The 72,089-nt window shown below is 35.9% G+C and overlaps 4 protein-coding genes across 5 annotated transcripts; 3 read left to right on the plus strand and 1 right to left on the minus strand.

Moving 5' to 3' along the window:
• Window positions 1–3,286: 3,286 nt before the first annotated feature.
• Window positions 3,287–4,485, plus strand: LOC147504198 (RNA polymerase II elongation factor). 2 transcript variants are annotated; one of them, XM_086557241.1, is made up of 2 exons: window positions 3,287–4,091; window positions 4,261–4,485. In XM_086557241.1, exon 1 carries the CDS (start codon window positions 3,411–3,413, stop codon window positions 4,056–4,058), a length of 648 nt encoding a protein of 215 aa, XP_086413367.1. In that variant the 5' UTR covers window positions 3,287–3,410; the 3' UTR covers window positions 4,059–4,091; window positions 4,261–4,485. The 2 variants fall into 2 exon arrangements, with proteins under 2 accessions (XP_086413367.1, XP_086413368.1); XM_086557242.1 differs by having other exon boundaries at window positions 4,180–4,418.
• Window positions 4,486–5,152: 667 nt separating this feature from the next.
• Window positions 5,153–14,335, plus strand: LOC147504199 (Major facilitator superfamily protein). The gene is made up of 7 exons (XM_086557240.1): window positions 5,153–5,412; window positions 6,176–6,303; window positions 8,035–8,256; window positions 8,651–9,100; window positions 9,908–10,105; window positions 10,236–10,373; window positions 13,595–14,335. Exons 1-7 carry the CDS (start codon window positions 5,332–5,334, stop codon window positions 13,854–13,856), a joined length of 1,479 nt encoding a protein of 492 aa, XP_086413366.1. The 5' UTR covers window positions 5,153–5,331; the 3' UTR covers window positions 13,857–14,335.
• Window positions 14,336–20,674: 6,339 nt separating this feature from the next.
• On the minus strand, window positions 20,675–22,623 carry LOC147504200 (uncharacterized). The gene is made up of 3 exons (XM_086605090.1): window positions 22,297–22,623; window positions 21,813–22,038; window positions 20,675–20,862 (listed from the first exon to the last, which is right to left on the minus strand). Exons 1-3 carry the CDS (start codon window positions 22,621–22,623, stop codon window positions 20,675–20,677), a joined length of 741 nt encoding a protein of 246 aa, XP_086461216.1.
• A 4,085-nt stretch (window positions 22,624–26,708) lies between these two features.
• LOC147504201 (uncharacterized) lies at window positions 26,709–28,588 on the plus strand. Its single transcript, XM_086605091.1, has 3 exons — window positions 26,709–27,270; window positions 27,492–28,141; window positions 28,301–28,588. Exons 1-3 carry the CDS (start codon window positions 26,709–26,711, stop codon window positions 28,586–28,588), a joined length of 1,500 nt encoding a protein of 499 aa, XP_086461217.1.
• Window positions 28,589–72,089: the final 43,501 nt, after the last annotated feature.

A 72,089-nucleotide genomic window follows, 5' to 3' on the forward strand; every position in this document is an offset into this window, starting at 1 on the left:
TAAAAACAGCATTTAACAAACCTGAAGTTGTGTAAAGTCCTCACTCCTAAGAAACTCCACAAAACGCAGAACCACCCCGATTGAATCACTTCCTCAATTAGCTACTTCGCTCTATACATAAACAATTCACAACACAACACAGTCACAAATTGCACCAAAATAAATAAAAAATAATAACATAACACTTACCAATGGAAAGCAACTTCCGAAACTGCGTAGTCGATTCAAGCTGCAAAGCATTATCATCCATCTACACTCCCGCAACAATCGATGGTAAACTCTCCAACTGCACAATCAATAAAAAAAAAAAAAGAGGGGTCAAATAATTATACAACAATTCTCCGAAACAGTATGTCTTCCTAACGTATTAAGAAACTTAAACAATAATAAGAAATTAATGGACACATATTAAGACTCACCAAAAAAACAAACCCACCCTCACCTTCACTGCTCCTCAACAACCTCTTCGTCTAGCTTTGTTGAGCAATCAGTTGGTTCATTTTTTCTTGTTCGGGTACTCTTACAATATCCGCCTTTTAGTCGCCCATCCTTTTCTCTATTTCTATGCTCGATTAGCCGTCTTGTTGGCCCCTGTATTTTTTTTTTGAGATGGGAGAGGTCTTCTAAGAGATTTTATGTGAGACAAACAAAGGGTAAGCATAGTTCCAGATGTGAGGGAGAATGGAAAAGAAACGGTTCTTATTATCTAATTAGACTTTTTCATTTCTTAATCTCTTATTAAATAACGCAATTATTACTAATTAAATGAGATTAATAGTAATGCGTACAAATGAGAACGGTGTGGATTTGGTTTTCTAATATATTCCCACATGAAAAGACTGATTGGCCCTATTTAAACGTGTTAAGCAATTGTTTTATTTAAGGACAATATCGGTACTGAAAATTTATAAACACATAAAAAAACAAAGTAGTCCTTATTAATAAATAGCTAGGCATCTTATTTTATTATTTATCAAGGGTATTATGCGTCAGAAAAAGTCCCGGATGAATTTAAGAGGCCACGATCATTATAGATATACTAGTAGTAGAGATATGATGAAACCATAAGTTCCATAGGTAATAGAATTAGAACAATCAAGCATATAAAGAGTCATGTGCGGGAGATTTGATTGTATCTATTTACCTAGAATGCTCACAATTAGGGGTGAAGTCGGACGCTTCATTTATAAGACTGTAATATACATAATTGCTATATGATAGGATGATGATATCTCAATCATTTGAGTATGACTCTAAGTTTGTAAGTTTGTATATTGGTATAGTCACATGACTGACACACTGAGGGGATCAAAGTGAGAACACACTATAATTCGCTGTTAAGGTTAGTGTGCAAATCTCACTCTACCAATTAATCCCTAGACTTGAGGAATTGTGAAAATTCATTGTGTCTCAAATTTATTACTTTGAGATGTTAAAAAGTAATGTCTATTCATAGACTAGACTTGACATTTTGGGTAATGAATGTAGGACGTCTTGAATCACGAATTCTAATAAAGGATCCACCACTCTACGAAGTTATGTATTAGGAAATTGTGACATAACTAATTGAGCTCAAACCCGGCCGGTAAAAGAAATAGTTTCTTAATACTCAATTGATGTTAAATGTCAAATTGGGTCAATTAGACATGGGTGTGACAGTGAAGAACAAATTCCCAATGGTCTAATTGTGAATACAAGTAAGGTGGAGGGACTTAGATATAATTAATGGTAAGAAATGACTTTTTTGAAAGTTCCAAAGGCCTTATTGTAAATATGGATTTGTTAATGGACACTTTCCATATTAAAGAGATATATATTAAAAGGGTTTTAATATATCAAGTACAAGTACTTGTATGACAAAGACTTGTCTTCTTAAGATAAGACTTGGAATCCTAAGTGGATCCCACTACACACACTTACGTATTCTCAAAGTTTCTCTATATAACAGAATAACTTTTTGGAGAAGAGACCATTAGTATTTCCAGAAAAAGTATAACTAAAAGTAGGAGAAAAACAAAAGTATTTATTGGTGTGTTGTGTGGTGAATACTACTAAAAGGCTGAAGACTACATGATTTGGATTCAGCTTTGGAAAGTTTCTATTTACTGTCAATCTCCAATTTCGGCGGCTTTGAAGGTATTTTTCTTTTAATTATTTTTTTATCAATACTAGATTAGCATGTTAAAAATATAGGATTAATGTAATCCAACAGGAGGCTGATTGTGCAAAACAATTACTCCTCAAGTGCAAGTTTATAAACTGAAATCAGTTGAGATCCAGAACATTGAAGGTTGTGAAAATGAACTCAAGTTTATTGAAAATTACTGAAGAATGCAACCGTGTTGGAGAAAATGACTATCACCACAACAAATGTGCACTCAGGGAACAGAGAGGAGCTGTCAAAATTCAGCATGAAACTGAATTCTCTACCTAGAGCCTCCTCAACTGCATCAGTTGCATTTCTCCAAAAGAGTTTAACTTGAATGACCTTTCTATTAAATTAGTAGAATTAGAGTTCTGTCCAATTACTTTTTCGTAGTTACGTGTATGTTCATATAATTTAGCTGACACAGAGGAAGGTAGTTGCTTTTGTGGATTTATCTTATGTCGGTGCAAACGTTTGATCTTCACCTGAACAGTCTCTCTTTTGTTTTTTTGTAATCTACTTGTGTTCCTTCTTCAGTTATACTCCTACCTATGAATCTTTTTGCATCTCTAGCTTATGTGGCTTCATCTATAACTTTCTCGTATATTGTCTTCATATTCAGTAACTTTATGCATACTAACATGATCATAATATGTTGTCTTTGTCGTTAGCACTTTGTTTCCGATCAAGTCTTTCATTATGAGATCTATGCAGTGCAACCAAAACTTGAACGACTCCTTAATATTATGAGAAATTGAGATTTCACCAATTGAACGACTATTTCGCACCTAAGGTCGGTAGAATTAGCCATGTGCCCATGTGTGTTTTGTGGCTTCACATGTGACATATTTTTTCTTCCACAAGGTCGATTTCAAGTGGCATATTTGGATGTCAATTGACCTGATGTGGTATCTTTTAGCTTGCAAGAAACCTAGATGATATTCCCATTTAAATATTTGAACTAGAAAACCGTTGTGCGGAGCCCTTAAACTAATTTTCTGATTTATCGTACTGCCCACAAGCATTGAAAAGAGAAATTATGACCGTTTTAAAACGTGAATAGGAAAAATATGACCGTTGGAAACCCCCTCCTCAATTCTTCAGGCGTTTTGTTTCATAACACCTGCTTTCTTCAAATAAATAAGGCATCTCAATCTTCCCACTCAACAAATCTTACTTACAAGCTCTCTTCTCTTTCTCTTGCTCACTTCATTCCTTTTACAACGTCTATTCTTTACTTATTTGAATCTCCTTGTTTCTCACAATGGAACAATTGAAAGAATCGCACGTTATCGAAATTCCAGTCGTAGATTGCGACAATGAACATCAACTGAAAACACTTTCTGCAATTCAAAATCACCCATTAATGGAAATCTCTCAAAGCCCAGGCCATCTCTTACTTTTAAAACTATGGCAAAGAGACGAAAATCTTTATAGTCGTCGTATTTCGTTCCAAGAAACTCGAATGGATAACATTCGATCCGAGATTTTTCAACTGTCTTGTTTTTATTTTTCTTTTTATGGATTTTTATTAACTCTACTCTACACCTCTTCTATACGGGGAAATAGTTGTCGTAATTGGTGGATTCCTTGTTTTGTATCTTTATTTACTTCAATTGTTATGATTTGTTTAGTTCAAATTAAGCTTTGCAGGTATTGGAAGGTGTCGAGACAGTTGACGAGGGAAAGAAGTGATAACCGGTCACTTCTTAGATGTATTCAAGAATTGAGGATGAAAGGGGCTAGTTTTGATCTTTCAAAAGAACCCCAGAATGCCAAAAGGATGAAAAGCTCTAGTGTGGAAATTAAATGGAGGCCTCATACATGGTGTTCTCACTATCTTGTTACAGTTTTTCTTGTTTGTTTTGCAGGAATGGTTGTTCCACTTTGCAAATTTATTCTCTGCGGTTGATTGCTTTCTGGTTTCTCGATCCAGTGCTCTGAGGTAGTAATCCTAAATTCCTAATATTGGTACAATAGAACGGCATTATTCCATCTCATCATCTCACATTTTTATTCGGATGTTTGTACAGTTACTACTACATAGCTCTTACATGGGATGAAACTGTGAGTTGAAAGCTGTTAACTTACTTGTTCTTGTAATCATTGTGTAGTCTTGGACCTGCTTGCGTGGGAGACAAAGCCATCAAGTGAAGGAACTCATTCATTTAAGAATACATTGATGTATCAGAAGATAGAAATAAATTGTACTAGTTTCTTGTACAGCCTAAAATGTTATTACTATCTAGAGACAAGTGAACCACTTTCAATTTTGTTTGTTTTGCCCTCTTAGTAATGGTCAATTGAATTTTGAGGTGTAATACAAAGTATTTGATGAATCTCTGGTTCCATGTAATTAAGTAATTATTATGATCTTTTACCCTCTAACCCCCCCACTGGCCACTCAATGACTCAAGCATAGGATGGATGATACATGGATGAATTTTTCGAGAATCGGTTGTTAACATAACAGGGTACGGAGAGCCATTGATGAGTTTTGTCAAACGGATGAGATCTCTCAAATTGTGAAGTTCAATTTACTGCAAACAAAAAAGTTGACTAAGGAGTAAGGACTCTCGTAGTCTCGTACTGTCCAGTTATGTTAGTGAATCACAGTGACTATTTGCTACCTAAAAGTCGATCACTGAAGTGCAGTACTTAACATAGTCACCATACACGATTGATTTTCCAGCATATGTGGGTGAGTTGGTTGCAGTATTGAATTGCAAATTCTCTTTATGAGCAAAAACATAAGCCCTTATCTGTAGTGCCGGAGCGAGGTCACAGTAATTTGAGCCCATAGCTCGTGTGGTTAATTATCAAATTGAATTGAGGCTCGAGTTGGTTGGTCTTGGCATATTAAATCTCTTTAAAATTGAGGGCATTCCTTCCGCACACCACCATCAGGTGAACAATGCGTGTGGACGTGGTTCACTGTGAACCACGGGGCCCACTTCCAATCCCAGTTTTGAATTTGTCAGAATATCAATACCCAGTTTTGAATTTGTCTGAAAATGATCCAACGGTTGAGACAGAGAGGAGTGAGTCACTTGGCAGAAGAAAACCGTTAAAAAAAAGATCCGGAAGTTATAAATGTCAGAAAAGCAAACACAGAAACAAAACAAGCCCCAGAGAGCTCTTCTTGTCTCAGCTCAAAAAGGAAAGAAAAGAAAAGAAAAATAAAAATGATAAAATGGCTAAAAAAGTTGCGCGCTGGATTCGGGGCCTCGTTTCTTTGGCTTGTTTGCTTGGTTTATTTCACCCAGGTTTGAATTCTCAAAATATATATTTTCCCTTGTTTATTATCAGTTTTGAGTTTTTTTTAATCCCTGAGGATCCCTAACTCAGCTTCAGATTTTGGGAAAAGGAACAACTATAACCTATGCCCGTTCCTCTCCTATGGATTCTGGGTAAATAAACCCTTTCTCACATGTGTCCAATTGATTGAGAGGTATAATGCCTAATTGACAACGTGCTGCTCGCTTTGACCGAAAACAACAGATATATCCTTTATTCACTTGTTTATACAAGGAGTTCGACCCACCCTTTTGTATATTTTAATCTTTCATATGTCTACTCATTGTGGAAGCCTATCTGGATTTCAATCTTGACTGGCACTTCACGTGCAGTGACTTTAGGCAGACATTATTGTTCCTGTTATAAACCAGTTCTCTTATACTATATAAAATTTTCATTCACTTCAAAACTTTGGCTTGAAGAGAAACTGGTCTTGAACGTGCTTACATGCTGTCAGAGCCCTGAGACCATGTCGATACAAGCTTCTTTAAGTGCTCGGTATTTTGGAGTCATTAGCACTTTGTAATTCTATTTTGTGAAGTCTATCTGCTGTTTTTGGATTTTACTCTGGGCTTACGTTTGTTGTACATTCTCTATTATTTTTCTGGTCGCTCATTAATGAATTCTACCTTGTCTTCGTCTTTTGGATGCATTTGTTTACTTTCCCCCTCTGTGAATTTTAACTTAATCCATTGCATGTTCTCCACCTTAATGGTTACGTTTTGGATGTAGGGTTTCAGATCTTTTGTATGGACAGCAGTTTCATACCAGCTCAAGGACAGGCTTAAATTGTCACCATCTGCCTCCCAGCTTCTATTTTCAGTAGTGTTTTTCCCATGGAGTATCAAACCACTTTATGGGTAATGACTTTATCCATTTATAAATCTCTTTCAAAATTGTATTTACTCCAATGAGATTTCCCACATTTATGCTTATCAATTTTATTTGAAGAAGTAGGCATTTCATTGGATGATATAGTCAAAACAGTCACATCACACCCTTCACGATTTGAGCACCGAATAATCACTAAAGTATTTAAAACCATGTTATCACCAAGCTTCCCGACTTTCATATTTTCTGAAAAGGCACTTCTTCCTACACTTTTTAGTTCTTGTTCTACTCACGTGTCACAGCATACTAAAACAGTAAACGTTACTGAACTACTAACCTACTTCTTACTTAGGCAGCTAAGTATCCCTTGAGTTGTACAAACATATAGTTTTATTTTTGGGACCATGTTTCTGATATCATACCTGGCCCTGTTTGAATATTTGGCTAGATGACGACATGACTACAACAGCATTTCCAATAAATTGGTAGTATAAACAGCTGCGTCAAGTACGGAAAGCGTAACAGTAAAACACTATTACTTATGTTTCAAAACCACTGTAATATTATTATTTTTCCTGTTCCACTCATTGTTAATGCCGTGTTGTACTTGTTTCTTATTCATTTTTGAAATTAAAGTAATTCTATATTCCAACAGCTTATTTTGTAAGAAATACAACACATCTTAACAATCTAAGTGTATGTGCATTGCTATCAACCCTTACAAACATGACACATGTAGTTTTACTTTTTGTATTTTTTCAATTTTTTCTTTTAATCTTTATGTGTGTCAGACATTTAATGTGGCTCCTTTTGTATGTAGGCATGTGGGTCCAATAGGGAAGCACCACATGCCCACAATTTTTAAGTCTTAACCATAGTTAAAAGGAATTTCAGCTTTAATAGGAAAGTAAATTATGTTCTTATGTTTATACTTTATAGAGAAGAACAAAGAAGGATAGAGAAGATATGAAACCTTCGTCCCTTTCCCTTCCATATTCTTAAAAAAAGTAACTCTCACTTCCTAAGAAATTTGGACATGATTGATTGATCCTCAACACATTTTGGACATAATCATCACCACAATTAGTGTTAATATCATGAATGACAATCACTAAAGAGAGGTACACAGGATCAGACGTGTTCTTTCCCACCTTTTGGAGAAGTCCTCTAATTTTGATGTAGCTCACATTTACTCCCTCTCTAAGCCTTTTCTTATTCTCACAATTGTGGACTTTTTATTTTTATATTTTTACATTTATTTCTTTTTAAAAGGAGGGCATCAAGCATGGGAAAAGAAGGCAAGTGAGCAAATAATGCAGGAAATGTGAACAAATTTTTGATTTCCTTTATTTTCTTCTCTTAAATGCCTAAAATCTGGCAATGACAATCTTACTTTCCTATTAAAGCTGAAACTCTCTTTAACCATGGTTAAATAAGTGTGGACATGTGGCGGTACCCTATTTGGTTCCACATACCAAGATATAAAAAGAGCCACATACTAAACTTTCTGGTGTGTGTGTGTGTGTGTGTGTTGGGGGTGGGGGAGAGGGGGTTGTTGTGTTGCGTTGTGCACTTGTTTCTGAAAAGAATCAATAAACGTATTTCAACTGAAAAGAAGAATGAAATTGTGAGTTAGTGTTATTGCGACTCAACAACTAATAGTACATAAATTTACAAGAAGTTTAATGTTTATAGTTATTGGTATATGTTTATGTTTATTAGTATTGATTCCTGTTTGACCTGAATGCTTCTGTATATAGAATTTTGTCAGATTGCATTCCTATCAAAGGGAAGAAAAGGATTCCCTACTTGGTTATTTCAACTGTGCTTTCTCTTTTTCCGTGGCTCATTCTTGGATTAAAGGCATCTCTACGAAGTTCACATGGACCCCTCATGATCTTCTTAACAGCTCAAAATTTAGGCTCAGCCATGGCAGATGTTGTCATTGATGCTATGATTGCCGAGGCAGCTCGGTCAGAGCGGTAAGATCCTTTGTGCTATCTTTTCATACTTTACATCTGTTTTAGTTACTAAGGGAGTTCACTATGGGGATAGTCTGGAAGAACATGCAATGGATGGGTCTCATTTTGGAGGCTTGTGGACATCCTTGACTGCAGTGAACATGTCTTATAAACTATCAGATCTGAATGTAGTATATACCACAACTCAAAACTATAGTAGGGAGGGGTGGGGAAGAGTTGAGGATAGTAGACTTTGGAACAGTTATATTTTTCTGCTGTCTCTATTCAAGTCTCCCTGTGCTTCAACTGTTTTTCCTGTCCTTGCAAAGTTTCAAGTCTGCACGTGGTTAACAGTTTTTTGTGTACATATTGGAAGAAACTAATAATTTGTAATTGGTTTGTTACAATTGAGCAGCGCAGCATTTGCGGGAGATCTGCAGTCATTGTCTTGGTCCGCAATGGCCTTGGGAGGAATATGCGGGAGTTTATTAGGCGGATATGCTTTATCCAATTTACAGATAGATACAATTTTTCTTCTTTTCTCTGTCCTTCCATCCATACAACTTTTGTCTTGCGGTTTGGTTGAGGAAGATTATGTAGGCAGCAAAGTTCAGCTGGAGCTTGCCAACTCAAATTCCCATCAGGAGAATGGAAGCGGTAGTATATCAGATACAGAGCTAAACATAGCTATAGATTCTAAAGCCACTTTAAGGAGAAAGAGGGGCAATAAGAACAACAAAACAAGACAAGACAAGACAACTAAATTTGAGGAAAAAGATGGCTTGCTGGGTGTACAATTGTTCCAATCTATCAAATCAGCAACCTACAGTTTGTGCCGAGCATTCAAGCAGCCGATTATCCTGAGGTATGACTCATAAATTATTTAAAGAAATCTTTGACCTCTATAGGTAGACCTCATGCATGTCCAGCGCTTGCATGTTGATGTAAACTCGGTGTATCTACTACAGTTTGGGCTTCCATTTAATGGTCTTGCAACTTAGGAACCTAAGTAACATTGACAATGGTGCTTGTGTGGGTGTCTGACATGAGTACTAATTGAATGACACAGCATTCTGAAAGCACTTAGGGCACACGATTGTATTAGTACTGTGTCCAGACTAGCTGAATCCTGCTCTAATTAATCGATTTTAACATGTCATTTACTTTGTCTTCAAGACCAGTTTATCATAGCTACTTATAAAATCAATGCCAAATAGTAATCGAGTTCATCTATAACCATGACTTCAACACATAATCTCACTTTTCTTTCCTGTTTTTCTCCCGAAATTGTCTGCATTGGCAATTCAGCGTTTGTCCATGTATCCAACACAATTGTCCGTCTCTAACACTTGTTTTTTGTAATATGAACTATCGAGAGTTTTTCTATGATAGTCAATGTTAGGTAACTGATACCATCAATGTGTCTCTTATTTGAAGCACTATATTGGTGAGTGTCCTGAAGGTTAATCTAATGGATGATTGGAATGACCTGATTTGTTCAAGTTCTAGCTTGGACCCCAAGGGAACTCACCACTCTGCATTTACTTAAGCATCCAACTCTACCTACCCACCATTATGTACTAATGCTTATATTTCACTTGGTTATTTTTTTTCCATTTATTTTCTAATAAGTAATAACTAATTCTTTACATATTTTCTTTGGGAAGGGCAGACCAATGGCATGGTTTTTCTTAGCACAAGTTACTTTCCCGAATCTCTCAACAGTCATGTTTTATTACCATACCGAGTTTTTGGACTTAGACCCATCGTTTCTGGGGACTTCTCGTGTTGTTGGATGGTTGGGTCTCATGATTGGAACCTTCATCTACAATCGATACTTGAAGCGCATGAGGTTGAGAAGAATTCTTGTGTAAGTATTGACATACAAGACTTTTGAATTTTTATTTTAGTAATATTGTTTGATATAGACGAGATTTATGCTTTTTGGTCATTAATCTGTATTAACAATATTAACATGTTCCTTTTTCTTGTTAATGCAGGTGGGCTCAATTAGGTCTGGCTACCTTGAGCCTCCTAGATTTTGCTTTGGTCCATCGATTAAATGTTGCATTTGACATATCAGATAAGCTTATGGTGCTATGCGGATCTGCTCTTGCTGATGCTATCAATCAATTAAAGTATGCCACTATGCCTCTCCCCACCTTTTTTTTTATCAGCAAATGTCCTCCCTTCTTCCTTATTAGCATGTATAGTACTTGGAGTAGCTTTCTTTATAAAGTACATCCCTGTGTTGACCATGCCAGAACGTGCCATGTGTCACCATTGTTTGATTCTGACAGCTCTGATTTTACAAGGAAATATGAATATTTGAATATTTCACTGGAAATGTCAGAACTACAAAATCACAGAATTCATGTTTCACTTTGAATCACAGTGCAAACCACTGGAATGATGGATGCTGTCATGTGGCGGCTTGCATTTTAAAGTTGCTTAATGTAGCGTTAATGCCCCAGAATCCCCAAAATTCCTGCCATGTGGTGCAAATCCCCTACAAGCCCATTCCATGGGCTGCCTATAGTAGCAACTAATTGCCACCACTATAAAAGCGGAAACTCTACCACACTGTTGCAACAACCATTACGACGTCAAAACCACCATCACTATCACTCTTTGGTTCAATTTTTCTCATTTGTTTTTCCTCTTTTCCCTTTCTTCTTCCTCTACTTTTTTCTTCTTTCTCCTCCCACATTTTGTTTTTAAACTCGCAGTGTGAAACAAAACTCCCTCATCTTGCCATTTCTGCTCTGTTTTGTCAGCAAGTTCCCGTCGAGTTTTCTTCCTTTTGACGGTAGGTTCCTTAAGAGCTTTGTTTAGTTTGACGTCAGATTTCTACCGAGTTACTCAACGGAAGGAAGCTGTCAAACACAACAAAATTTGATAGGAAACTGCCTTGAACAAAAGAAAACCTGGCAGGAACCTGTTGTCGTTCTGCCTTCGATAAAAGCAAGAGAGGAGGTGGATGAAGAAGACAAAAGTAATTGGAAAAACAAATATGAAAATGGAAGAAAGGAAACAAAGAAATAAGAAGAGAGGAAAAAAAATATGAGAAAAAAGAAAGTAGAGAGAAAAAAAGGAAGAAAAGATTGGTGGTGGTGGTGGTAGTGCAGGGATATTGGTGTTCTCTTCCCTATCATTGTTACGTCATCATGGTAGTGAAAAGCATGCGTCGTGGTGGTCGTTGTAAATGAAAATAGAGAAGGTGGGGAGTACCATGCAGTTTTTAAATTTTTTATAGAGGCGCCTTTACCCAGAAAAGTCGTGCAAGGGGTGCAAAACCCACTTTTTGTGGGGTGTCTATACACCCCTCTCCCCCCCCTAGAGAAACGCTAGCGCTCAACTCCTTGAAGGCAGAACCCTCATACCCCGCTAGAGACAAAAAACTGAACTTATTGGCACTGGCGCTTTTTGCTTCCTATTGTGGCCTTTTCTATAAGAGATGTATGTTGGCTATATTCTTTTGTATCTCCCCAGCTTACTTTTCTCTTAAACACCAGATACTCTTGACCAAACACCACCATATCTGTTTGCCATTTTAATTTGTTTGCTTTTTTCCCTTCTAGTTTAACCAGATGAACTCAAGAACCTAACCTTCTCCATATTCCTACATAAATCACTTGAAAAAAGACAAGATTTAATGAAAACTTTTCTTCTCATTTAAACTGGTCTCTACTTTAAATACAATTCAATGCACATAAACAAAAAGAGAAACAAAACAAAGAAAAAAGAAAGGATATTAAGCTCTGGTTTTCCAGAAATCTTCACCATGCCAACTTTTCAGCTCTGGAAATCGTAATTGAAAATACAGAATTGAAAATAAATTAATTATACAGTCTAAGGGATGGATTTATCTGTAAATAGTCCTTTTCCCTTTTTATTTTCTCTGTGTAATCTTCTTTGCCAATGCAACCATTTGGTGGAGTTGGGGGGAAGCAATTTTAATGGGTTCAGCAAACAAATCAACACGCTGCGTCCTCAACAACAAATGGAACTTGAAAACTTGAAAGTATAAATTTCTGAAGCAAGAAAGTGATATGGTTCTCTGGGTGTTTGAATTACAAAATCTGAACGAATTTTCTTGTGCAACAATAAAATTGAGTAGTAGTAGAAGGAAATTGAAGAACTACAACTTTCCAGGTTTAGGTTTTTACATGAAGTCTTAGAACTGTGCTTTGTTGCTTTCTGAAGTTCTAAGTAGAGAAGATCCTGCTGTAAAGGTCATCCTGTTGTGTTTGCTCATCTCTAATGGGGTAGGAGGATTCTACTCCTTTATTGGGGGTAGGACGCTAGGTATCATATCAATAGTTGATCATGTAGAATGAGATATCCGACAAGGAGACAAATACACAAAACGAAGAGTATATCTAGCGTATTGGATTCTAAGTGGTCTTTTACTTTTTACTGAGTAAGGCTTCGTTTTTGGAGCCTTGCCTTGGGCCCACAAAAACTTAGGGATGGCGTTGGCAGGTGCCAACTAGTTTTGTTGGTAAAAACTTTGGGTGATGATACTAGAGGTCTGCTGGGGTTTGAACTCAGTCATCATTATTGAGTTACCGAGCTCATTTAAAACAGGCATGCCAATAAAAAACAAACGAAGAAAACAAAAAGAAAAGAAAAGAAAAGAAAAGGTATATCTTAAGTATACAGAAAGGGTCGACCAATGGGAAACACCTGTTTCCCTCCAGATCTACAAATACATGAACAAATAAGAAAACTAAAGAAACAAAGAAAATCATCCCACAAAACACGTCCCAAACATAACACGAAAGATTCCCATTTACACACAAAGTACTCAACGGATTCATGCACCTTAGACCAAAAAACTAGAAAGGTTTTAATGACCATAATTACCTCCTTGAATGTGTCCATTCATAATCCTCACAAAATGGCAAAAGGTACCATACTCAAACTGTCCCCTTTAGTGAGTGAACATTCATATTCGAAGAGGCAAGAATCATTTTCACTGAATTTGGACACACCCAATGGACCCCTGACATCAAAAGAGAAGAGCACTCCTTATCTATCAAGTGAAAGGACAAAAAAGACCTTTCTTGCCACCTAAATTGATTTGAGTCAATGCCAGTTTTTTCAATAATCAAGAGACTAATATTGGCTTTTACATTCATAATTAGCCTTATAGTGTATATCTGATATCTTGTTTGAGGATATTTCTCCTGACATAGAAAAAGTATTCAGTTCCAGTAACTTTTATCATTTCTTTGGTTTATGGTTATGCTTTTTTCCTTCACAGACTGTTGGTAGCTAATTGAAAAAGGAAATGCTTTTGTTATATCAATTCTGATTTCGTGCAGGCAAGTTACTTTTCATTTTCATATTGCAGGTTTATGCCATTCCTGATCCTATCTGGACAGCTTTGTCCCCCTGGGATTGAAGGGACACTTTTTGCTCTCTTCATGTCTATAAACAATCTTGGTTCCACATTGGGGTCATTTGTCGGTGCAGGTGTGTCTTCAACGTTGAACATATCCTCAGGCTCATTCGATAACCTTCAACTTGGTATTGCTGCTCAAATCATATGCACCGTCATCCCAATTGTTTTCCTATTTTTGATTCCAAAGGAAGCCACAGGGATATCAGCCTAACTTTTAACTTGGGGAATTTTTGACATGCCTTCCTTTCTTTGGAGAGTTTATAGTCCCCGTAAGTACCATATCAGATTGATTGTCCAATTTGAAGTTCAGAATTCCATCTTGTTTCTAATGACATGCTTTCACATATAGAGAAACTAATTCTTCTGGAAGAGAATCCACCCTCAGCATTAACACCTTGTTTTGGGACATTGCTCAATCAGTTTTGTTTATGGATTTCTTTTACAGAACTAAAGACATCGTAGAGAGGAAAGTTATAGAGGATTTTGTATTCAATCTTTCTCATTGCTTGCTTCCTTTGTAGTCCACACTCCACACCCTTAAGGTCGGATAAGCCAAAGTTCAATTCTTTTATAGAAAAACAAGCAATATAGATATAGTTTTGTAGTTGTTTTGAACGTAGCAGAGTTGTACTACGCAACTGATTTAAAGGCTTATAACCATTCGAAATTCAAAATGGGATTTTGGTAGTATTATAGTCTTTTGGTGGTCGAACTGTTCTTTCAGGATTTTCCGAAGTACTTGTGGCCCCAGCCCATTAGCCCCTCATTGAGGTGGTGGCGAGGAAGGATTATAGCTTTCTACGATCCTTGAGTAGACTTGAGATCTTGCAACTGCACAACTTTAAAGGACCCGCAAAATAAATAAAGGGTGGAGTAGAAACCATCTTCTTGAGATGTATTCAACTACTCATATAAGAACACTACTAATATGGTGCGATACAGGATGGTGCATATGCAAACATGGGGTGATTATCGAGGTATTCAAATATAGTAAAGCCTAAGCCTTAGAGCATCTCTAGGTAGTGGTAGCATATTCTTCATATTTGAAGAAAAAGTTTGAAGAAACTGGTCGCAAATTTCGACCAACTATAGGTGGTCGCAAATTTCGCCCACAAAATTCATTGTATGGGCCACCATACGCGCCATTAGTACTGGCGCGCGACAGTACTAGTGCCGTGTGCCATTAGACTGTCGCGCGCCAGTACTAATGGCGTGCTATCGAATACAAAGTCCAGAATTTCAAGAAATTGTTTCATTCTCACCCAACACTCCAAAACTATCTCCACAACTTTGGTTTTTTCTTCATCATTGCAAAAAACTAGCCAACATACTGACGTTGCTGAATCAACCCAACAATCCTGTTATTTTGATACACTTGATAAAGAGAAGTACCAAATTTGCACCTCAAGAAAACACCTTGCGTTGTCATACAAATATATGAACAAAAGGTGTCCTAAAGCACCACATTATCAAGGTTATGCTCATACATATGAAGAAGTAAGATTTTTGAAATGCATGTATGATATATGTCCTGGTATGTAATATATATATGGAGACAGTTTGTTGATATGCACGTGTTGTGGCGAGGATGATCATTGGTATAGGTATTGCCTTTATGCACAGGTATCATGCCCAAATGGTTGTGATGGTGTTAGAGAGCTGAAAAAGTTTGCAAACCTTGAAGGAAAAGGTCTTGATCTATTGAAGTGTTTAGTGTGTGGAAAATGTGAGTGGTTAGGTGCTGTAATGGAAAAAGTTAAAAGTGGTTAGAGTATTGTAATGTGAGTGGTTAATATTAATTATTTTATTTTCTATGACTATGTAATTTTATTTTAATATGAATAAACTTTAATTTTATATAAATATATATTTAGTTTAAATTTATATATATATATATATTAATATTGTTTCTATTTTCTATTTCTATTTTATTATATATTTTATTTTCATAGAAATTGAAATTGAAAATAGAAATAGAAATTGAAATAGAAAATAAAATATATAATAAAATAGAAATAGAAAATAGAAACAATATTAATATATATATATATATATATATATATATATATATATATATATAGAAATTGATTAACATTGTTTATTGATGATTAAAAAATAAAAATGCATCTATGAAATTAAATTACAACAATCAATGTCGGTCACCCCTAATGCTCCATAGATGCTCGACAAGGTCGCTTTTAAGTCTATCATGCATAGTCTTTGATTGAACTCATAGAGTTCCCTCAATGTAGTGTTCCCGAGTAGGTCGGATCTGTGGTTGCCCTTTTGGATCAGGAATGTACCTCCTCATTTCATAATTTTTATTCTTAGCTCCGATTATCATATTGTGCAATATACATGCTCTCATAACAGTACCCATTGTCTCCACATGCCATAATTTGCAAGCTTTTGCCAAAACCCCAAATTTAGCTTGCAAAACCCCAAAAACTCTTTCAATATCTTTTCTTGCAGCTTCTTGCATCGTTGCGAACCATTTCGTCTTTAGAGCATTAAGGTTTGAAATTGTTTGTATAAATGTCGCATAGTCAGGATAGATACCATCAGTTAAATAATAACCCATATTATAGCTATGCTGATTTACATCAAAATAAATAGGTAGAGAAGTACCATTGATCACGTGCTTAAATACTGGCGAGTTGTCCAACACGTTGATGTCATTGTGTGACCCTGCCATCCCAAAGAAAGAATGCCATATCCATAGGTCTTCGGTTGCAACCGCTTCGAGAATAACAGATGGTTTTCCAAAACGACCACTGTAAGCACCTTGCCATCCAGTTGGACAATTATGCCATTCCCAATGCATACAATCAATGCTTCCTAACATACCTGACCATCCCCGTATGAAAGAATGTGCAAGCAAGCGTTCTGTATCTGCTATATTTGGCCTTCGCAAGTAGACTGAACCGTACAATTTGATAATTGCATCACATAAATGCCTTAACGCCTGGTTTCCAGTTTGCTTGGAAATGTATAATTGATCGTCAAGTTGATCAGCCACCGTACCATAACCAAGAATACGTAAAGCTGCAGCCACCTTGATCAGAGGATCTATACCAGGTTTACCAGCATTGTTAAATTTAAGCTGAAAGTACTTAAAATGAGTCTGAATATCGTTGAAGATGTGAAGAAATAAAGATTTTTTCATATGAAAGCGCCGTTTGAAATCCTCTTTCGGAAAGACAGGACGATTGACGAAGTAGTTGGCCTTCAAGATTTCCAAAGTCAGAGCATAGTTTCTATGTTTCACTTTTCAACCCTTCTTTGAACCACCATGTGGTGCCTTCGGAGCATGTACTTGTGCTTGTGCAAGTACAGCCAAATGGTGCTTCATAAGGGGAATGGCGTTAACAAATTCTTCATCAAGACTATCTACCAAGTCTTCCACTAGAGAAGATGAAGAAGAAGACGACGACGATGAAGATGAAGATTGAAGGGGAAACATCTCATACACTTCATGATCCATTTTTTGGCAATGTGTGTGTGTTGTTTGTTAAGGATTGATGTGAAATGGTTAAGTTGTTTGATAAAAATGTTTGAGTTGAGTGTATATAAAATGAAGAAGGAGATGAGTGTAGATATAGGAGGTAGAAATTTGACAGTTTTTTGCCCGTTTTTTTCCAGTTGGAGCATGGGCCATTGGCAATGGCGCGCGCCAGTAGTAGTGGTCAAAGTAAAAAAAAAGTTGGGCGACATTTGCAATGGCGCGCGACATTACTATTGTCGCTCTGCATCCGCATCCAAATTGCCAAATTTGCGAACAAGAATGCGAACAAACAAGTGATGCGACCATGAATGAGGCCACCTAGAGATGGAATTCCGAGATATTCCGAACTTTTTCTTCAAATATGAAGAAAAAGCCAGGTTATACTACCACCTAGAGATGCTCTTAGTTTTAGTTTTGTAATAATCAAACTGCAACTAACTTAGCATGTGTCATGCATACATCGATGTTCAAAGTATGCAAAAACAAATAAACAGATTATTCTCAAATTGAGGAACATGCAATGCATTACTTTCATTCAAAAACCATGTGTATATCAGTATATGAGCGTATTAGAAAATAATACTACACTAACACAGAAAAAATGACACAGTCAATACACAGTGACGTGACATGTCGCAACGTCAATGTTGCAGTGGTGAAAATATGAGCCAAAAATTTCTTTTCTCTCTCTCAAAACACCTATTCTATTTCCAACATCATCTTTCTATTCTCTTTTTTCCATTCTCATCTTTTCTTCATAACAAACCATTCATTCCATTGATTTTTCATGGTGTAACATTGATGTTGCAGTGGTTTTCGTGATGCAACATTAACGTTGCAGTTGTATTTCTCGGTGCAACATTAATGTTGCAGTGGTCTTCATGGTGCCACATTGATATTGTAGTGGTATTTTTCGAGGGAACATTGATGTGGCAGTGTTATTTCTCAGTGCAATATTGATGTTGCAGTAGTAGTTTTTCATAGTGCAACATTGATGTTGCAGTGCCAGTCACTGTGTCGGTTAACTGTGTCAGTGTAGAATTATTGGTGGTGAAAAACTGACACAGTTGACAGACAAAGTGACTGGCACTGCAACATCAATGTTGCATTATGAAAAACTACTACTGCAACATCAATATTCCACCGAGAAATGAAAACCACTGCAACATTAATGTTGCACCGAGAAATACAACTGCAACGTCAATGTTGCATCACGAAAACCACTGCAACATCAATGTTGCACTATGAAAAATTAATGGAATGAATGATTTGTTATGAAGAAAAGATGAGAATGGAAAGATGATATTGGAAATAGAATAAGTGTTTTGAGAGAGAGAAAAGAGATTTTTGGCTCATATTTTCACCACTGCAACATCGACTTTGCAACATGTCATGTCACTGTGTATTGACTGTGTCATTTTTTCTGTGTCAGTATAGTATTACTCTTTTTCATAGTGCAACATTGATGTTGCAGTGCCAGTCACTGTGTCGGTCAACTGTGTTAGTGTAGAATTATTGTTGTATCACCGCCCTTTTGCTTAATTACCAGTTTAGAAGTTTTGAAAAAAAAAAGTTGTTGGAAATAACACACTTGCCCTTCAGGGCATCTCCAATGGAGAGTGTATATATACACCTCCACATAAGTGTCACTAGGATTTTATGACCCCTTTTATACATTAATAGTTTCCACATCCAAAATGGTATCCAATGTAACAAAGTTTAAAAGTTTGTAAAATTAAAAAACTGTGAAAAACCGACGGTCAAAGTCCGTCGCAAGTGGTCTAACCAAAAATAAAATAAAACGCAAGTCACTTTGAGTAACATCCGTAGTTTATTAAAACTGGGCCAACCAATAAATGATGGTCGTTACCCGTCGCAAACATTACAATTCTAAAAAAAATAAAACAGACGTGAGTTTAAGTGACGTTCGAATTTCTTTTTAATTGGGACGTTACTTCAAGTGACGCCCGAGATGTCTATTACCTAATAGCCGGATGGGAATTCCCCATCCCCTCTATTACTATTAGCTTATCACCTGGGATTTACACCCCCATTGGAAACATGTTTTTAACATTTAGAGTGTAAATTTTACACTTTAAACAATTTACACCCTCCATTGGAGATGCCCTCACCAAGAACAAGAAAACCTAGAAAAGTGTAAAAAGAAATGAATTTGACGAAAGAGAGAAAGGTTGAATTGGATGCTATGATAAAGAACCTTGCTCAGAATAGCAGGGGTGATCGGTTTATTGTTGCCGATTCGATGGTTTTGGATGTTTGTGCAATGGCACGTGAATTGTTTCTGGGGGAGAACTACTCATTGAAATCAACAATCCCAATGAGTTATTTATATTTGATAAGCGATTTTATCTTGTCTTCTAGGTCTAATTTCAATGTGGTTGAGGGGGAACCTTGTTATTCATTTTTTTTTTCAAAGTTTCTCTTGAATAATCAGGGGCCTTTTACTTTTGACAGGTGATATACATGGGCAATTCAATGATTTACTTGCTCACTTGGAGAAAATTGGACTCCCCCCAAAGTCGAAGATACTTCTTCTGGGTGGGTGACCTAGTTGACCGAGGCCCCCAAAGCCTAGAAGTCGTTGCCTTCTTGTTCGGTTTGAAAATACGATTCCCGAATGAGGTTTTTATCCTTAGGGTGTGTTTGGAAGTTTTCCTGTGGAATTGGAATTGAAAATATAATTCTAAGACTTACAATTTCAAGTAGTTAAAATTCCTCAAATTGGAATTCCTATGTTTGGTTGCACAACGGAATTCATTTCCAAATTCCACAGAATCTCAAATCAACTGTCTGGCCACTCAAAATTTCCAAACCAAAGTTGATATATTCAAAAAAAAAAAAATGTACTCTAAACCAACAGGTCTATAGACCAAATTTATTATAAACTTTATTTTTGAATGTTTAAACATTCTCTTAAAAGTAGTATTCTAAACATTGAGATGCATCATCAACCATTCTTTTTTAAAATCATCCGGAAGCCCATAAAAGACGTGTTCCTTAGTCTTATCAGCTGCAAGCAAATCAACAACTCGTAGTGTTAGAGAAAAGTCAAAATCCGGAACTTTATTAACTTCTTGGCATAACTTGTTCACATCAACAGTGGGAAGACGTGCACGTGAGTTGGTCTCTACCATAGACTTCAATGTATCAGTCATGGAATTCACAGCTGCGGCAATGGCATCACCTATGCGAACTTTTTTATTTGCAGATTGTTTCTCATCTGAACCTCTTTTCAATTGCTTGTCACTTCCTTCATTTTCGCCATTAATGTCCTCATGGCCATCATTCTCATTGCTGCCATTGTTTTCAACTTCTTCTCTTGCTTTATCAAGTTCTCTCCTCCGTGTTAGCCTTAACTCCTTTTGCATTATTCTTCCCAACAATAATTGCTAACTCATCATAGTTTGTGAGAGGCTTATACCTAAACCCTTTGGCATCGGGATGTGACTGCAAATTATTTAACCAATATTTAAGAAAAAACACCTTGACAATAAAAGGCAAATTTATATTACTAAAAAAATTACTTTAACATAGTTCTCCCAAACATCAACCCTCACCACAATCATCTTGCGATTGTCATCCCACCTGAATCCTGATTGGTCTCGAAGCTCAGTCACGATACTAAAATTCTTAGTCCAAGTCTTTAAGAGAGCTTGAACATTATCCTTTGTCACTGCTTTTCCACATTTTTCTTTGATGGCATCAACAGTTACAGTTCAAACAACAGGCTTCCAACCTTGTTCAGATTTGTTTCCTTTTTGAACTTGGTCAAGAAATGTCTCAGTTAATACACGATCCATCTCAATTGTCCAAACCACATAGTTTCCTTTTGCTTTGGTGCTTTATGGTTGTTCAGGTGATTGATTGTTTTCCATTTCTAATAGTTCAGAAGTTACATACAAAAATTATCATTGAATTCCCATGCAACATGATACAAATGCTTATTAATTAGAAATATAAAGAATAACATAAATTTAATCCAAGAAACATTGCAACAGACCAAACATAGACTAGAAAATAAAACATTCTCAAGTAGAAAAACTATAAGACTAAGTCATTTAACGATTTCAATTCTCAAGTAGAAAAGCTATAAGACTAAGTCATCTAACGATTTCTCGACACCATATAGTCAGCAAACATTTGTTGTGCCATCTGGTCCCTCATTACATTCCAATCATCACTGCCATAACTAATTTAAGTGATCAACTCATTTGTTTCTGGCCCTAAGATTTCCAACTCAATATCAACCTCAGCTAATAAAGGATCATCTGGATCTATGGTCATTATATAATTGTGAACAACACAACAAGCAAGCACAATTTTCACTTGCTTGCATCTCAAAACTATAAAATGGATCACTTCTTAGTATCGCCCATCGTTTTTTTATCAATCCAAATGTCCTTTTGATCACATTGCATAGCGATGAATGCCTATGATTGAATAGTTCCTTAAAATTTTGTGGTCTTCTGCCTCCTCTCCATTCATTGAGATGGTAGCGAACACCACGATACTGGGCAAGAAATCCAGGGGCATTGGCATATCCCACATCCACAAGGTAATAGTTACCTATTTAAAATGAAGTCAATCTATTTCTAATCAATATGTATATCCCCCTTTAATAGTAATTGGTAAAGAACATACCAATTGGAACAGGGAGTGGATCCTGCCTCCGTAATGCAGATTGTAGTACTCTACTATCTGCCGCAGATCCTTCATAACCGGCTAAAACGTATGTGAACTTCATGTCCATTGTACATGCACCTAAGACATTTTGTGAAATTTGTTTCTTCGTATTACGATAAACTCCTTGTTCTGCTAGTGGGACTTTTGCAGGGACATAAGTTCCATCTAGTGCTCCCATGCAATCCTAATATCCCGTGTTGAAAAGTTTTAGATGAATAAGAACAAAACTTTTTGTTCCCACAAACAACACATATTTAAAAAATATAAATTTACCTTAAAATATGTAAATCTTGGATTCTCGGCAATTTGTGGATATGGAAGTCCCCCAGGTCATCTAACAAGATATACACACACGTATTATTGCATTCAAAACTCGCTTAAAATGACAATGAACAGTTTCCCCAGAACGATTAAAACCAAATTTCACTGCTCGATTTCTTACATCATGTGTAATGGTATGTAAAAAATATGCAATCTGTTTCTCTAGAGAGACAAACTTTGAATCTTGTATTCCTCCTTTTTGACGCAAAGAATCACACAAACTAAGAAATTGGATTTTATTCATTCGTAACATGTTGTGAAAATCGTTATCATTCCCATTAGTTAGCCTATTCATAAACTTCTCTCTTTCAATATCAAGATTGGATGTAGGAAAATTATCTATATATGTATCGTGGTACCATCCTATAGCAGACAACGTTGTAGCCACACATGTAGCTACAACAACATCCATACTCTCATCATCAGTATCGTATGTATGATCTTCCATCTATATTATAAGCATCAAATTATTCATCAATACGTACATGCAAAGAAAATGCATAAAAACATTTACTTAATAAGCATTGCAACAGTAAGCCATCGACTATGCTAGCATAAAAAATGTTTGGATTTATGAAAGGAGAATTATTACTAACAAAGCTTTCAGTATTATGAAAGTACGTTGTTCTTCCATCGGCTATGCTAGCTACACTTATTTACTCTCCACCTGATTACGACACCCCCATTTTTGTTCCAATACATGATGGAGCTTGGCCATCAGATTTTTCCTCATTACGGTATAAAGAAGGACATGACACCACCAAAAAGTGATTCACAGTAAGATGCTGCGGGCGCTTCTTCAAAATGGTCGATGTTTAGATGGGGGGCTGTGGTTTGGAAGTATTCTTCTTTCTTTTAAGTGTTTTTTGCTCAAAATGTAGGAATGCAGATTCCTGATGGAGTGTGGTCTAGGATAGAGTTAAGTGTTGAATAAAATGGCGAGTTCGTTCATCTTTACATGTCAAGAATTTCAATGAAGTCACTTTTACTTTGTTTATTGGTCATGTTCATTTAAGATGATTCCAGATTAAACCTTATCTTCAAAACAGTAAGCCATTGATACATAATCAAGAGAACTAGAAATTTAATATAAAGCATAAAAAGTAGAAAGAAAAAAGATAAGAATTATAGAACTGTGCAAACAACAACAACAAAAATAATGAGGGATGAGAGATGAGAGATGAAACACCAACATAAACAAGTGAGAGTGCACACCTTGGACGAGTTGCAGAGAAAAAATGGATGAGTTTTCGACTAGTGTTGGTAGAGAGATTGAGTGGGATGTACGAGAGGTTTTAAAGAAGTAGAAAATATATCTTACTTGATAATTTTTCACCCGCAAGGAATTGTGGAATACGGAAATCTCAAGTTTCTGCCCCCCATAGAAACTTGCGATTCCTTTATTTTGGGGTTTTGGAGTTTCCATTCTAGTGCACAAAAGGTTGCCAAACGAGGTAACTCCTAATTCTTGGAAATATATTCTGAATTCTCCCCTCAAATCCAGCATTCCAAACACACCCTTAGAGGAAATCACGAGGATCAGGTAATGAACCAAATTTTTGGCTTTATGAAACTTTCATAATGAAAGAGTGTGAAGAGAGGTCCTTAGTGGTTGTGTATAAGGGCATCTCCAATGGAGAGTGTAAATTGATAGGGTTATATACTAAAAATATTACTTTTGTATTAACTCTAATTCTTTATATTTTGAATGAGAATCATATGGGCAAATGTTATGCATATTATATATGTTATTAGTTATATGCATGTGTCTAATATTTTATGCTGTAGATGATATGGTGTGTGGTGACACACAAAAGATCATATCATCAGTACCTTATAAAGTATAAGTAAACGTTCACAACCTAGATGGATTTGGACAAACCATTGGTATGGTTGTAGTATAATCTGGTATTAGTCTATCTTGACTACAAGATTACACTAGTACACTTTGTGTGTATTGAACATGACCAAGTGTGGTTGTTTCTCTTTATACTAACTATATAAGAAAACAAACACCTCTGTTATTATGGATGCGTGTCCTCTTAATCTGGATATAATAACGGGCACTTACATACATTGTACATTGCTTTAAATCATCAATGAGTGAGATTTATTTGTGAATCAACAAACTCGATGGATTAGGTAATGACATTGTATGTAAGGTGTGCTGTTGATTATAGAAGGAATCTGTGACCCGAAGGAAGTCGGGTTGATGATGTCCCCTTGAGGAGCTCATAAGGATTGTCATGTAAACCCTGCAGGTGGATTTAATCCGACATGACAATGAGATTGAGTGGTACTACTCAAGGATATAAGAAGTTGATTAATGTAGTTGTCAGTAACTTGACTTAATCAATGGGCATTCGATATCTTAACACGAGGAGATCAACGAGCATATAATATGGAGCCCATATTCGTAATACACGTAATTTGAGATTAGGGCGGTAGTGCAATAATGACTTTTAGCGGAATAAGCCATTTGTTGACGGACTTGGGCCGTGTGTTCTGGGCGAACATGGGAAGCCCAAGCCCGTCAGGAGACCTAACCCTAATTTCTCCTCATGGTCCCTGTTGGAGCATATATAAAGAAACCCTTTTCTCTTGGCCGAAATATAGATTCAGCGATTGCTAAAGAGAGGCAAAGAGAGAAAGAAAGGGCTGGTAGATCGTTGCCCACAGAACGTCCATTCCAAGGATAGGAATACAAAAGAAGATCAAAAGGTTGCTGATTCATAGAGCTTGGATTCTCAGAGATATCACAGTTGTTCAAAGGTATGATTTCTAAACAAAATCGTGAACACCCTTATTCTGTTGCGCATGGGTTTTCACGGTTTGTAGTCGATGACATGAAACCATAACGGTTCCTACAGTATATATACACCTCCACATAGGTGCCACTAGGATTTTATGACCCCTCTTACACACTACTAGTTTCCACACCCAAAATGGTATCCAATACAACAAAGCGTAAAAGTTTGTAAAATTAAAAAACTGAGAAAAAACGACTGTCAAAGTCCGTCGCAAGTGATTTAACTAAAAAAGAAAAAAAACGCATGTCACTTTGAGTAATGTCCGTGGTTTACTTAAAACTCGCCCAACCAATAAATGACGGTCTTTGCCCGTCGCAAACATTACAATTCTAAAAAATAAATAAAACAAACATGAGTTTAAGTGACGTCCGAATTTCTTTTTAGTTGGGATGTTACTTCAAGTGACGCCCGAGATGTTTATTAACTAATAGCCGGATGGGGAATTCCCCACCCCCTCTATTAACTATTAGTTTATCACTTGAGATTTACACCCCCCATTGGAAACATATTTTTGACATTTAGAGTGTAAATTTTACACTTTAAACAATTTACACCCCCCATTGGAGATGCCCTAAAGTTGTTAACGATGCCTTTGACTATTTGCCCCTTGCTGCCATATAAATTAGATTATCAATGCTTGTGTGTCCACGACGGCTTATCGAAAGAATTGTTTTCTCCGTATCAGTTAAGCAACATTGAGAGGCCCATTGATATACCTGTTACTGGATTAGTACACGACATTCTGGGCTGATCCTAGTCCCTCTTCGTGTGGCTAGACCAATTATTGCACCAAGAAATAGGGAACAACCCCTTGGTTTTAATCCGGTTGAGTATAAACCCCTTCCTATCGGCCCATACCACATAACCTCCCTGTTTTCTAATAAGAGGGCAAATCCAGTCCGATTTTTATTTCCTATTTTATTTTATTACCCGTTTTACCCTTTTTACAGATTCATCATAATTTTGACCAAGAAGAACGGCGATTCATCTGCTTGGATAACACGATTTGACCTCCTTTGTTTCTCAATTGACGAAAGAAGGTTTGATGCTGAAGAGATTCACCTCTTTTCCATCTTCTTTGTGATTTTGATTTTGACTATGAAAATTTAAAAGTTAAATTGCTGAAAATATTGTTTCGTTGGTGATATTGACTATGTAAAAATACATTTACATATGTTCATAAATTTGATTTTGTTGTTTTTTGCAAATGCAGACATGGATAAGACTGCTCTTTTTGCTATTATGTACGAGACACAAACTATGAGTGTCCGTGTCGGGAGTAACGGTATGATTTCTGATTTGAAGCGTACGATTTCTGATAAGTGGCTAGACCTTACTCCATTGTCTATAGAATTGCCTTTTGTAAGGGATTCAAAGCGTATTGTGATATATACTGACTCGGAGCTTCAATCCCTTGTTTGCTTCAATTTGGTTAAAGGTTTTGATACATTCTTGATAACAGCATCGTCAAGAGGATTTTTTGCTTTGTGTGACCCTAGTTCTAGTTCCAAAGTCTCTCTTCAGGCTTCTTCTTGTACTTCTAGTTCTTCTATGTCTTCTGTTACATATGATGGAAAATATGTTAATGTCGCTTCTTTGCCTATTTTGATTGGTGTGGGATAGATTTCCTGGTGGTGCTGCTAATTTTCGTGTTGAGCTTTTACGTCATTGTCTTGTTAATCATTACAGAGTTCTTATTAAGAAGAATGATCTTGATAGAGTCATGGCTGAGTGTTATTTGAAGACTGAAACTGGGTGTTTATGGAGAGTTCACGCATCCAAGAAGTATATGATGCCAAAGTTCTTTGAAATAAAGACAATGGAAGCGAAACACACATGTGGAGCTGGATTCGCTGACGTTAACAATCCCCCAGTGAATAGTACACTTGTAAAGAGTATTGTTTTAGATATGGTGAGAGACAAGCCTTTGATTAAGCCAGGTGAAATCACTGACCATTTTCTAAGGGTATATGGTATGAACTTGAATTATTACTTTGCGCATACCAGCATAGATCTTGCATTGAAGGAGATACATGGGGACCATGCTTTATCTTATCATCAGTTACATTGGTATGTTGGAAAGCTGAAAGAAAGCAATCTAGGGAGTCATGCTGTTTTGGAAAAGGAATCAACAACAGGAAAGTTCAAGAGATTATTTGTTGCATTTGGTGCTTGTATTCACGGCTTTAACTTCTGTCGTCCTATGCTTGGTTTGGATGGAACTTTCGTGAAAACAAAATACAAGGGGTGTGTCTTGTCAGCTACAACCAAAAATGCAAATGGGGGTATGTTTTTTTGAGTTTGTGACTTTTCACATAGTAGTTTGTAAAATTGAACAAGCATAAACTATGAAAATTTACGTTCACATAGTAGTTTAGACTATGCATTTTAATATTTACATAATAATTTAGCATATGAAAATTTATTTTTACATATAAGAGTTAAGTTTTCGTAATAAGTTGGTACGCAAAAGCAAATCAGTAATTGATGTTTATTTGTGTTCCAGGTATTTTTCCAGTAGCTGTGGCAGTTGTATTTTCTGAAACTGATGACAATTGGGATTGGTTCTTGGAGCAACTTAGGTTGGTGGTCTCCAAAGATCGTAGGCTAACTTTTATATCTGATAGAAACCATGGTCTACTCGTGGGTGTCTCTCATGTTTTTCCTGATTCCCATCATGGTTATTGTTTGTGGCACCTTAAAAATAATCTTAATTCAGCTATGCCCAGCAACCATTGCTTCCTCTTGCATACCCTGGATCTCTTTTCAAACCTTGCCTATGCTGGGACGCACCATGAGTTTGAGAAAGTGATGGCTGATTTTCGAGATGTTTGTGGCAATCAAGTGAAAACATTTTTGTCCACCATAGGTTATGAGCATTGGTGTAATTCTTATTTTCAAGGAAGTAGATATGGCGATATGTGCTCCAATATTGCGGAAAGCTTTAACTCTTGGATCCTACTAGAACGCTACTTGCCTATCAGTGCAATGGTGGACAAGATCCATGGGAAAATTATGAAAATGATGTTTGAACGGTGGGAGTTAGCTATGAGCTGGACTACTATCTTATGTCCATCTATGGAAACTTTATTGGCTGAGAGGATCAAGGTGGGGAGAAGTTGGGTGGTTCTCAAGTCAAGGGAGGGTATTTTTGAGGTGCGTGCCACTCATACTCACTTGGTTGACTTGAATAGAAGTCATTGCTCTTGTAATTGGTGGAGAATCGAAGGATTCCCTTGTGCACACGCATTGCGCTCCATTTTGGCTGATGGATTGAATGTGTATACCTACTGTGATAAATTATTCTATTCTTAGACATTCTGTGATAGTTATTTAAGAGCTATAATACCTGTGGAGAACAGTAAAATGCCTACTAAGATACCAAGTGTGCCTGATTTACTACCTCCAGATTTGAAAAAGAAGATGGGGAGACCAGACAAGAAACGGAAGCACAACACGGGTGCTACAAGAGGTAGGAAGAAGAACAAGGGCCCTTGCTATGGCTACCATAACCCAAAGTGGGCTCCAATCCTACAACATGCTCTGCACCGGTTCAATGAATTTGCACTTTTTCATCTATTATTTGATGTTGCTCGTATATGAAAAACAAGATGTCGATGAACTTGCTTTCTTTTTTTGATGTTGGATTTTATAGTTTGATGTTGGATTTTATATGTTACATTTTTTAGTTGGAGAGTGAAAATATAGTTTTACATAGTAACTTTTGGGAATGAAATTAGCTTGACACCTGACAAAATTTATGTAAAGTTTTTTTTTTTTTTTTTTTTTTTTTTTTTTTTTTTTTTTGGCTAAAGGTAATTGATTAATAAAGAATAAGGATTACAAAAGTGACAGTTACATATTAAGAACTGCTTACAGGAGGCTACATCATATATGTATCTTTCCTAAAAACATCAATGCTCTAGTGGACAAAACGGAAATAAGTGGTGTAGTGATTCTCTTCATGAAGAATCTAGTCATTATATATGTAAATATATATTTACATAGTAACTTGACCTATGCAAACTTAAATATACATAATAACTTTTGGGATTGAAAAGTTCCGGACACCTGACCAAATATATGTAAATGTATTTTTACTTAGTCATATATATGTAAAACTATATTTGCATAGTCACTAAAGCTATGAAAACTTAAATTTATATAATACCTTTTGGGAATGGAATTGGCATGACACCTGACAGAATATATGTAAATGTATTTTTACATAGTCATTATATATGTAAATCTATATTTACATAGTCACTAAAGCTTTGCTATCCAATTTAGTAGATGTTTGAGCTAGCTTTGCTATCCAATTTAGGGATAGAGGATGAAATAATGGTGATCAGTTGGTTGTTTGGAGATTATATGTTTGTGATGACAATAAATAGCTTCTTAATAACTACCATAATGAAGTATGTTATTAGGACAAAGAGTGATTTTCAAGTAACCTTGGCTTCACAAATATAGATAATTATATTGGTGCTTAACCTGACAAAGAAAGGGACTCTGACTCTGCACACATAATATTTCTAGAAAAGCTATAAACATTTCATCCATCATAATAAAATGCTTTGGCAAAGTAACCATACAAAAAAGTATAATCCAGCAAAGACTGAATATGTAGAACAATACTAAACAACTCCAACACATTAACAGTAATAATACATCATAATCGAACACTCCCGAGTTAGAATGGTTCCAATGTTTTACTACAAATAAACTCAAAGTAATCAACTAGAAATATGGAAAATCAGCTCTTCATTTCTTGCATTCTTCTTTTGGATCCCATTTTTCTTGTTGGCTTGATACAATCTCATATGTCAGGTCAACCCTCAATTGTCTCGTGGCTTCTAGCATTATATCTTGGATAACTTTTCCACATATTATAGCCTTCACAAACAAAATGACTAAGAAACCACAATTTGAACTGAAAATGCAAAAAAAGAAGTCTAAGATAAGAGATTAAAAAGACATTTAAGTTTGGGAAGTTAAGTTCTTACGATGCTCCTTGTTGTGGGCATGCTCCAACTTTGATATCTTTTATCAAATCCACATCTGGCAACCTTAGCTCTTGACACCTACATCTAATAGCTTCCACCACCCTCTCTTCATGCATTAAATTGAACAAAAAATTACCAAAACTATATATATACGCAAATCTATATTTACATAGTAACTGACCTATGTAAACTTAAATTTACATAGTAACTTAAAATAAAATTTTACTTACCAACATTTCAGCATCTTCTAACGAAATGTATTTCTTCTTCTTGTAGTTCCTTGGCCTTAAAAAGTCATAGTGCGTCCATTCCCAATTCAAAGTATCAACATGAAGCAAAGTCCACTGATAACCATTTTTGTATTTTCTTAACTTGGGACTATTTATGATGAAAAATAGATGAGCGACCTTGTTGTCCAACTGTTTTAGGACATCTGTGACATAGACCCTCATGCCTTATTTCTGTTGATCTCTTAAAGCTAGCTACAATAAATAAGAATGCATCACTAAACAATAATGTTTTAACACTTTACACTTTTTACTATGCACTCTGAAATTTGCATAGTAAGAGTATTATGTGTTATAATTGTAACTGACTTCAATATAAAAACTCAAGTGTTAGGCAAAAAGTTGTATTACTATGCAAACTTAAAAATGCAAACTAAAACTATTATGCAAATATAAGAATGCAAAGTAACCACAGACTACATCTTCAGAGATTTTGTGAATTTAGTTTGCAAATATAAGAATGCAGACTAACCACAGACTACACATTTAACTTTAGTAATTAAATTACATGGAAGATGCTTATCCATGCAAATGATGAGAAATATAGACACTTTGGTGGAGAACATCCAATTAGCTTCACTTCTTTGGGGAGGTGGAAGAACATGTACCAATCAATAATCTACCATAAACAGTAAGAAAAATAAGTAAATTGCAAGTTTTTTCATTTCAAAAGATTTACCTTATCACTAATGAAGAAGTTCAACATCATGTGGTTCAATTGTTCCCCTTGTATTTTGAAATACGTTTGGATGTCCATCCACGCAATTGACTGCAACATACACGATCAAAAAATTTAGTGAAATTACATAGACGATAAGAAAACAGCAAAACTTACATATACTTCGGAAAAATAAATTTTACTTATGGTTTGCTTTTCTGAAGAAACTTTCCACCAATGGCAACTTCTCTTTATCAAGTAGACTCCACATCTTGGTTGAATGTGGTCTTGACATAGGCTTTCCTACGTGTGGTGGTGGAGTCTCGAAATCATCTGCATCAATCACCGGTTCATCATCTAATTCAATTTTAGCAACTTTAGTATTCCTTGTTTGCTTCTTAATATTTTCGAACTCATATATTGTTGATGTTTTCTTCATCCGCTCCCTTTTCTTCATTTTCTTAAACATCGAGTTAGGTTTTCCCTCACCTTTTCCATCCTCCTTTTCATCTGACTTTGTCTCTCTGCTTTCCTCCTCTCCATCCAACTCGGATTCTTCCTTTTCATTTGCCTCTCCTTTCTCCTCCTCTTCACATGTCTCTTTCTCAGCCAACTCTTTCTCATACAATCCCCATTTTCAGCCAACTCTTTCTTGGACAACTCGGACTCTCTTCTGCCCTCCTCTTCAACCAATCCACATCTCCTCCTCCTTCAACCATATCTACATCTGCTCCCCCTTCAACCAAACCGACATCTCCTCCCCCTTCAACAGAATCTACATTTCTCCTGTTTTCCTCCCCATAGAACTCGCTATGTTCATGATTTTCAAACATATCTTCTAGACTCTCTTCACAAACTATTCTCGTCAGTCTACCAAGTTCACCCCTTAAATCTTTATTAAGTTTCCTCAACTCTTTATTCTCCCTCTTCAACTCAGCATTTTCCCACCTAAGCTTTCAGCTTCACTTTGGTGGTGTTCAGGGTATAATGTCTCTTTCTCTTCCTCGGTCTGTTCCAATCTTACTTTGATGTGGCAATTGGGAACATTTTCTAGCTTGAAAGTTTTTGGTATTCATCTGCTAGTCGTTCCATCGACCACTTTGCAATCTATGGGAAGCAAGTCTTGCGTACTAGCTCACAAAGTTTTACATGCTCACACAAAAAGTATTGCACATAACATGTGAATTTGTATTAGCAGCATTTTAATAGAATTCTTTTTCCAACATATGACATATGACATCTGCATTGGATATGTAAATTTCTATTTTCATATGCAAATATAGATTTTCATATGTAAATTTTTATTTTCATATGTAAATTTCAATTTTCATATATATTTTCATACACCTGACAGGTGATATAGACTATGAAAATATGACTATGCGTGTATGAAAACAAACTTACATATGAAAATACTAAAATGCAGACAATATAATGTTAGTATATTACCAACATATGACATCTGACATATGCATATACAAATATATATTTTCTTACATATGAGGTGATATAGGCTATGAAAATATGACTACGCATATGTCAGAAAACAAACTAAACTTAGATATGAAAATATGAATTTGTAGATAATGTAAGTATCTTACCAAAAGCTGAATGATGCATCCTGAAATTTTGAATGGACTACTGCTATCCCACTTCTGAATTTTTTCAATCAGTTCTGAGTGAACTGAGGTAGCCCATGACAAACTCCACATAGCTTCCAAAGTCTCAACATGCTTTGGGAAGGACCAAGCTATTCCACTCGCACCCCTACTTACAAATACTGTCATCACCAGAAAAATGACGAGTAGTCTTACCACATCTTCAATATCTGTAGGGTCTGTTGAGTTTACAATCTGGTTCAAGATTTCTTTTACAACCATTATTGTTATCTTGTTAACTCTAGAGAAATGTCTCAACAGGAATGGTGATCCAGAAATAGTTTCGTCTATTCTCATTCCTGACTGGAAAACAACAACTTTCCCCATCATGGGAAGCCCAAAGGTAACAACCACAACAGATGAACATAAAGATACAAACTGATTTCCTATCTTAAACTTATGTCTCTCCTTGCACCAACTGCTTAACAACTTTATAATGATGTGGCTTGGTTTCTCTAACATTCTACTATTTACCTTTCCATCGACGAAAGCCATAAAAAGATTGCCGAAAGGAGTTTCTTTCATCTTGGTTATATGATCATCCCTAATTCTTCCCTTCAAATCTTGCACAAGTTTAAGCATTAGCAATGCAGAAGAACGAAATACCTTGTTAGAACCAGTAGATTTTACATCCTATTGCAATACAAATTTACAATATGTAAATACAAATTTACATTTAGAATATGCTTAAATATGAATTTACATATGAATGTAATTTACTAATTCATACACATATATATGTAATTGTACTTTTATATATGACAATGCAGATTTATATAATGAATTAAGCATTTTCACCTTAGATTTCGTATATTTACAAACAAAATTCAAAAATAAATATGATTTTCACCTTAGATTTCATCTTTTTATCGGTTGTAGCTTTCTTCCTTTTTGTTTGTGATTTCGTCTTCATTCTCACAGGAGAAACTTCTTTTGAAAGTTTTGATTTTTTTGTTTTGTTGGGTGTTTCTCTCTTCTTTTTGGGTTGATTTGTCATCTTCTTCTATGTGAATTTAGTTTTGCAGGATATCTAGGGTTTGAAAGAAGAGAGGATGCGGAGAGAAGAAAGAGAGAAAATAGAAATTTGAGATCTAGGGTTTTATGTGTGGGGGTATTTTAGTCAGTTCGGGTGTTTTAGAAAAAGAGGGGGTTTTTATGGGTTAGTACGTAGTGAGGGTTTTTTTTATGCATGATATGTATGAACCAGGGAGATTAAACCCAAAATCTGATTATTGCACTACATGACGCTAACAAATATGGACCAGATGTTACCGAATAGTTTCTCACAAACAACTATATGGCTTCTATCTTTAGAGCTCATGAGGTATGAGGAAAGAACCCATTTCATTTTTCTTTTCTTTTTAAAATATTTGAATTTCCATGTTTGCTAATTTGGTTTGTGATACATGCTACAGGCTGTAGGCTGTATGATCAGACCTCAAATATGTGTTTTTATCCCCTTATAATGCTTTAATTTAGTGTAATTATATGATCAATAATGTAGAAAACTCATGTTCTTATTATTTTTTCAGGATACAAACCTATTTTGGATGAATTATCTCAAACGACGAACTCTAGAGCCAAAAGGAGCCAAAAATGGACCTCTTGTGAAAAATAAAGATTATTGGAAAAAAAGTTAATGGTTAAAGTAAACTCAACGACTCAAAGACTCAAGGGCTTAAACAACACTCAAATGCTCATCCTATTCCAAGACATGGGCTCAACACTTAAAGCTTCAAAGACCAAAGGCTAAGCCTTAGACATAGGCTTAGGCCCAAAAGCTTACCCACAAATCTTTGGTCTTATCCACTTAACTCTAGAAGACAAAAGAAGAGTAGAGAATGTTCTAAAATAGGTTTGCTTGATTGATAAGCAAAAGGAGGGGTAAACTTGTCCAAAGAAACATGCCTTATGTCCTAGGAGTAGTGCAAATTAATTAGGAGTAGGAGTAGATTAAATAGTTTTATTTGTTTTATCTTATTTTCCATTGTTAACATTTCAAGCTTTAAGCTTTACCTAATCTAAAGTTCTTTTCACTATTTCAATCTGTTTCTTTATTGCAACTTGTTTTTCCAACTTGTTTGCAATCCTCTTTTCATCACAACAACATGTTTCAATCATTTAATTTGTTTTCATCAAATGATTGAAACTTGTTCTCCATCACCTTTTCTTTACATTAACATGTTTTAATCTTTTCATTCCATACAACCATTCAATCATGTTTTTTTACATAAACCCTTTATTTGCTTTCTTGTTTTCAATCATCAAAAGTAGTTTAAATCTCACACACACACACCAAAATATAACCCAATAGAGAAAGTTCAACCTAAGAATCAAGTTAGCTAGTTCATCTCTACATTCAAGGAGGTGGAATAACAACCTTTACTTTACCACACAAATCTACAAATATCAATTGGTGTCACTGCCACTTTTTGAAGAGTAGAGCAACAAGTCCATCACAACAAGATTCTTGGGGAAAAACCATCTCTCAACCCTTCTATTTTATTTTATCAAGTTTTATAAAAATTTGAATATTTTATATTAATTTTTGTTACTTTAAATCTTTATATTGCAGATACATCCAATTGGAAGCAGTGGACAGAGGAGGACATTCAATCGTCACCGGAGAAAGTTGAGATAAAAAGCTAAATATTTACCTGCGCCCACCCCTAAATTTGCACAGAATAGGATTCTGTTGGTATAAATTGTTGCTGGTATACAATAGTGTATTCCTATGATTCCTGTTTAATTAAAATGTTAGAGGTTTTAAAGTAGTTAGCTTTTCAATATTCAGTGTTCTTCATTTTAAATATATATATTATCATTATTAGATAAATATTAGTTTTTTTTAGGATAATATCATGTTTTGACTTTATCATTATTATTTGTGGTTAATACTAAAAGTTAGGATAATATAAACTTGTTTAAGGATAAGGTTTAAGATAAGACTAAGGTTTAGGATATAATAACAACCTAGTCATAAAAGTGGAAAGAAACAAGACACCACATACTTGGTCAAACCCCACTAACGCCAACTCCATCCCCAAGGACGTGTAAGCACACTTAGGAGGTAAGAGTTCCATTATCCTCGAAATACCACAAGATGATACTTGGTTGTTTATAAGCAGGACTATGTGATTCCGTGTTTTAACTTTCCGTATTATCTTTACTTTATGTGCTTAATTAAGGCTAAACCCAAGCCATAACAGAAACAAGTGGGATTAGGCCCCACTTTAGTTAAACGGACGTTGCATGATCATTATGTTACATTTACTAAATTAAAAATCTAAAATCAACCAAGCAGAGCCAATCCAGTCATGTCCATAGGACAAAAACTTAGCACGAAGATTAATATTGAAAAACTGCCAGATTTTGGTGGATCTACCTTCCTCACTCCCCTCCCTCGATTTATTTGAGAGTGAGATTCTTGGTAGCACCCCACTTGGTGAAGCGGTTGAGGCGTGTAGATCCTAAAACCTAGTTTTGTGCCCAACTGCCCGTTTCGAATAGGGCATAGTATCAAATCTACAGACTTTCAAAGTTTTTATATACAAATTCAAAAAAAAACACAAAGAATTTATGCTATTTGTGCATCATCCTTGTTTGAGCATCCATGACTTATCAATATGCATCGCAACCATCATGGAATTGCAATGCAAACCCAGAACCTTATTCTTGTTGTGGTAGTCCTTATTATTGGGTGTCTCAATACCCATCATATACCGAGTTCTAACCTACTATGGGAAACTTTTATAATTATGAACCTCAATTTTCAAACTTTCCTAGTATATAATACACACAAGAGTTTTCTAGTCAAACAAACAATTAATGGAGCTCCACCACAAATAGTCAACCACTATTCATGTATCCATCTGGTCAGTTAGAGTGCGGTTTCACCCAAAGTCCATCACCATCCATGTCAAATTCATATCCCACTCCACCATTTATCATAGACAACTTTTCCAGGTAATGGCTGAGCAAACAATACAAATTCAGCAAATAGCAACGACCTTATGTTTTCTCCAATCCGGTTCAAAAGATGCCACATTTGAGACTAATATTCTTCCCACCAGTCCAGAACCCAACCGAAACATGGAACAATGTGTTACTATAACAAAGCCAATTACTAAAGCCTATCCTGATATTTATGACCAATTAAAACCCCATCACCGTCCACCTGATTATCGTGTGAATTTTAGATCTTATAATGATGACTATATTATGAGAAAACTCTGGTAGAAGAAATTCTAGAGCATGTGTTGGACTTAACACACTTGGACAATGACAAAGAGGACAAAGAAAATCAAGTGCCGAGAAGGATGAAATTAAATAATTTAGTTTGGCTGTTAAAGACTTATCAATGGAATAAATTTGTGACATCCTTACTATTGTCGACAAGAACCACAATTTTGTGGATACGCCAAAGCTAGATGAAAAATTCTTTGAGTCCTCGAGATCATGTGAATAACCACCACCCAACCATCACCATTCCAATTTAACACCTCTTGAAAGCCAATCTCCATTCATAAAAAAAATCCACTAATTTATGAGGACTGCAACACTAAACCATTTCAAAGAAAACTCCAATTTGCACTTAAGCTAATTGCCTCAGAGGTCCTTCATAATTTTCTCAACCTTCCCAGTAAAGAGACTTTACCCAACATACAAACTTAAGAGTCTATCATTCCAATAGTGGAGAACCCTAGAATGTCATATTTCGCATTATCTGAGCTTCATAAAGTACAACTACTACCACACTCACACTTTATTAGACAATTCAAACATGACGGGTTATTGCATAAGTTCCATAATGGGTTACATAAAGTTTCTCTTATCATTTTGCATCTTATACTCTAAATACATCATTTCATTTTGTTTGGGGGTAAATGCTTTGTCATGTTTTTATGGATTAACCCCACCCCAATTGTGTAGACTATTAGTTTATAAATAACAACATTTCATCTATCTTATGCATAGTCTTGGGGAATCTAACTTAAAATGACCCCACTTATAGGCTTGACTATAAAAGATTCATCTTATTTTCTTGGTGCATTCATTTCTATTCTTATATCATGGGAGTGCACCTTAAGGTAACCGGGCCATCCTCTTGGAGTGTGTGGTTGTAAGTGCCGGAGCCTTAGTCCACATATATCTCGTGTATTCTAGTATATCTAGCATTTTTTTACTCGTAGTTTGAGTAGTGTTATTCTATGAAGCGAGTATACTATTTTTCATTTCTTTATTTTACGTTCTTTTTCAAAAATGATCATTTTTCTCTGCTCTCATAATGAAAGATTCTCTATACAACAATTGTTATGTGATTTTCTACAAAACAAAAACACGGGCAATGGATTCTATCTAGACCAACCCTTAGAAGTACGCAATCTCCATTCTTCTAAGGGCGGTTTGAGGATCAATTATGTGTTACTAAGAGTCGTTCATATCACCGTGCTATTCATACAAGACATATTACGTCTTGGCAGTAAATCCCCCAACACACATAACTGAAGCCACAGTCTAACTGGATTGGGTTTGATAAAGAGCCGACACGAAAGTTGCCTAAGATTAATTGTTCTGGTTAGTTTTCAAACTTAGTATTAGAAATCACAGCTTTTGTACAAGTTAACTTTATAACATCTCTATATAATTTTTCAAAACTTGAGGATATAAAAAATAAAAATCTTACGTCCCAGAGTAATCAAAATGTTACTAGATAAATATAGGATTTTATTCTCTTGTAGAAACCCTCTACATGGTTAGAGATACCTTTTGATTGAGAAAAATAATTTTCTTTAAAAAAAAAAAAAAAAAAAACCCACACACACACATTTCATTTGTGTATGTATAAATAGTTGTATACATATTTTACATTTCACACTTTTTATTTATTCAATTGTTAGTATAATAATAATCATGTATGCATGTTAGATTTTCTTATGTGGAATTTGGTATATGAGTAGAAGGTAAAACAAGTACATCATGCCGAAAATTTGTAATTTCTACACTATATATGATTTAAAAAATAAATACAAAAACCCAAAAATTTAATAGTAAAATATTTACGTAACCTATTATTTAGATAAACTATGTATTTTTTGTTCTACATCCAGCAACCCACACTCTAAACTTGTTTGGGGGTGGTATATTTTTAACACGAAGAACAGAGTATAGGTGTAATGTCGTTTTTGCTCATATTCCTATAGTAATCTTTTTATTTATCTCTTCATACTTTGAAGACAAAACATATTTCTGTTTAGGGGTAGTATAGTAACATTCTGCAAAAACTAGACATTTTTTATATTAGGTATATTAGTATATTTTTTTCTTTCTTAAAACATTTTTGAAAAGACCAAAAATAGTTTTCTGTTTAGTACTAAAAGTCTTGTTTCCTTTTTCTATGATGAATACATGGTCTAGAAGTCTCATTATAGCAATATAGTAAGGATTCGTTTTTCGAACTTAGACTAATATACGTACAATAGTTTATGCATATTTTCATGAATGACATGCATAAGCATTATTAATTGTATATAGCAGTAAGTTTTCGAGACCAAGGTTAGAATAATTAAGTTCCATATCCTGTAAGCTTATAATCTAGCTAAAAGCCTCATCTGAATGATTATTAAATGATGACACAAAGGATGTCCGGATAGAAAGATCACACGTCCATATGCTTGATCACCACGCCATATCATAGGAGAGAATTTAGGCCCTTTTTGGATCGATATAGCCAACTACATGTTAAAAACCCCAAAGAAATAATTTTTCCTCTAGTTTCCCCTTTTTAAGCCTTCAAAAATTCAATAACCTTTTTATTCTTCGTCATCAAATCCTTCACCCATTGTTACATACAATAAAAAGCTTACCTAGCTAACGAGTTGAGAATTGGATAAACAGTAAAAAGAGAAGAGAAGACCTTGTACAAAAACACAACAATTAGTTGCTTCGAAAAGAAAAGAAAAGAAAGAATCATATAAAAAATCGAAACTCCCAAAAGTTCAAAATCAAATGGAGTTGATTTCAAAAGAAACAAAATCAAAGTTAGAACTCCCAAAAATCAACATCATATGGAGTCACAAAGCCAAAGGGCTAAATCATGAATCATAATTCGGGAGCAAAGAACAAAACGAGGTTCTTCTTTTACAAGTATCTTGAAGACCTGATTTCTCAACTTATTAGATTTTGTTTTTCCCTTCCAATTTTCTTTCTAAACCACCACCTCAGCCCCGTAACTCCTTATAAAAGACTTCTAGCTCGACTAGGAATAATAGGATGGTGTGATAGTAAGTGATAATTGTGATCAATCGACCCCGATTTTCTTTGGACGTCATTCGTGTATGTCAGGAATATAAGTGCCCTTTGCATTTGAGAGAACGAAACTTGAGTGAATCTATCAGAGAGTTTGTGTTTTAATACATCCCTGTGAGAACCCACCTTAAGAACGCTCTTTAAAAGTTTTGGAAACAACTTTGCTTTTGCATTTCATTACTCATGTTTGCACATTTATCTTTAGATGATTAAATTACTGTACATATGTTATCCTAAGTTCAAAGGAGCTTGTCCTTATTCCCCCGCTAATGAGATGTATGGACTTTTGAGAATTAATAGGGAGACAAGACCCTTTGTGCTAGATAGAGGAAGTTTAATTTGTGAGTACCTTATCTGGAAAACTCTCACGAGGCTTAAACTTGTCCACTAGGGAATTCATAATGGTTTAAGGCCTTGTTGCATACGGTCAATCCAATCGCACTCTGGGAAATGAGATTAGTATAATAAACACATATTTGACTTCTTATGTTCTTATCTCTCATCTTTGCTTGGGGACAAGCAAAATGCTATTTAGGGGTAATTGATCAGACCTCAAATATGCATTTTTATCCCTTTATAATGCTTCAATTTAGTCTAATTATATGATCAATAATGTAGAAAGCTCATGTGCTTATTGCTTTTTCAGGATACAAGCCTATTCTTGATGAATTATCTCAAATGACAAATTCTATAGCCAAAAGGAGACAAAAGAAGCCAAAAATGGACCTCTTGTGAAAAATAAAGATTATTGGAAAAAAGTCAACAGTCAAAGTCAAGGTTAACAATCAAAGTCAAAGTCAACTTAATGACTCAAAGACTTAAGTGCTTAGATAACACTCAAAGACCGAAAGGCCAAAGGCTTAACCTATTCCAAGACATGGGCTTAACACTTAAAGCTTCAAAGGCCAAAGGTTAAGCCTTTCAAAGACATGGGCTTAGGCCCAAAAGCTTACCCACAAATCTTTGGTCTTATCCACTCAACTCTAGAAGACAAAAGAAGAGTAGAGAATGTTCTAGAATAGGTTTGCTTGATTGATAAGCAAAATGAGTGGTAAACTTGTACATCTCTACACATTTATTAGTGTACAGACTGCCCACAAAGAAACTTGCCTTATGCCCTAGGAGTAATGTAAATTAATTAGGAGTAGGAGTAGATTAAATAGTTTTTATTTGTTTTATCTTATTTTCAATTATTAACATTTCAAGCTTCAAGCTTTATCTAATCTAAAGTTCTTTTTACTATTTCAATCTTGTTTTCTTTATTGCAACTTGTTTTCAATCCTCTTTTCATCACAACAACATGTTTCAATCATTTGTTTTCATAAAATGATTGAAGCTTGTTCTCTATCACCTTTTCTTTACATTAACATGTTTTAATCTTTTCATTCCATACAACCATTCAATCATGTTTTTTTACATAAACCCTTTATTTTCTTTCTTTTTTTCAATCATCAAAAGTAGTTTAAATCTCACACACACACACCAAAATATAACCCAATAGAGAAAGTTCAACCTAAGAATCAAGTTAGCTAGTTCATCTCTACATTCCAGGAGGTGGAACAACAACCTTTACTTTACCACACAAATCTACAAATATCACTGTACGAGAAGGTTTTAGAGACTTCGGTCATGTTATTACATTGTTTTCGGCTAAAGACTATGACCGATGCAACCATGGAGCAGTCATGGTGTATATTTCTCCTGTTCTCTTTCATCCCCTCGTCCTTAAATCCCTGAAAAGATATGACAAAATGGACCCTCTTTGCTCAAGGGAAGACGAGGGGACCCCTGAACCTACTGAAGAGAAGATGTTGAGCTGGGGGAGACGAGGATTAAGTAGGGAATGAGGTAGAGGTAGGGACGAAGCTAGGATTCTAAGCCAGGGGGTGCGAGATTATGTGCACACCCACCCCCCCAAAAAAAAAAAAACAACTATGCAATATTTTTATTTTTTTGTCAGAAGGTCTAAATAATAAAGATCAACAAAATTATGGGTTTATTTCAATTCACAAAACTAGAGTGCGTTGACTACTAAGAATTCAATACGGATTGACGAAATTAACTACTTAAACACTTAAGCCATTAATTGATACTACTATGTCTATATATATATATACATAATCTAGTTCACAAGTCTACAACAATTCAATAAACTGTTAACTTCCTATAATACTATAAGTCTATATAACCCTACTATCATGTAAAGAAAACTATAAAAGATTATCATTGAAAGTAAAAAATTACCTTGTTTTATTTTGTTTTTTGTTTTTGTTTCACTTTTTATTTTTATTTATTTTATATTTTATATTTTTTTAAGTGGAAATTTTATTGATAATGACAACAAGTTTTACAAATAATTAGGGCAAACGTGCAACAAGCTGCGCCACAAGTCATTTATGAATTTGCTTTTTGTTTTTTGTGTATTCTTTTGGGGTTGAGGTCTGACGTTTGTTTAAGAATTGAGAGTGAAAGATAGGAGAGAGAGCTTACATGTTTGTTATGGGTGATTAGAATTATACAAACTGATCGGTTGGGCTTTGGCAGTGCCGACTCATTCATAAGGCAAGTTAGGCAATTGCGAACCTAGGGCCTCAATAAAGGCCTCAAATTGCAAACAAAATTGCAAACATCCCTTATAAAGTGGTAAAAAAATCTCTCTCATATGGGAAAAAAAGGAATATCCTATAAAGGAGGTGATAAATCTCATAAAAGCCTCCTTAAACATAGACAATAATTTCTATTATGTTAAAAAACATTGCTAAAAAACCTGAAGCTTATTGGAACGTTTACTTATGTCGAATTTCCAATAAAGCAATATATATCTAAACTACCAAATCTTCTCACTTCCTTTTCTTTACTTATTAGAAAGTTATCAAGATCTTAAGCACAAAAGAAAATTCTATTAAGCAATTGTACGTATATATAATAAAATTTTCAAAATATTGAAGAAAAGGCATCTACTTAGAGCTTCTGCCTAGGGCCTTGCCTTGGGTTGAGTCAGCCTTGGGCTTTGGACCTTTGGCTATTTGTTTTAGTCTCATTAACCTATCAAATATTCAAAAACATATTTGTCCCTATTTAATGGTTTTGGACTCAAAGTAAGTGATAAATGATAATTTTGTAAGGGTAAAAAGAGAAGTAAAAAATTACGTTGGTTTATTGGAATGTTTTTTATTAGTTTTTTTTTCATACTATTTTTTTTTGTTCATTATATTCTCACTATAGTTGTGAAAATTTTGGGGGTGTAGTGGAAGTTTGCTAAAAATATTGGCGGGTGCGAGTCCTTATAGTTTGAAGATTTTTTTAGGTAATTAGTTATGTGGTAGTGGAGCTTTTCTAATCTCAGGGGTGCGACCGCACCCACACGCACCCCCCTATAGATTAGTAAGGAAATGTTGGTGAAAAATGAAAATGGCTAATGAAAGGTTCAATGGGGAGATTAGCGGTAAATTTTGTATAGGTATGTATTTATGGCTATATCGATCCAAAGAAGGCCTAAATTCTCATCTAGAATTCAAATGGTGATCAAGACGTATAATTTCTCTACTCAGAATAACTACTCTTTTGTGTCATTACTCTTAAATCACTCATGTTGAGACTTTTAGGCTAGATTCTCACTAGATAAGGAAATTAATTACCGTGGGTCCCTGAAATTTACTGCTAAGTACATTCCATGATACTCATTGCATGAATATTCATGAAAAGATGTAAAAACTATTGCCTATGTATTAACATAATTTTCTAAAAACAAATTCTCATTCTAGTGCTAAGGTGAGATTTCTAGACAATTTTCATCACAGAAAAAGAAACAAAAGTTTCTCACTCAATATGCTTAGTTAGAAAGAAAATAAAGATATATAGAACCTAAAAATGCTAAATTTTTGTAAAAAAGTTCTAACCACCCCCAAACAGAAGGACGCTTTGTCCCTAAAGTGTGTGTGTGTGTGTGTGTGAGAGAGAGAGAGAGAGAGAGAGAGAGAGAGAGAGACTTGAGCAAAAATTCATCCAACACACTGCAACAAAAAGTTATTCGAACACAATATACAACATGCAAAAAGAAAGTTAAAAATATTACACCAATCAAAGAACACAAACACAATACATATAAACAATCAAAGAACACATAACAAGAAGGGAAGAGCACGCAAAATACATATATATACAACCCAAAATGTAAATTCAGGGCGCACCTAATCTAGAGTCATCACGTGTGAAGTGCCACTCTTTAGCATCACGCCAATTGATAATAGCTTGCCATAGTTCATTCCATTGTGTAGCTCCATATTCGTCCAAATGGCACATCATTTTATTGTCGTTCGGGTAGCAAGGGCCATTTTTCAGGTACCTTGAAAAACGTCCATGCCAGACTCGAAATCATAAGGAACGGATGATTTTGTTGGTAGGACACATGGTATCTGCTTTAACCTAGTCGGTAAAACCGGCCAAAAAATGTGGGAAGAAAACTTGCATTAAGCGGCAGGCAGTTACCGCTAAAAGCAAATAACAGTGTTGAAAATCCTAAGCTTGTTTCAAATTCTGAACGACATAGTATGTGATGTCAAAAAAAATATGCCTTTGAGCAAGTGCATGGAAAACCTTGCAGGCAGAATCACTGGCCGTAGAAAAATGTCAATCTCCCATGATGTTCAGAAAGACAAACAACATTGTCCCACGTTCATCGTCATGCTCGCTAAGGGAATGTTTTGGTTTGGCCAGCGTCTAGGTTTATCTCCTTCCTCCTTTCATTTGAGACCATCACCATACATGTATCAAAAATTAGGCCATGAGAAGGAGTTGTAAGTGTTCTGGGAGATGTAGGGCAAAGTGGTTGAAGGCTCGTGAAAAGGGAGGTCCAGAGCCATAACAATTATCGGCTCAGGAAAGACATGATGTGTATTTCCTACTCGGATTGTTAAGCCGTCAATGAAGAAACCATGTGCACTGTTGAAGGTAGTTGTGTCCTCCAGATGAGCATAAAAATATGCAGCCAAACTTGGAGAATAAGTTTGTTCGGGTTGAAGAACGAGGGAAGACCAACCGATGTCGGTAATGTAGTCACGGAAATGAAGTCCATAAGAGAGACAATACGACATAGCTTAGAAAGATTGTTCTGGAATAATGCGTGGAGATGTCATGCCGAGAGAGGAGATGCCAATGATAAAAGAAGGAGTTAGAAAAACAAATACGAAACATAAACTGAGTGGAAAGATGAAGATTGTTTCTGTTGTAGGAAAGAATGAGTGAAAAAAAGGATGGAAAGTTAGGATCGAAGAGGTGTAACTTATAGCAATTAATCCGGACAGACTCTTAATCATTGTGATTAAAAGTAAAAAAGGTAGTTACGTTGGCTTAAGCACCAAATAGTCCATTCCTTCAAACACGCGATTATGTTCTCCACTTAAGAGTAAACATGCATTATCCTTGAGGCACATAGTGGCTTGAATAGGGAAAACCAGAAAAATTGGAATCCAAGAAAGACATTAATGATAGTTGAAAGAAGATGGATGATAGTCATATCGTACTCCCAAGCAAAATTATAAACGAAGTGAGTAAAATAGGTTGTAGGAATCAAATATTATTATAAAACTAATATAATTAATACAACCTAAAAAGCACACCAAACTGAACTATCACTCAAAAACAGTCCAAGGAACACATAAAGTCAAAAGAGTTGGGCCTAGAAAGAAATATCAAGTAAACAACCCAGAAATAATTCTATTGGCGAGCAAAATGAGAATAGGGAAACCCATGTTGATGATGAGGAAAAGGAGAAGGTTGAAGGAAACTAGTTACAAGATGGTGAAGTTCATCAAACTGCGCGAGGACGGGCTGCTGAAAATCGCCCTGGTTCTCGAAAATCTCAGTCTGATGCTCCAAATTGAGGGTGTGAATTGGGTGTGGGTTTATGATAAACACAAAAAGAGTTATGAATAACAATTAATGTATTTAAACAAATTTCCTACTCTCAAACATATCAAGCGATATAAGAGTACATATTCTTTAGCCTCCATTTGATACGTAACAATTTCTTCATCTTCACCAAACAAAATCGATCTGACCTAAATCGCACAGAGCGCGACCCACGCCTTCATCACCACCAACCTTTACAAGTTTTTTACAACACCTTCCCCTAATCCCCCCCCCCCCCCCCCTACTTATTTCTCTACCTGTATTTCAATTTCATCCACACCATGGCTAGACTAGTAAAAATCATGTTGGAATTCACATTTAACACGGAGATATTCTAGCCATTCTATGGTACTGAGATGCGTGCTAGAGGGTGAGATCGAATGTGGTACTCTACTTAGGAGTACTACCATGAGGATTTGGTTTTACGATTTCATTGATTTAAAAGAAAAGCACCATTAGGGAGGCTGTTTGTGAGCTTGGACGGTGTTGAGAGGGATGTGACGCACGATTTACTCGCATCCATCACTGGGATTGCCGCGAAACAGGTCACCTTAACCTTACAAAGCACCCAGTTCAAAGGAGTGCATCAGCTAATGCTGGAGACGTTGCTAGAAGGCAGCTACAACAGTCGTTCCCACTATGCCAGGCAACAGTCACTGAAGATCAACCAACTGGCTATGACACAGTGGCTAGGGAAGAACATTTGTGCCACCGCGAAGCCAAGTGACATTAATTTGTCATTCCTACATGTCCTTTGGATTTTGCAGAGCAGGAGGTAAGGTTTTTGCCTCATTGATTTTCTGCATGAAGAGCTTATGGCTATAAGCTAGACCACTGCACCCCTACCTGTTTTAGTAACTAAGATTATGTTATCTTGGGTTTGCGTGCCTAAGTCACCTAGGACTCATATTAAGCTTCACTCGAATACCAAGGCATATAGTGAATGTGACCAAAGGCATTAGACACTGCCTGAGGAGAGGGCTGATGGGATAGATTAGGATGAAGAGGATGAATATCCTGCTTGTTTTGCTGGGAATACTATGAATCGTGCTGCTTCTGATTTTGCATGCTTTTCACTACTCCATAGCGGGATGCGTATGATTTATGATAGCCAGAGAACCCTAACTGAGCTTTATGAATCGATTCAGAGGCGTCAGGGTTCCATTCAACGTCATCACAAGCAGAACATCCCGACCCTTGATAACAACTAGGCCGACATGCTTAAATATCTAGAGAATATGGAACAGGAGCAACAATAATATCGGGATGCACAGGCTCAATTTCAGGCCAAGGTCCTAGCACGTTTGCCCCAGACCGGAGGTTCACCTTCCTCTTCTGAGTCTAGACGTGAGTGTCGCCGTCGCCGTTCTCATGATGGTTCTGGACCATCTTCTTCTCAGGGATAGAATCTTTCTTATTGTTTTGTTGTGATGCATTTGATTTAGATTTATTTATGTTTTGTAATAACTATTTAATTTCCGTACTTGTTTTAATTTTAGTACCATAGTTTAATTATTTGTTAATTGAATTTTGTTGTTAAGTAGTTAGTATTTATTTGCTTATGTGATTGCTCTACTATGCACGTATCGTTAAATTTAATGCATGATTAATCACATATACTTTACCATATAGTTTTTTACGTATCAACATGTTTAGGTATTTTAATGAGCTATTGTATGAACCCCCCCTCTCAAATTGTTTGGGGTGGTATATTTAAATTTAGCACAATGTATGTTCACGTATAAAATTGCATGCTTAAATCACATATTTAGATGTCTTGGGCCAAAATATAAGACTCCTTGGGCTTTGATTTATTCACATAGGATCCATAATGTAATTAGGTACCTGATATTTCGAGAAATTTCAAAATTTTGCGGAATTTCATAAGCTAATCTTATATAGAAATCCCAAAATATATCACCCATGTGTCTTGTTTGATTAAATTGGGATCCAAAATGTAATTAGGAACCTTATATTTCCTGACTTATCAAAATTTTGTGGAATTTTGAAAGATTTTTAAATATAGAAATTCCTAAAACTGAAATAGAATTTATGTGTTAGAAACTATTCCTAAAAATATGTTTTTGCACATCTTTTTATTTAGCAATCATTCGGCCTTAGACTTAGCCACCAAATACTATAAATACAAGATCTTTGCATGTAGTTTCATAACTGAAAACCCTAAACACTCCGCTGTATCTTAAAGCGCGACCCGTGCCCTCCAAAGGTATAAACAGAGTGCGACCCGCACCCTCACTGCAAGCATTCAGGATCGGACTTCCAGGTTCTTCTTCTACCACTTCCAGTAGTTCTTTTCTTTACTTGGTTGCTATGAATACTCCAAAAATTATATCTGAACAATCTTTTCATGAATTGGTTGAAAGTGACACTTATGGTTTCTTTTTCTGAGATATGATTGTGCAGTTACGATGCATATGGGACCTTCTATTGGTATACCCTAATAAAACTTATTCTCTTGCACTTACTGCTTATTTCTATGATAATTGTAATTTTTTCTATCGACCAGATGGGGAATAAGTGTTCTCTGTCACAATAAATAATGAACCAATTGAATTAAGCAAATATCTGTTAGCATTAGCCCTATGACTGCCTATGCCTGCTCCACAAAACACATGGGGATATATGTCTGACAGTGCATACTATTACAATTATGAATAATTTAATGAGACTTATGGGGAGGGAATTTTTCATTTAGAGGATCAAGGGCTATATAATGTAGCCCTAGGCAGCCTATCCCTTAATTTAGGAACTACTATGTTCTTTATAATGCTTAATATTTTAGGGGAATGGTGTTTTTCTACCGTGAATAGCGCCACTTGTAACGTCTTCCTTGCTTTAGCTGAGGGACGTATGAATTTTGATCTTCCCCAGACCTTAGTTTCTAGTCTAGCATGAGCTCATACCTTAAAGCATAAGTTCCTTCTTATGCCCGTGATGGTTTGCCGCATTATGCTATTTTTCTTTCCTGAATTCTGTACACATTTCAGTGATTGGATTATGGTTGACACAATGCGCACGACCAATGCTATAGTCCATTCTTTACGTGCTATGGTTTGGCATGGCTGACGCATCCAACCTCACCTAATAGCCCCATATACCTCGTCCGACCAAATTGCACTAAATTTGTTGGCTAAGGTAGATGACAACAGAATGAAGGCATGGAAAGTGGTCATAGACTATCAAGACTTGAAGGAGCCTCATTTCACAAGTGAGGAAGAAAGGGAGGATAATGCCTGATTAGCGCAACTATATATGGTAATATTTATAATTTCCTGTTAGTGTTCGCTTATGTCCCAAGCAATTATTAATTCATGTTATCTCCATAATGGATGGAACTTATATAGGAGTTGCATCTGCTTTTTTAATTCTTCATATTTGTATCGTTTAATTTTCTTTTATAGGTGCTCCCATTTCCAAGCACGTTTCTATGGTACTCTCTATCCTTTCCTTTTCATTCCATACTTTGGGGACAAAACATGATTCTGTTTAAATGTTTAAGCACATATTCGGTTGTATATTACGTATTATTTTTCGTATAAAAAGTAGAAAAGCATAAACAACATAAAAATAGTTTATACTATCCACTTAGGATAATGGTATTATTTCCTTTTCCATGATGATATTAGTTTAGAAATCTCAAGTAGCATGAGCATGTATGAGTGTACTTGGCACTATCCACTTAGGATAATGGTATTATTTCCTTTTACATCTTGCATGAGCATGTATGAGTGTACTTGGCAGTATTTTTCTGAAACCTAGGTTAGACTACATAATTCTACATATCCTGTGAGAATCTAGCCTCAAAGCCTCATATGAGTGAGTATCTAAGAGATGTCACAAATGAGAAGTATAATCTGAGTAAAGAAATCACACATCCACTTGCTTGATCACCATACCATATCCTAAGTGAGAATTTAGGCCCTCTTTGGATCGATATAGCTAAAAATTCATACCTATAAGAAATTATCCGCTAGTCGCCCCACTGAGCCTTTCATTTAGCCTTTTCGCAACCACGAATCCTTTACCCATCTTTAAAACCAATAAAAATAAAAATAAGCCTACCCATCTTGAATGAGTCTAAGAAATAGGATGAGTAAGGAAAATAAAGAGAAAGACCTGTGGAAAACTAAATTTAAATAGTTGCTTCAGAAAAGAAAAAGAAAAGAAGTTTCCATCTAAAGAAAAGAAAAGAAAAATAAAATAGAAATAAAATAAAAAGTTAGAACTCCTAAAAACAGAATCAAAGGAGTCAAAAGCCTAAACAAAAGGGCTAAGGATGGAAACTAAGTGTATAAGCAAAGTAAGAACAAGGTTTTCTCTAGTTACATGTAATTTAAAACACTGTTATCTCAGACTTGTCTATTTGAATATCCATTCCGTTTCTTCTTAAACCATCACCTCAGCCCCGTATCACCTAATAAAGGCCTCTAGCTCAATTACGATTAATTTGGTATGATACTAACTGATAGATGTGATTGATTGACCTCGGCTCCTTTGGACGTCATTGAGATTGTGAGGAAATGTGTGCCTACTACACACTGGAGTGAGCGAAACTTGAGTGGAAAAATCAGAGTATTTTTGTCTTGACAAATTGTGAGGACCTACTTAAAGACTCTATTCCAAAAGTTTCAGAAACGGACCTGCCATTGCATTTCATAGCATAGTTCATTGTATAGTTGTTTATCTTAAGATGATTTGATTATTATGCGTGTATTAGCTTAGGTTTCAAAAGAATTGTTCTTATTATATTGTTATTAAGATGTATAGATATCTAAGATTAATTAGAAAATATTAATTTTATCTCTTAGTCGTTGTAGTATAAATAAAGTTTGTGAGTATCTTCTTTGGAAAACTCTCACGAGGCTATAACTCGTTCATTAGGGAATTCCTAGTAGTTTAAGGTTTTATTCCATATGGTCAATGCAATCGCACTCTGCGAAATGAGATTAGTTAGGCCCACATTTTTGGCCTCTTATCTATTTTTATTTCTCATATTTGCTTGAGGACAAACAAAATGATGTTTGGGGGTGGTGTGATAAGCACCCAAAAATGTAGTTTAAACCCCTTCATAGTATTCTACTTTGTCACACCCCAAATTTCCAGTAAATTAAAATAGGGAATTATCCAAGATATAATTATCTCAATCATCACCCTATTCCATGTTCTGAAAACCCAGGATGAAACAGAATCCTAATAACTCATTACCAAACACGATATAGAAAAATGAGATCAAATTAAAACTGAAATAACAACTCTTCATTCACAAATAAAAGTTTTACTAACCAACTCTATTACATCTGTTTCAAATCAAAATTTTCCACTTCAGAAAACTTAAACCAGTAAGTCTCCAAAAGTGTATCCAAATCAAATGTCGTCATCTACTGCATTCTACCATATATGTTTCCAAGAACACACCCACATTGCAAAAGAAAGCAAACATGGGTCAACAAATTGAATTTACTGGTATGAGTAAGACTAAAATAAAATATACAATACTACATTCAATTTTCTAATAAATAAATAAAACATTACCAACCATTTCAACTTGGAAGATAAGATAGTTTTGTTTTCCAAAACGGCGTGTAGTTTCTTCCCAAGTAAGATTTCAATCTCAATATTTAGTAAATTAATTTAATTAAAATCTTACCTATAATTGCTTACGTGATAGGGTAGGATAACGTCCCTGCATAAGATGTTAATAAGTCCTACCGTCCTGCAAAACGAAGTTAGGTTTCCCAAGCGTAAACATTTAATTCATAGATCTTCTTTACTCTCACAACAACTATAAGAATATGCAATCTGGCATAATATATCACCAATATTAATATTCATGTCACACCACCATATCCATTATATCACGTTAACCACATTTACATTCCTTCGTAAGAAATCATATATATCATATCATAATACACAACCAATCATATCCAACAGCTCGCTCATACATAAAGCCAATATTTTACATAAAAACCACTCGTCTACTTAGGAGAACGAGGAAAATATTACAACTAGGGAGTACATTCATCCCTCGTGAGTAACAACTCACACAAACCACATATATATTTCTTGTAAGAAATAATGTACATCAAAATACATAAATACTCATATTCAATAACTCACTCATACGTAAAATCAATATTTTACTTTGCGTATTAATTATCTCATTGACTCATTTATTAATAGACACTGCCCAACCTTTAGTTCCTACTCCACGATTTGCACTTCACACATTTGCCAAATCAGACATACCCGTGTGCCTTACTCACACCGAGTACCACTACAAGACATGTCCCAAGCAGGGATATCGTCTCCAGGAAATATATTTCCATCTTGTAAACTTGTAACTTGTGAGTCACAGCCATCTCTCAGCTTTCCATACAAATAATCACAACCTCTTTTGGGCATAAAAATATAACAGGTCATTCATGACATATTCAATGAATACCTTGGGTCATTCCTACCACATTCAAGGAATACCCATCATAACACTAACAGGTCATTCATAGCACATTCAATGAATACCTTGGGTCATTCCCGCCACATTTAAGGAATACCCATTCCTACAATCTCGTACACTCAAAGAATACAGCCAACCTGCAAGGCGAATGCATTAGTTCCTCTCTAAGGCGACTTTTCACATGACATCATTAGTCATAAACATTTCATTTCATTTCTTTTCATCAAAGAGGCGTGGAGAGATCTAAAGATGTGGGTGATACATTAAATTTTCACCAGACTTTTTACAACATTTTTTAACACCCAAGAGTTATCATATTCATTATAATATTTTCATCATAAAATAAATATCTTCTCACACAGTAGAATCATTAATAAAGATTCCAAGCATAATAGTCATTTAACTTGCCTTAATATCAATTATATAAACTATATATATCAAAATTCTCAATTATGAGTAACACATTAATTAAATGCCTAAATACCTTTTAAACAACCACAATCCCGTACACAATTAAGTACTAACATTGTACACATATAGTTATCACAATAGCTAATATATAATATATAATATATTGGCTGCACTTTTGTTCAAAGCTGTCTACGTATCCAAATCTTTCAAGATTGGAATCAAGCCTTCATAGTTCTTATCAGCCACATAGTTGTAGGAACCGTTATTTTAGAATGAATATTTCTACAAACCGTGAAAACCACGCGCAGCGGAATTAATGGTTCTTACGATTTTGGATTGGAAAACATACCTGTAAATCCGGTTGTGATATCTCTGAGACTGCAATAGCTATGAAATCAACAATCAACCTCTTGATCTTCTGTTGTATTCCTTTCAATAGATTGGACGTTATGTGGGCAACGATCTACCAACCCCTTTCTCTCTCACAAAGCTAGAACCGATTTTTGGATCTATCTTTCCTTGCCTATCTTTTCAATCCAGAAGAATAAAAATGAATTTCGGCCAAGAAGAAAGGTTTCTATTTATAGGCTACAACATGGACCATGAGGAGAAATTAGGGTTGGGCCTCCTGACGGGATTGGGCTTCCCATGTTTGCCCAGAACACACGGCCCAAGTCCGTCCACAAATGGCTTATTCCACTAAAGGCCATTGTTGCACTACCGCCCTAATTACGTGTTATGTTTATGGGCTCCATATTATATGCTCGTTGATCTCTCCGTGTTTAAGATATCGAATGTCCGTTGATTAAGTCAAGTTACTAACAACTACATTAATCAACTTCTTATGTCCTTGAGTAGTACCACTCAACCTCATTGCCATGTCGGAATAAATCCACTTGCAGGGTTTACATGACAATCCTTTTGAGCTCCTCAAGGGGACATTATCAGCCCGACTTCTTGCGGGACACGAATTCCTTCTATAATCAACAACACACCTTACATACAATGTCATTACCCAATCCATCCAGTTTGTTGATTCATAAATGAATCTCACTCATTGATAATTTAAAGCAATGTACAATGCACGTAAGTGCCCGTTATTATATCCGGATTAAGAGGACAAACATCCATAATAACATAGGTGTTTGTTCTCTTATATAGTCAGTATAAAGATAAACAACCTCACTTGGTCCTGTTCAATACACACAAAGTGTACTAGTGTAATCCTATAGTCAAGATAGACTAATACCAGATTATACTACAACCGTACCAATGGTTTGTCCAAATCCATCTAGGTTGTGAACAATTACTTATACTTTATAAGGTACTGATGATATGATCTTCTCTGTGTTCACACCATATCATCTACAACATAAAGTATTAGACACATGCATATAACTAATAACATATATAATATGCATAACATTTGCCCATATGATTCTCATTCAAAATATAAAGAATTAGAGTTAATACAAAAGTAATGCTTTTAGTATATAACCCTATCAATAGCCAAAATCAAAGTCCATCAATGCCAATATATATAATTGCATAATACCACGTCAAATCTTTATTAGATAATGACAAACATGTTTATACAAGTTTCGACAACATCCTATCATTGGATTTGTCCATAAAATTAAATATGTCAAAAGTTTGAAAAAGTCAATATTCAAAAAGTCAATGGTCAACAATAAAAGTCAACGATCAACAGTAAAAGTCAACTGTCAACGGTCAACAGTCCTAGACTGGTGGTCATCCAAACAGGTCCTAACCCAAACCCATGCTTAAAACAGTTCAACCCATGGTCCTAACCCAGCTAACCAAAACAAAATCAAAGCAACCTATTTATTCAACTTGACCCACTTGGAAACATAAGGACCAGCCTACATAAAAATATAAAACTGGCCCAAAGAAACAAAAGACTTTTACTCTGGCCCAAGCCCAAGAGTCTATACAGATCTAGTGAATCTAAAATAAGACCGGGAGCACCAGATCGTGCTTTCAGTTGTCTCCCTCACTAGTGAATCTGTTTCCACCATTAGCCACCACGAGTTCCACCCACCGACACTCCAAAACTAACCAAAATCACTCAGGGTGAAAAACCCAGCCACTTTAATTAATACAAAAACTATAATTCATTAGTTCGAAAAATTCCTCCTCAACCATAAATCTCGACCTCCATTAACAACCCATTCAAGCTTCAATAATACCCAAACCATTAACCCACAATATCCAATTCAAACAACAACCAACCAACAAAAACCAACAACCCAAATCAACGCAAACAAATAACCTGACAGTAAGCTACCTGGCAGTTCATCACATAGTATTGTAACCTAAATAATAAATATACATCTACATAGACCCACATAGATTGACGGCAGTAAAATCGAAGAACAAAGGAATTACATTCAAATCCATTAAAGAGGATTTTAAGAAAAACAGATGACACATTAACTTCACAAATTTAACGAGATCTAAAACTATTTCTCTGAAGTTGTCTGTATTTATTTGTCATGATAATAAAACATAAGTATACTAATTAAAATCGGCAGACACGACAATATAGAACAATCCAACACAACATATATATTCATGACAAGCTATAAATATCCTGTTTCATTATTCGTCACGTTAAAATTTTCAAGTATACAAAATATCTACTCACCTCTGTTATGTTTACGAGCTGCATGAATGAATATAAACTTGAGAACAAAAAACGCCATGTAACAATCGTCAGAAAGCAATCCCGATAATCTTCTCCTTTCTCTCTTTTCCACTTTGTGTAAAACTCTCTCTGTGTTAAAACTCTCCGTGTAAACTCCTGTGTAAAATTTTTTTTAACCCCCGAAAACAGGGAAGAGGGTTTATCCTCTTTCCACTAATCTTTATCCTATTTTGTTTTGTTTTATTTATTCTTATTATTAATATTAATCATATATTATAAAAATAATAAATAAAAATAGCTGGGTGTTATATACTTAGGCCAATTATGTTTATAATAAACGAGAGTTAGTACTGTTTTTGTTTTTATGTTTTTCAGGACTTAAAACTGATTAGGTGACTAAAGACACCATTTTTTCATTAAAATGAGTCAAGATGATTCCTGAGGAAGTTCTATGTTTAAAGCCCAAAAATCATGAGGAAAAACCTTTTTCAAGCCCAGTCAAAGCTGGGAAGTCAAAGTCAATTCGGGTAGAAAAAGAAAAGAAAAGTCAATAGAACTTCAATAGGCCGTATCTTTGGACCCGGGCCTCAGAATTAGGATTACTTTATGTCAAAACGACCGGCTCGGAACCAAATTTCCAATGGACTAGGTCTTGTCCCAATCAGAGCTATAAAAGTAGATGAAAAGGGCATTGAAGTAATTTCTAGCAGTTGTAGCCTGTTTAAACTTAACCTAATGGACTTTGGGCTCACATTAGAGGCCCAAAGTCCCCCTTTTTGGCCCATGCACAAAAATATAACCTTAACCCTCTCCTATATAAAGAGGGTTAAGGCTAAATACTTGCTCTCCTCTCCCTCTCCTCCTTACTTTTAATTATTCTTCTCTCATTAGTATAAAAAATCCGATGACTCAAAGCTAAACTCTCATGCTAGTGAAACCATGATCAGAGATGACTTGGTATTCATTAAAGATCAACAAGCGATTCATGACTAAACTAATAGTCAATCAAATCGCGTGGTGGATTACCCCTCTCTATTATCTTTCTCATAATATAAATCACTGTTTTAGCACCTTTATTTACTATTTTATTTACTCTTTCATTAGTTAATAGTTGTTTAGTCAAAATTCGTGTCAAGTAATTAAAGTACACGCAAGAGTGGATCGAACACGATTGCTCTCCTATATCAACATGTTTTGAGAGTATTATTATTGACTGATATGCATGATTTAGTACTGTAAAAACACTGTTTTTACATCTATCAAATCTTAGTTATCAAATTGCTATGGATTCGGCGCCATTTGATAAGACATAAAAAACAGTTAAACATTAACAATTAATGCTAAGAACACTAACATGTAATATTACCATTCTTATGTTATCAATTCTATTTCCTACTCTCAATATAAATTTACAATATAATAGAGTGCGGATTCGTTCCACTCCTAAACTACCAAGACATAAATAGAATTCAACCAATTTAATCTAAGGGAAGAACACGTGAGAGTAATGAATTGAATAAGAAATTAACTATTATGATGATACTACGAATTTATACTAAATTAACTTAAACAATATAAATATTTGAATCTAAGATAGAGAATGTTAGAGAGAGAATTAAATCTACTTTTCAATTCCTAGAAGTGTTAGAATAGATTGTTAAGAAATCCTAATCTTTATATTCTCACTAAAAGCTTAAATATAAATCTCAGACTTTTATGATCCCTAATTCAATTATACCATCTCTAGTTATAATCAAATTAGCATGAGAGGAAAGTTTGTTTTCCATTCTCATGGCAAAACTCACAATCCTCTAGTTTAGATTTTTCTCTTATTATCTCTAAGTCAATAAAAATCCAAACTTTAAACCCTAATCAACAAATCTATGCTAAACAAATCAAGTCCTCTTAAAACTTCATTAAACTCCTTCTAATGAGAGTTTAGCTTTGATTCATTGGACTATCATAAATTATATCTAAAGAAGAAGACATTAAAGTAAAGAGAAGAATTAAATTGAACTAAAGCTTTTTATTGATAGATTTTAATGGAGGCTACACTACAAAACTTAACCCTAAACTACACTAACCTACTCTACACTAAAGAAAGGAGAGTTAGAAGAGAAATCTAATTAAAACTAAATTAAAGAGGGGAGTAAGCAAGTTTTGTTTAGCCTTAACTCTCTTTATATAGGAGAGGGTTAGGGTTACATTTTCGTGCATGGGACAAAAAGGGGGACTTTGGGCCTCTAATGTGAGCCCAAAATTCATTAGGTTAAGTTTAAAGAGGCTACAACTATTGGAAATTACTTTAGTGCCATTTTCATCTACTTTTACAGATCTGATTGGGACAAGGCTAGGTCTATTAGAAAGTTTATTTTGAGCCGGTCGTTTTGACATAAAGTAGGCCCAATTCCGAGGTCCGAATCCGATACATATTTTTTAAGTTTTGATGGCTTTTTGTCCTTTTTCTACCCGAATTGACTTTGACTTTCCAACTTTGACTGGGCTTGAAAATTCCTTTTCTTCTTGATTCTTGGGCTTTAAACATATAACTCTTCTAGTAATCATCTTGAGTCATTTTTCATGAAAAATGGTGTCTTTAAGCACATAAACAGCTTCAAGACTTGAAATACACAAAAACACGTAAATAATACTAACTCTTATTTACTATAAATATAAATGGCCTAAGTAGAATATTATTAAGGGGTTTAAACTACACTTTTGGATGCTTATCACACCACCCCCAAACAGCATTTTGCTTGTGCTCAAGCAAAGATGAGAAATAAAAACAGATAAGTGGCAAACAATGTGGTCCTAACTAATCTCGTTTCGCAGAGTGCGATTGCATTGACCATATGGAATAAAGCCTTAAACCACTAGGAATTCCCTAGCGGACGAGTTATAGTCTCGTGAGAGTTTTCCAGAGAAGATACTCACAAATTTCATTTATACTACAATGACTAAGAGATAAAAGTAATATTTCCTAATTAATCTCAGATATCTATACATCTTATTAACAATATAATAAGAACAATTCTTTTGAAACCTAATCTAATACACACATAATAATCAAATCATCTTAAGAGAAACAACTATACAATGAACTATGCTATGAAATGCAATGGCAGGTCCGTTTCTGAAACTTTTGGAATAACGTCCTTAAGTAGGTCCTCATAATTTGTCAAGAAAAAAATACTCTGATTTTTCTACTTAAGTTTCGCTCACTCTAGTGTGTAATGGGCATACATTTTCTCACAATCTCAATGATGTCCAAAGGAGCTGAGGTTGATCAATCACATCTACCAGTTACTATCACACCAAATTAATCCTAATTAAGTTAGAGGTCTTTATTAGGTAATATGGGGCTGAGGTGATGGTTTAAAAAGAAACGGAATGGATATTCAAATAAACAAGTCTGAGATAATAGGGTCTTCAATTATATATAACTAGATAAAACCTTGTTCTTACTTTGTTTCAATAGTTAGTTTCCATCCTTAGCCCTTTTGTTTTAGCTTTTGACTCCTTTGATTATGTTTTTTTGGAGTTCTAACTTTTTATTTTATTTTCTTTTCTTTGGATAGAAACTTCTTTTCTTTTTCTTTTATGAAGCAACTAACTAAATTTGGTTTTCCACAGGTCTTTCTCTTTATTTTCCTTACTCATCCTCTTTCTCAGACTCATTCAAGATGGGTAGGCCTATTTTTATTTTTATTGGTTTTAAAGATGGGTAATGGATTTGTGGTTGCGAAAAGGCTAAATGAAAGGCTCAGTGGGGCAACTAGCGGATAATTACTTATAGGTATGAATTTTTAGCTATATCGATCCAAAGATGGCTTAAATTCTTGCTTAGGATATGGTATAATGATCAAGCAAGTGGATGTGTGATTTCTTTACTTAGATTATACTTCTCCTTTGTGTCATCACTCAGATACTCACTTATATGAGGCTTTTATGATAAATTCTCACAGGATATGTAGAATTAAATAGTCTAACCTAGGTCTCAGAAAAATACTGCCAAGTACACTCATACATGCTCATGCAAGATGTAAATGAAAAGATGCAATGAATATTATCTACATATTAACCTAAGTTTCTAAGAACTACGTTTAATTGTATTGCTACTTGAGATTTCTAGACTAATATCATTATGGAAAAGGAAATAATACCATTATCCTAAGTGCATAGTATAAACTATTTTTATGTTTTTTATGCTTTTCTACTTTTTATATGAAAAATAATACGTAATATATAACCTAATATGTGCTTAAACATTTACATCGTGTTTCTATACCACCCCCAAACAGAATCATGCTTTGTCCCCAAAGTATGGAATGAAAAGGAAAGGATAAAGAGTACTATAGAAACGTGCTTGGAAATGAGAGCACCTATAAAAGAAAGTTAAACGATACAAATATAAAGAATTAAAAAGAAGACGCAACTCCTATATGAGTTCCATCCATTATGGAGATAACATGAATTAATAATCACTTGGGACATAAGCGGACACTAACAGGAAATTATAAATATTACTATATATAGTTGCGCTACTCAGGCATTATCCTCCCTTTCTTCCTCACTTGTGAAATGAGGCTCCTTCAAGTCTTGACAGTCGATGACCACTTTCCATGCCTTCATTATGTTGTCATCTACCCTAGCCAACCTATTTAGTGCAATTTGGTCGGAAGGGGTATATGGGGCTATTAGGTGAGGTTGGATGTGCTAGCCAGTCCAAACCATAGCACGTAGAGAATGGACTATAGCATTGGTCATACACATTGTGTCAATGTTAACCCAATCATTGAAACATGTACAGAATTCAGGGAAGAAAAATGGCATAATACAAGTGACTGTGACTGGCATAAGAAGGAACATATGCCTTATAGTCTGTGCCTTGGCAAGACTAGCCACTATGGTTTTGGATATATCGTAAAACCAATGCCCTTCAACTAAAGCAATGAAGGCATTGTATGTGGTGGAATCCGCAGAAGTGAAGTGCCATTCTCCTAGGATATTTAACTTTAGGAAAGCATAGCATGGCCCGTATTAAAGGCCATGGTTCCTAATGATTCATTACGTTGGCCTTGGTGTTCTACTTGGAATATACCCGCACCATAGGTCTCATGGAAGTCCACCCAATCATAATGGTTTGCATTATCATCCATAGAATTGACATGGGTGTGTTGGGTAGGGGTAGGAATTCCTAAAGAAAAAGACATTAAATACTTAGTCAATTCAAAGGGTCCGTCATCTAACATTATTCTTAGTGCCTGTTCTCCATTGGAGCGGTCAAAGAAAGTAACATGCTCATAAAAATACGAAGTAAGTGCAGGAGAATATGGTTGATCATGTCTTACCAATAGGGTGTACCATACGTGCTCCATCATCAACTCGTTAAAGTGGAACCCATAGTTGTTATTAAGGAAATGATCTTCAAAAGACTGTTCCGGTATAATTTTTGGAGTATTCATAGCAACCAAGTAAAGAAAAGAACTACTAGAAGTGTTAGAAGAAGAACCTGGAAGTCCGAGCCTGAATGCTTGCAGTGAGGGCGCGAGTCACGCTTTGTTTATACCTTTGGAGGGCGCGGGTTACGCTTTGAGATACAGTGGAGTGTTTAGGGTTATTGATAAGAGCCCAAAACTGTAGTTTTAACCCTGTAACGGTCATACTTTTAGACCAATTATGTGAGTAATAATTAAGAGTTAATACTTATTACGTGTTTTTATGCGTTTCAGGCTTCAAAGTCAATTATGTGCAGAAATATGCCACTTTGATGAGATAAAAAAGCAATGGTTGGTTGCTAAGGAGTTCTGTGATTAAAAGCCAAGATTCAAGAAGACAAAGCCTTTTTCAAGCCCGGTCAAAACTGAAAAGTCAAAGTCAACGCGGGCAGAAACAACACTCAAAGTCAGCAGAACTTCCGAAGGCCGTATCTTTGGACTCAGACCTCGGAATTGGACCTACCTTATGTCAAAACGACCGGCTCGGAAAGAGCTTTCCAATGGTCTAAACCTTTACCTAATCAGAGAAGCAAAAGTGGACGAAACGTTTGTTGAAGCCAACTGCAGCTGAAGAGGCCTTTTTGGACTGAAAGAATTGGGTTTTGGGCCTGATTCTCTGGCCCAAAACATGGCTCCAAGCCCATGCACGATTTTTGGATCTGAAAGCATATAAAAACAAAAGCTTAGCTCTTTGTTAATGGTAGCTAGTTAGACCTAAAACAATAGATAATTCTAGATCTAGTTTTCATTAATTAAATTAAGTTTAGTTTAAATTCAATTCTTGTTTTAGATTAAACTCTTAGAATCATTGTTCTTAATTAGTTTGATAAATAAAATAGCTATTTGTCAATTTCGATTTTTGTCATTTCAAATTATAGATCTAGTTTTAAATTCTTGTTGATTATCATTTCTGAGTTGTTAAATTAGATTGAAGTATTGTTAGTTAAAGTAGTCAAGTTAGAATTTTGATATGATGTTTAGTTATAATAATATGGGAAATGATGGTTTGATGAATCAAGGCTAAACCTCCATTAGAGGGGTTGATGAAGCCTTGATGAAAGCTTAGTTGTATAAGTGTAGAATCGTTGTAGAGTCTATTCCATTCTAGAAGGTCGTGTTTCGCCATGAGAATGGGTAACGACCTCACATGCTAGTTATAATTGGTAGAAATGCCATGTTAATTAGGGATTAGAACGAGCAATCCTTACAGTAAGAACGTAAGAATTGGATTACAACAGTCTATGCTAGGTGATTAAATTGGATTCGAGATGGAATCAATTCCCCTCTAATTCTTTATCTAGATTCACATTCAAGATTCAAGATCCGTTATTATTCGTAACTTGTTAATTTCATTCACCTCGTAGTATAGAATTCCCCTCGTAAACCTCTCATTAGACTTAAGACCGATTAGTTAACTATGAAATCATTCCATGCTAGAGAACTAGGAGTGGAACGAATTTGTTACTCCACTTTATTTCGATAGAATTGAGAGTAGAAAAATTGATAAATATAGACACATAACTTAGTTTTAGTTTACTTACGTTTTGAGTTTCATAGTTCATTTCGTAGGTAAACTATTCATTTTATCATTTATCAAATGACGTCGCTACCATCTTAGTTTCACTTTAGCATTGTTTTCATAGTATAATTAGTAATTTTTAAGTCCCATTAAACCCACCCACCCTTGTTTGATTCATACTATGGTTGTCCGTTTCAGCGTTGAAAAGTTCCGCGAAAAATTACATCGAAGCACTGGCACGCAAAAGGAGCGACTTTGCGCCCAAAACACTGGAACCTTTGAGCGCGACCCACCCTAAAACAATGTAACTTGAAGTTACACGAATGACACCGCGCTTCTAAGCGAAGACCAGCGCTCTAAGCTAAATTTTACCGGATTTCTACAGTTTGTTTCAACTTCGATTTTTTTAAGTTTTTCAGTGTTCTAACTTGTTATTTACAATCAACACGCGTAAACAAGATGCTATTCATAAGTTTAAGTAAGGACGCTTATCAGGTATTCCTTTCTTCCATACCTCGCGATCTCCGGTTAGAGGTTTATACTAATATATCAAGATTTTTGGAGTGTTGTCGTGTTTAGACTTAGACTTGCATGAGATTAAGGTCCGGTGGGAGAAAAACACCGAACGTAATTAACCGCCAACGCCAACAAACAAATCTATCAAGTATACCAATCACTACACCTCTAGCTACTATCCCACCAACCACACCGACATAATGGCAAGAAGAAAGAGAGACTCCTCTCTCCGACTTTTACAAAGCCTTGGCGATAGCCCTAAATCTTGCATCGTTCTAGTAGTAAGACCCATTGGGGATTTTCGAATTCCCCCAAACATATTTAATTTGTTACCCGTTTTCCATGGTTTAGACCATGAAAAACTTACCAACACATGCGTAGGATTGAACAAGTCCTTACAACATTCCATCATCCTACGGTTGGTGCGGAACAAATTAAACTGAGGGTATTTCCCTTCACCTTAGCCGATAAGGCAGCGTCTTGGTTAACTGCCTAACTTAACTCATGGACTCGTGGGCTAAACTTGTTTAGCTGTTTATGAAACATTTTTACCCACCCTTAAAGACGGATGAGATGCTTTCCAAGATTCATTTTTTCCGACAGAATCCTCATGAATCATTTTCTTATGCTTGGAATCGTTTCACCGATCTGCTTATAGAGTGTCCACACCATAACCTAGCAAAAGACACGTTAGTTCGTGCCTTTTTCAAAGGACTTCAACATCACCATAAAGAAGTCCTTGACATAATGAATGGGGGTAGTTTCCTAAGTAAAGGAGCCTCGGAGGCTTACAAATTTTTAGAAGAGCAAACTAAACGCAATAACAATTGGGGGGGGGGGGGTAGTGATGATATCTCCTGCTCGCTAGTTCTTCTTCAACAGTTAAGGCCGACAGTATGTTTAAGATGAAACCCGATCCAGAACTTAAAAATTTAATCGAATCTCTAACTAAAAAAGTTGAGGCTATTTCTGTTCAACAAAAGCCTATCCCCGTCATGAATGTAAACTCCAACCCATGTAATTTATGTTTGAGTCCTGAGCACCCTGACTCCTATTGTCCTCTCGCCTATGAACAACAACAATTAGAGAAAGATAATGTTTGCTCCATTAATAGCTATCCTATTCCTAATGCCCCATGGAGACAACATCCCAACTTTAGTTGGCGAAACAATCAACAAGTTACACCTCCAGGGTTTAATAACCAAAATGTTAGGCAAGTAAACAACTATAACCAAGCTCCACCTAGGCAAGGACAAGGACAAGGTCAGGGAAATTATAATAATTATAACAACCAAGCGCAACCACGACAAGGTCTAGCACAAGGTCAAGGTAATTATAATAGTTATAATACCAATAGAGGTATCGTTCCGGTTAACAATAGTAACTATCACAATCCACCCATAAATAATTAACGTGAGATAGTTCCAGTCGCACCACCTGTGACTACTACACCTACACAACCGGATCGTATCGACGCCTTTATACAGGTTACCCAACAACTTTTCCAAACAATGACTCAATCAAACCAACAGATCTTACAATCCATAAATCAGGGCATACAACAATTAGCCCAAGAGAAAACCCAACCAAAAGGCGTGTTTCCAGGACAAGCGATAACAAACCCTAAAACAACAAACACAGCCTTTTAGGTAAACGGTAATACTAGTACGGAAACTACAATCGTAGGTGACCTTAATGCCATCACCACTCTCCGCTCTGGAAGAGTGGTTGATAACAAAGTAACTATGCCTATAGTTACCCCATCAGTACTCCCTACAACGGATATCGAACTAGATACCGAAATAGAAACTGAAGAGCCTACCACTGTAGAGGTACCAGTTCAACAACAAACTAAGAAACAGAAACCCAAGGTTACACATCAAGTCGAGCCATACGCTAAATATAGTTTAAAACCACCGTTCCTCATAAATTAGCCATGCTAACCCGGGGATACAAACTTTGAGGAGATTAGGAACGTTTTCAAAAATCTAACGATAAACCTCCTTTTTTCTCAAGCTATTAAAAAGCTACCTAACCACGCTTAAGTTTCTTAAGGAGTTGTGCACTACTAGGCATAAGACAAACATACCTAAAGACGCCTTTCTAATTGAATAGTTCCCAACTTTATCCGAAAATAATGGAATTGTTAAGTACAAGGACCCCGGTCGCCCTACAATAAAATGCACCTTAGGAGATTCCCACACTACGACGCTTTTTATTAGACACGGGGCGAAGTGTTAACTTACTCCCGTATTATTTGTATAAACAAATAGGTATACAGGAAATGCAACCTACAAAAATAACGTTGCAATTAGCGGACATATCAATTAAGTATCCTAAGGGTGTAGTGGAAAACGTGCTTGTTAAGGTTCAGGATTTCTACTTTCCTGCTGATTTTGTTATCCTCGATACAGAAGTCGCTAACGACTTTGTACCGATCATCTTAGGGCGCCCCTTCTTGGCAACTGCCATCGCGCTTATAAATTGCCACGATGGTAAGATGTCCTTATCTTTTGGCCATCTTACTGTTGAGGTAAATATTTTTAAAATGATGAAACAGTTACCAGATTCGTCAATAGATGGGGAGGTTAGCATGATCGAAAGATTAGCTCAAGATTATTTTAACAACACGTTTCCCGAAAATAATATGTACAAATTTCTTTTTTTTGGAACTTCAGATTTTGTAAATGACTCCTACTTAGAGGAAGTCAACACCATCCTTGAGTCCACACCAATTGTAGACCCTTCGGTTGCTCCATATACTGAGTATGAAGACTTGCTACCTAAGCAAGTATTCATTATGCAAAATGAGGACCCTGACGAAACATCTATTGATTTTCCTTCCACCCTAGTGCTTAAACCTCTTCCCCCGGAGTTAAAATATATTCAACTTGATCCGGATGGTAGTTTTCTGGTAATTATATCTTCTCTGTTATCTAAGAATGAAAAGACACGTTTAATCCGGGTGATTAGGGAACATCGATCTGCGATTGGTTGGTCCCTAGCCGACATTAAGGGAATTGACCCTAATGTTTGCACTCATCGCATCCATTTGGAGGATAACGCGAAGACTCCTCGTGAACCTCAGCGTCGTCTGAACCCTACCATGAAAGAGGTGGTTAGGGAAGAAGTCTTACGATTACTCGATGCAGGTATCATATACCCAATCTCTGATAGCGAATGGGTAAGCCCCATTCATGTAGTTCCTAAGAAATCGGAGTTACCGTGGTGCGAACGGAAAGGGTGACTATGTTGTCACACAAGGTCCTATAAAATGGAGGATCTCAGATTGATTACAGACGTTTAAATGCTATGACACACGAAATGATCACTTTCCTTTACCTTTTATAGATCAAATGCTCGAACGCTTAGTTTGGTCATGCTTTTTATTGTTTTCTGGATGGCTACTCAGGCTATTTTTAGATTATTATTGATATTGATGACCAAGAAAAGACTACCTTCACATGTCCCTTTGGAACGTATGCCTATAAACGAATGCCTTTTGGCCTTTGTAATGCTCCTGGTACCTTCCAGCGGTGTATGCTTCATATATTTAGTGACATGGTAGAGCGCTTTATGGAAGTTTTCATGGATGATTTGTCTATCTATGGAGATTCCTTCATAGAGTGTTTGTCTAACCTGTCTAAGGTTTTGACACGGTGTGAAGAAAAGAGCCTCGTTTTAAACTGGGAAAAGTGTCATTTCATGGTGAAAAAGGGCATAGTACTAGGTCACATTGTATCTAGTGATGGCATCGAAGTAGATAAGGCCAAACTAGATAAGATAGCTTAATTTTACCTAAACCACGGACCGGCCCATGATATTAGAGCCTTTCTAGGCCATGCATGTTTTTATAGGCGATTTATTAAAGATTTCTCAAAAATAGCTAGGCCTTTAACTAATCTGCTTTTAAAAGATGCAATCTTTGATTTTAATTTTAACTGTAAGCAGGCTTTTGAAACTTTAAAAGCCACCCTAACCTCTGCACCAATTATACAGCCTCCCGATTGGTCTAAACCTTTCGAACTCTTGTGTGATGCTAGTGACTATGCAGTTGGTGCAGTCTTGGGACAAAAACTAGATAATAAGTCCACTATTATTTATTATGCTAGTAAAACCTTAAATGATGCTCAACGGAATTATTCAACTACCAAAAAAGAATTCTTAGCCGTCATTTATGCTTTAGATAAGTTTCGTCCTTATTTGGTTGGTTCTAAAACTTTAGTTTACACGGACCATGCAGCCTTTAAGTACCTTCTTGCAAAGAAGGATGCTAAGCAGAGATTAATCCGATGGATCCTTCTCCTGCAAGAGTTCACATTAGAAATAAAGGACAAAAGAGGGGTCGAAAACGTAGTTGCCGACCACTTATCTAGACTTACAAACGACGATAATAGTGATTATGAGTCCATACCGGACTCTTTTCCTGATGAGCATCTGTATGCTATTTTTTCAGCACCATGGTATGCTGACATTGTAAATTATTTAGCGGCTGATGTTATGCCTTATAATTGGTCAAGAAATGAACGTAAGAAGTTCTTGGCCAGAGTTAAGTTATACTACTGGGATGAGCCCTACCTTTTTAAGTATTGTGCGGATCAGATTATTCGTCGTTAAATTCCCCAGTGGGAATATAATGAAGTTCTATCGTTCTGCCATGACAAAGAGTGTGGTGGCCATTTTAGTGGAATGAAAATTGCCGCTAAAGTTCTTCAATATGGATTTGATTGGCCTACCCTTTTTAAGGATGCCCAAGTGCATTGCAAGACGTGTATTTGTTGCCAACAACTTGGGCGAATCACAAAGCGTAATATGATGCCATTAAATCCAATCTTGATAGTAGAAATTTTTGACGTTTGGGGCATTGATTTCATGGGTCCCTTCCCTGTTTTCCACGGTTTCATTTATATTCTAGTTGTCGTGGACTACGTGTCTAAATGGATAGAGGCCCTAGCTTGCCGTAGCAATGACCATAAGACCGTTGTATTTTTTATTAAAGAATATATTTTCTCGGCCGGTTTGGCATTCCTAAAGCCATCATTAGTGATGGTGGAACACATTTTGCAAATGAGTTGTTGCATCCCTAGTGAAAAAGTATGGAGTTACACACAAAGTAGCAACTCCTTATCATCCACAAACTAGCGGGCAAGTAGAAGTTTCTAATAGGGAAATCAAAAAGATTTTAGAAACAACTGTAAACCCCGATAGGAAAGATCGGGTCAAGCATCTATCGGATGCCTTATGGAAATATAGAACTACTTTCAAAACTCCTATAGGTATGTCTCCCTTTAGACTTGTATTTGGGAAACCATGTCATTTGCCCGTTGAATTAGAGCACCGTGCTCTGTGGGCTATAAAAAGCCTTAACTTCAATATTGATGAGGCAGGTGTCAAACACAAGTTGCAATTGAATGAGCTTGAAGAAATCCGTAGCGATTCTTACGATCTCGCGAAGGATTATAAAGCTAACATGAAACGTGTTCATGATAAGCAAATCTTGCACAAAGAGTTTGTGGTCGGTCAAAAGGTCTTGCTTTACAACTCCCGTCTACATATTTTCCCAGGGAAACTAAAAACCCGTTGGTCTGGTCATTTTCTGGTTACTGAAGTCACCCCTTACGGGGCAATCACCTTGGTAAATCCTAATGACAACAGTACCTTTCAAGTTAATGGTCAACGGTTAAAACATTTTCACTTAACCACGTCCCGATGTGAGGAAGTCCTTTTACAGGACCCTGTCTATGAGGATTGACCTTTGTCATTTGGTGTACTTCCTTTCACTTCAATATAGTGGTAAGTGCACCATTCAGGTAACCGAGCCCTACCTATGGAGTGTGTGGCTGTAAGTACCGGATCCTAAGTCCACGGTTAACATAATTCACGTTTTCCACTTTTGCATGTTTTCTCGGTTTTTGAGTCATGTTCCTCTATGGGGTGAATTATGTATTTATTGTTTTTCGTTTTTCTTATAATAAACTAATAAAAAAATAAAAAAATTCTAAATTGTAGAAATAGTAATCCAACAAGTCTTGGGAATCTGACTTTAAACGACCCACGTTAGAACAAATTTTGTGTTTAGAAATTTGTTTGGGGGTGGGCAGTCGGTCTTTCCATCCGGATTGCTCAAACTTTCCATTTGTGGTTGCTTAGGCCCAATAGTTATAGTTCAATTGGGTTGACGTAATCTAAAACTTAGATTTCCTTCGTTCGCATAACTTACGTCACACACGCACTTTGAGGCGTTTTTCCACCTTATTATACGTCACCCATGGTTGGAAGTGAGTGTTTTATGGATCATTGGATTTGAAATTCTCTACTGATCATTTCCATAACTCATTCACCAAAATCGGACCAGTAACGAAACGGCAAATTGAATTTGAAATTACGCGAAATATCGGAAAAGTTCGGAATACGAATTGGGCTTGGGCCCAAACCGCACGCACGTCTGTGCATCTCCTTCCTTCCTAAAAATGCACAGTTGTTTCCTTTTCCAATCCCGCCGGTTACCAAGGTTTAAAACAAACCTTAAACACCAAAAAAAAAAAAAAAAAAAAAAAAAAAAAATAAAACCTAACTACACCCACGCCAAGCATTTCAATCCAACTGAAATCTTCTCCAAACCATTACCACCACTAACCGCAACAATTTTAAAACTCTGAAAACAGCCACCAATTAAGGCTTCAACCTTCCACCGTACCCACCATCGCCACCACCGTTGTCTTTAGTTGTTTTACATCAAACTCGTCTCCCCCACCGTCTACAAAACCATTGGTTGGTTAAAAAAACTTCAACGGTGCTACGACGAAGAATTTTGCCGGAGCACGCGTTTGCTGCAGACAGCTTCGCGCCATTTTATAAGATTTGGTAATCGACTGAGGAGTTCTATCACTATGATTTGGTAGAACAGTTTTATAAGAAGCGAGAATTGGAGGGGGATAGGATTTTCATTAAGGTAGCAGGAACGAGGAGGGAAGTAACGAGACGGTTGTTGGTCGTTGTTAGGAATTACCGAAAGCAACCTAGAAACGACCATTCAGGAATCCCAGTATACTGGAGTTCCTGCTTTGATGAAAGATACTATCGTGGAGGGTGAATACAATCCGAAATCTCATTGCGTCCGCTAATCAACCCTGAGAACCAATCAACTGGCTGTAGCTCAATGGATTGGTAGGAACGTCCTCGGGAAAGACAAAGTCAACGATATCGGTCTGCAATGTCTGCACGTTCTCTAGATTTTGCAAACGAATAGGTATAATTTCTGCATCTTCGATTTAATTTTTAATGTGATTAGAGGAGTGGGAAAGAGCTTGGCGCCTGTTCCCGTATTGATCACTAAGATCATGCTCTCCTTTAGAGCTGTCGCAAAATCTGCTCCTATTAAGATCAAATTTCATTCTAATGCAAGTATCTATACGGATTGCATCCAAGAGACTTGGCCGTTGTCTGAAGAAAAGGTGGTTGAGTCGGAGGATGAAAGGGAGGATATGACATGTCTGGATGACGATGCATTAGATAGTTGTAGTTCTAATTTAGAACGCATGCAAGTGTTGCAAACTGGCTTGCGTTGCGTTTATGGTATTTGTGAAGATATCCGAGATAGACAGATTGTAGTTCGAAATAAGCAAACGAACCTTCAGACGAGACTTGAAATGCTCGAAAGGGTTCAGGACGATATCTTGTCTAACATGGAGACTATCCACCAACATCACCAAGCCCAGTATGCAGTACTCAGGAATGAGATGGAAGCACAGCGCTTGTTCTGAATAGAGATGCTACGACGCATGCCACCGTGGAGGATTCTGTTTCAGCCGAGTCTGAGAGGCATGAGCGTCGTCGCCGAAGGACAGATGGCTCAAGCCATTCTCTATCCCAGGACCAATCTCCATCTCAGGGTCCATCTTCATCACATGGCTAGGTGTTCGCCATCAGTTTGTGTTCGTTGTTATTTCATGTTTATTTTATTAGTTGGATTTTAATTTAGTTGTTAAATTTAAATATTAATGTGTTTGTTTTATATTGTTTGGATTTAAATTTTAGTTTTAATATAATTGGTTATTTTTGAATTCTGCTTGTTATCATTAATCCCACCATCCCGACTTGTTTGGGGGTGGTAATATTTATACCGAGCATAATTCGTTATATGATCATCTGCTGTAAAGTTGTCTTGGAGTAAAGGTTGAGAATTTGGCCGATATCGGCATATCTATGATTATGTGTGGCGGTAGCATGAAATCTAGGAGAGTTTAGAAGTTACTATTCTAAATCCAGTATAAAAGATACCAGGGTTGTTATAAAATAAAAAATATGGTTTGTTTCCGTTTTTGTGTTTGGAAATTTTCTATCTCTGGAAATTGCCTTAAACAATTTGGAAACTTGCCGATTTGTTTTGGAAGCTCAGAACCTATTTAAACTTCCTTCATTCTACACTCACAATCCACACTACACCCCACCATCATCTCTCACCTTTCACTCCAAGCTTTCCCTTCTTTTTCCTCTTAAACTTCTATTTCAAGATTCTACGAAGCGGCGCTGCTTCGAAGAAGCACCTCGCGCCCTAGACAATTTCAGAAAGTTTACTCGAGGAGCGACTACCCCAAACACTGTAATTCCAAAACCCACGAGCGACCATCACGCTTCAAAGCGAAGCCAGCTACGCCCTCTGCAGGAACACGGAAATTCCAATTTTCTGAGGGTCATTCCAGGATTTTTGGAACTGTTCAAAGAGTCGTTGAGATGACATCTCCTATAGTCATACCTAAACAGTCTTTCGAATATGTGTTGGGAACCGAGACCTATGGACATTGGTTCCAACACAGGATCCTGCAGTTAGGATGGCGTCATCTACTGGTAAGTGATGACAATTCATATTCACCACAGCTTACTGCTTATTTCTACGACCACGCTAAATTCTATTGTAATCAGGATGGAGAACAAGAATTCTCCGTCGTATTCGATGAAACGACACTAGAATTCAATAAAAATGTGGTCGCTTTAGTTTCAGGATTACCAATACCTGATCCTATTCACACATGGGCATATATGACCGATAATGCATACCTTTATGATTATACATATTTCCATGAGTATTATGGGGGAGGGGTATTTCGAGTAATAGACTAGGGGCGATATAGCATTGCCCTTAGTAGCCTTTCCCTAAACGTAGGCACCACCATGTTATTCATCCTGA

The sequence above is a fragment of the Coptis chinensis genome, chromosome 4 (genome assembly GCF_015680905.1).
Source record: "Coptis chinensis isolate HL-2020 chromosome 4, ASM1568090v1, whole genome shotgun sequence".
NCBI classification, from domain to species: Eukaryota; Viridiplantae; Streptophyta; class Magnoliopsida; order Ranunculales; family Ranunculaceae; genus Coptis; species Coptis chinensis.

Coding starts and splice junctions, on each gene's coding strand:
- LOC147504198 (XM_086557241.1), top strand. CDS start 3,411: ATGGAACAATTGAAAGAATCGCACGTTATCGAAATTCCAGTCGTAGAT.
- LOC147504199 (XM_086557240.1), top strand. CDS start 5,332: ATGATAAAATGGCTAAAAAAGTTGCGCGCTGGATTCGGGGCCTCGTTT. Junction 5,413..6,175: donor GCTTGGTTTATTTCACCCAG/GTTTGAATTCTC, acceptor TTTTGGATGTAG/GGTTTCAGATCTTTTGTATG. Junction 10,106..10,235: donor AGGTTGAGAAGAATTCTTGT/GTAAGTATTGAC, acceptor TTGTTAATGCAG/GTGGGCTCAATTAGGTCTGG.
- LOC147504200 (XM_086605090.1), bottom strand. CDS start 22,623: ATGGAAGATCATACATACGATACTGATGATGAGAGTATGGATGTTGTT. Junction 22,039..22,296: donor TACATACCATTACACATGAT/GTAAGAAATCGA, acceptor ACGGGATATTAG/GATTGCATGGGAGCACTAGA. Junction 20,863..21,812: donor TCCACTCCCTGTTCCAATTG/GTATGTTCTTTA, acceptor ATGCCATCAAAG/AAAAATGTGGAAAAGCAGTG.
- LOC147504201 (XM_086605091.1), top strand. CDS start 26,709: ATGGCTGAGTGTTATTTGAAGACTGAAACTGGGTGTTTATGGAGAGTT. Junction 27,271..27,491: donor AACCAAAAATGCAAATGGGG/GTATGTTTTTTT, acceptor TTTGTGTTCCAG/GTATTTTTCCAGTAGCTGTG. Junction 28,142..28,300: donor CAAGGGAGGGTATTTTTGAG/GTGCGTGCCACT, acceptor TTCTATTCTTAG/ACATTCTGTGATAGTTATTT.